Below are 72,089 nucleotides of genomic sequence, written 5' to 3' on the forward strand. Positions count from 1 at the left end.
AAACTAAGATCATGGCATCCAGTCCCATCACTTCATGGCAGATAGATGGGGAAACAGTGGAAACAGTGGCTGACTTTATTTTTCAGGCTCCAAAATCACTGCAGATGGTGATTGCATCCATGAAATTAAAAGATGCTTACTCCTTGGAAGGAAAGTTATGACCAACCTTGATAGCATATTAAAAAGCAGAGACATTACTTTGCCAACAAAGATCCATCTAGTCAAGGCTATGGTTTTTCCAGTAGTCATGTATGGATGTGAGAGCTGAACTATAAAGAAGGCTGAGCACTGAAGAATTGATACTTTTGAACTGTGGTGTTGGAGAAGACTCTTGAGGGTCCCTTGGACTGCAAGGAGATCCAACCAGTCCATCCTAAAGGAGATCAGTCCTGGGTGTTCACTGGAAGGACTGATGTTGAGGCTGAAACTCCAGTACTTTGGTCACCTTATGCGATGAGTTGACTCATTGGAAAGGACCCTGATGCTGGGAAAGACTGAGGGCAGGAGGAGAAGGGGAAGACAGAGGATGAGATGGCAGGATGGCATCACTGACTTGATGAACATGGGTTTGGGTAGACTCCGGGAGTTGGTGATGGACAGGGAGGCCTGGTGTGCTGCGGTTCATGGGGTCACAAAGAGTCAGACCCGACTGAGCGACTGAACTGAACTGAGCACTTGGATTATGATGCAGTGTTACCTTTGACGCACCATCTTCTTTACTAGCCTGTAAGATTTCCAAAGGCAGGTACCGTTGCTTGACCAACCTCTACAATGGCTGACACAGGAAGTTCCCTGGAGGTTTGTAAATTAACATGCTTGATACTGACAACTTGTATCTGGACCACAAGAGTGTAGAAAGCAAGAGAGTTTTAAGTCTGTATGATTACAGTTGAAAAATCCAAGTAAGTTTAGGTCTGTAGTTCAAACAGAAGCTTAGAAGCTGATTGTGATAATGAATAGTGATGAAAAGGTCACCAGAAAATGGAACTTTTTATGGATGCAAGGGACCTCTAATCCAACAATGTGTAAGAAATGAATGGTTCTAGTAACTGATATATTAGGCAAGAAGTCCCAAAAAAGTAATCTCCCAAATACTTGCTCTGTTCACATTTATCAAATTACAGCCAAATATAATATGTTTTTTAAAAACATTTTCAATTTCCTTAGAATCTTTCTTTGAGTTAGTATTGTATACCCTTCTTTCAAAATTGGAATATTTAGTTAAGATACCTTATTGAAACTATGTGCCAAAATGATTAGAATCAGTAGGCTAATTATAAAAGGCAGAGGTATTAGGAATTATTATTTATTCTGTTCCTGGTGGCTAGAGTTTATTGTTTTTTGAGTGTATTCCATCATGCTGTAAGGATTTTCATAGACAACACTTCTTAGCAAGTCTGACTTTCATGACCTCACTCCATGCACTGGGCTTGTACAAGTGGCTATTGAATACCAGCCAAAATGATCCACTTTTTACCACAAGATGGAAAACTTCAATCAATATGGTTCTCTCTTGAAATATCTGTTTTCTGCTACTGGTAAAATACCAATGACATATAAGGTAGTAAGCATTCATTGAACACTTTAAGATAAGTAGTTCAGACTTTAAAAATCTGAAACTTGGGATGGTGCTGAAAAAAATACAAGTGGACCATATCACAGTAAACTAAACTTACTCATTTTTCTCCTTTACCTCACACCATAGCTCTAAATACAGAGATGGGGAGAAAAAGAAATTGTGAGTCCTAGAGGAATGTCTAATTAGCCTGACTATTCCTACTGTAGTTGACAATTTGTCTCCTTTTAAAACAATCCATGGTTTATGTGTGTTTCTCAGCTGAAACTTGGAGATGAGAAAAGATAGAATATTTGGAATGTCATACACAAGAAAGCATTTCTGTCAAACACATTATTGAAGCTGGAAAAAAAATGAAATTGAAACAAAGAACACCTGCTACTTTAACTCATTTTAAAAAAGCATAATGCTCTTTACTTGCTGACTGGAAATATTGTATTTTCAGAGAAGAGAAAGTGCTAATCTAAATGGGAAAAAAGTATAATGATTCACTATGCAATGAAATGAAATAAAAAATATTTTATATTGAGTATTTCAGTTTGTGGAAGGTGAGGTAGTTTGTATAAAAATGGTTTTACTCATCAGGTGGTGAATATTTCTCACAAATTGCAGTAAAGAGAATAAAATCAGCTTGTCACTAAAGATTTTTTTTTTATTGACATCTTTAGCTTGTCTTCATGCCAGTAATTAAATTGCTAATTATGTGTTTCTGTTACTGTGGTCATGCTTTTATTGCATAATTGCTTCAAGTTTTGCTCAAATCACTAACAATATTTATTTAACCTTTTTGTGCGTTAGATAAATTTTAATATATAAAAGCTTTGGAACGAGTTCATTGACTCTGTTTTGATTAGCAAAATCAAAGGAATTCTAACCTTTCTTATAGTTACATGGGTTGGGTCACATTTTCAATGAGTTGCTGATAATTATTAATTCAAGCAGTAGCAATCACTGAAAGACCAACTGAAATAGAAGAGAAAAAAATACAAAGAAAACTTTTCAAAAACCCTGTGTCCATTCCAGAGAAATAAAATGATATTTCTTACAGTAATCAGAAATATAAAATTAATAATTTGATCCTTCATATGTGCCTGGAGTTTTACAACAAATATTTGATTAAATTGTGGCTAATTCAGTTACTGAACTTCCCCTCTCCTTTTGAATGTAGGCATCATTTTTGTCAGTGTTTCAATGTATTCATAATTTTTCCCATTTGTTTATTTTATGCAAACCATAAGAGACATTTTTCTCAGTGAAGATTGCCTCTTTATTTTATTTTGAAATATTTGTATATTTATTTCATTAAATGAGATAATGCTTTTTCTTATTAACATAATTTCCAGTACATTAAACATATTTCTCCACAGACAGAAGAGAGGAATCAAATTAAATGACAGCTAAATCACTTGCAGCAATTTCAACTGTTAAAAGAAATAAGTGTTTCTGTTTTCTTTGTGATCACAAGATGTGCTGTAAAGGGAAATGAAATACTAAAGAAAGAAAGGAAAACATAAAGAAATAATGACTGACTTATTGCAATAATACCACTGAGAGAAGAAAAATTCACTACAAACAAAAGGAAAAATAATATAGTGGATTTGAAAGTTACCAAAATTCATTTCTTATTGATGAGTTCAGTGGAAGCCTAATACTAAGTAAACTGATGAAAAAAAATCAATGCAATAAACTATGAATGATGAAAGTTGAAATAAATACTTTGCGTATAGAGGACCATTATTCTAAATGTCTTTAATTTTTTAATAATTCATATCCTTATGTTTATAAAAAAGGAGGAGTTATTGCTTGGTGGACTCAAAAGCCATGTAAAAAGCATCTACCAGAATCTCATATTTAGTAATAAGTCCAAATGATATTGGTGACCTTATGGTTTTTAGTCTCGTGTCCTGACTTTGACAAAAGTGCATTAGGAGTGGTGAACCTGACTTTTAAAAAATGGTGCTGATAAACGATGCTGGTGCATTTATGCAGCATACTTTCTCCATCAGGGATAAACTGCTTTCCAAAAAGACAATTTTTGAGATACTTAGTTCACAAACATACTGTATGCTTGTGAATATGTTGGGAAACAGCAATGACACTTTGAAAAAATTCATTCTTGCCCCTCACTTAACCATATGCTTGCATATGTTGGTCTTGTCTTTATGTATGTGACTTTATACTGGCCAATTTGTTAATGTGTTCCAACCAGAACATACAGGTTACCTGGATCTGTGTATTTGCAAGTGAGATTATCCATTTGTTTTTTCATATTTCATACATCATTAAAAAAAAAAGAACTAGTTAATTTGATGAATTCAATCAGAAAGCAGTCAATTCAGTGTGGGGGAGAAAAATCGCTGGAGCCACTTCTTCTGAACTGATTTTGACTGAACTCACCTTCTCATACAGTTGATCTTAAAGCCTTCTCAGACTCCTCTCTCTCCTCGTTGTCCCCCAGTCAGCTTGCACCCTGATCCCTCCCTCTCTCTCTTCCCTTTTGGGCCTCTCCTCTGTCTTCCTTCTGCCTTTCCCTGTTCTTCTTCCCTCAGACGTGCTGAGAAAAGCTTCTCCACCTACCCCCTGCCCTCTGTCCACTCCCACCACACACAAAGCTTCCCCTGTCCCACTGGTGGGGGGTGGGGGGGAGGATGGAGATAAAGATTCTAAGGCTAGTTTTTCTGTTTTTGAATTACAGAGATTTGGAACTATTGCTTTGCTGGAAACATCTCACTGCCGGTCTAGAACGTGACTCCAGGTAATAAATGTGATTTTTCCACTCCTAGAGACCTCTTCTTCTCAAAGGTTCTTGGGTCTCTCTGCTCAGGATATACTTTCCGACCATCCCTGGGATTGTTTTCTTCTCAGCCCTGCATCCTTGTGAGGGTGTAGCATCCTTATGCTAATCTGAAGCTGGTGCTTAGTCTCTGTAGCTGTGAATGCATTTGTGAGGCCGGTTCTATATACACACCAACAAATTAAAATTGGATCTGGGGAAACACCCTTCTCCTCAGAGTCATATCAAGCAGTGTGGAGCTGCAGAGCCAGTGGTCTTCTAAGGGGCAGGGAGGCCTGGCATAGGGACGGGGCTCTGTGGATGTTCAGGAATCCTTTTGTGTGCCTACTTTGGAAATACTTCTTATCTTTCATTTAGAATTCAGGGGAAAAGGCAAAAGTGCAGGCCACATGCACAAGATTTTGAATTATGCATTAAGCTGATAATGCCCCAGAATGCAAGCTTATGTCAATAAATAGCTAGGCTGGTGGGAGGAAGGAGGTCACTTCACCTGTGCTGAGGGTACCACATAGGGAGAGCGCTACAGGAGGCCTGGGCAAAGGGTGAAAGGAAGTTCACGTGCTTTTAGCTTGCTCCGATGAAGAAGCAAGAGTAAGTTAATATTGAAATTATTGTTTAATGCTTATTTACTTTTAAATTGGTTTATCCAGGATAACAAGACTGTTTCCAGCGTGGGCCCTATGTGTGCATGTATGCATTTGTGGCAGGGTTAGCCCTTCAGTGGAATCTTACGTAAGGAGATTCTGTCTAGGGGAGAAATTCATTTGGTTGCTTTAATGGGGCCTATAAACTCTTTAAAAAGGCAAGATTTTTCGAGATGAAATTTGGCAAAATACATAATAAAGCACTCAGGGTTTTGTTTCAGCGGATATCCCTTCCTGATTAATATGTAGCCAAAAAGCAAAAGTTAAGCTAGTGGAAGAAGCAGAAGGATTAAAAGAATGCTATAAATTATTCTCTGACCCATGATGCAGCATTTCCCAGTGCTGATGGAGATGAATTCAGTCATCTTTGCATTGCTCCTTGTGCTTTAGTAAAGTGCATCCACAGATATGACCATTTTCTACTATGAGAAATTGGTACATGCGGTGCATGTACACAGACACACACACAAGTTTTTAAAAAATATTTAGCTTTATCTCCCAAGTGTCTGGGAGCAGGGACCTTAGGATATGAACACTGAACCTTTGCCTTTTTCCTCACCAAAAAAAGAGAGAAGAAATTACATGTGAATTTCATCATTTTCCTACTTTTAAACAGTAATTTGCAGCCCCGGGTTCTGCTAATCAGAAGCTGGTGCTTAGTCTCTGTAGCTGTGAATGTGTTTGTGAGGCCGGTTCTATATGCACACATGCATATATACACACACCAACAAATTAAAAACGGATCTGGGAAAACACCCTTCTCCTCAGAGAGTCATATCAAGCAGTGTTTAAATTAAATAATTTGCAGAGTGTGGGGAATAAAGCTTTTGTAGCAGTATCTGGAGATTATCTTCCCTTGGGAAATTCTTGCCATTTAGTCCAATCTGGTGCGTGCCAATGAGATGCACAGGCTGCATGCACACAGTGGTAGATAGATTTTATTTTCCATCTAAATTATATTCATTTCTTTGGGTTATTTGCCATTTTGTGTTCCTGTTGAAAAATTAAAAAAAAAAAAAGGGAGACAAACCTCTTGTGAAAGGTTGAGGTCATTAAGACCCAAACAAAAGCAAGGAAAGGTTATTAGTGAGCAGCAATGAGGGGAGGCTGACTTCTCCTGGAGTAAAACCAGTTTTCCCACAGCTCCTAGGGGAATATGGCTGGGATCCAGAGGAGAACGTTCCAGCACAGGTCAGGGTTTGATTTTGCTCCCAGCACCACTGACTGATGGCAAAAGGGGAGACATTGCTGTGATGAGGTAATGTGAGTGGGAAACCGCAAGTAGAAGAAATGAGTTGATTTCTTGTTACTTATCCTGCTCAACCAATATGTAATCTGAACTGGATGCTAAAGAGAAGTTCACCATTTAGAACCTCATACTGTGTCTCTAGTTAACTCATTTCTCTATGGTCCGATATTTCTAGCCTCATCAGCACACCTATCCAACCTATGGAGAAGTAAAACAAGGGATGATGAATAAAATCTTAACAGAAGGGGAGAGAGAGAGAGGGAGAGAGAGGCAGAAAGGGAGAAAAATATCTGCCTATCTATGTATCTATGTCCGGGGAATTAAAAAATCCTGGTTATGAAAATTAGGGTATTTTCAAGTGAAAAATAGTTATTTTCCCCAGGCTTAAGATTGTTTTTGTATCCTTCAGATTTCCACTTTACTCCTTTAAATTCTTGCAACTTAGTAGCCTCTGTAGAAGCCATGAGTTAAATTCCCAGTGAATCTTACATTCTGGTCCACTCTGTTTCTTTGACAAAAATACTGGTGTTAGTTTGCTAGGTCTGCCATAACAAAATACCACACAAACTGGGTGGCTTTGACAGTGAAGATTTATTTTCTCACCAGCTTTGGAGGCTGGAGATCTGAGATCAAGGAGTCGGCAGACTTGCTTTCTTCTGAGGCCTCCCTCCTTGGCTTGTAGACGGCTGCCTTCTCCCTGGGTCCTCAAGTGATTGTCCCTCTGATTGTGCATGTGTGGGTTATCTTTTTGTGTCTAAATTTCATTTTCTTAAAAGAACACCAGACACACTGGATTAGTACTCAGTCCTGTCCAACTCTGGACAACAGGATGACTCTTGACATGGACTATATCCTGCCAGTCTCCTCTGTCCTTGGCTTTTCCAGGCAAGAATACTGGAGTGGGTTGTCATTTCCTACTCTAAGGGATCTTCCTGACCCAGGGACCGAACCTATGTCTTCTGCATCTACTGAATTGTCAGGCAGATTCTTTACCCCTGAGCTACCTGGGCTTCCTGTATTGAATCAGCGCCCATCTTAAAGTATTCGTTTTAACTTAATCACTCTTTTAAAAAGACCTTATTACCAAATAATGAGTATATTCTGAAAACTTTAGGACTTAGGCATATAAATTTGGGAGCACTCAGTTCAGTGTATGACAACTAGACTCCCAGTACATTTGATATTTAAATGATCATTTTTTTCATTTATTTCTGTGAGCTTATTTAGAGATTAGTTTACCCAACCTTCATTGTCTTATGCATTTTTGTTATAACTGATTGAAAGTAATTTATTACAACTAACATAAGGGGTTGTATTTTGTTGTTTTAAGAAGTGAGGGCTGGAGAGAGATAAAAGCTTATTTAAGAAAACAAATCTTGCTTGAGTTTTTTAGAAAGGGAAGTCCTCTCTTTTCCATGCAAGAACAGCAGCAGGGCAGACCTGGAGGTTAAGAGGGCAGGTTTTTGAGTCTGCTGCACTATGTACTAACTGTGACCTTCAGCCTGGTTCTTAGCCACCCTGTGTCTCCCACTGATTTCTCCTCTGTATGTTGTGGATAGTAAATAGAACTGTCTCAAAGGATGGGAGGATAACTGAGATAATGCATGTAAAGTGCCTAGCATGTTGCCTGTCTCAGGGTACTATAGTTATGAACTGAATATTTTTGTCTTTCCCAAATTCATATGTTGAGGCCCTAACCCCGAATATGACAGGTGTTAAGAGGTGGGGCCTTTGGGAGATAGTTAGGTTTAGATTAGATCATGAGAGTTGGACCTTTATGATAGGATTAGTGCCCTTAAAAGCAGAGAGAGAGAGACTTCTGTCTCAAGGAGTATCACAGAGGAAAGGCTGTATGAAGACATAAGCTAGAAAGTGGCTCGTTACAATCCAGGAATTGGGTCCTCACTAGACACTAAATCTGCCTGGACTTTGATCTCCAACTTCTAGCCTCCAGAACTATGAGAAATAAATTTGTTTATTAATCCACCCAGTCTAAGTTTAGTTCCCCTAAGAGACTAAAACAGTGTTCGATAAATATTTATTTAGTAAAGAATCTGCCTGCAATGCAACAGACCTGGGTTCAATCCCTGGGTTGGAAAGATCCCCTGGAGAAAGGAATGGCTGCCCATTCCAGTATTCTGGCCTGGAGAATTCCATGGACTGTATAGTCCATGTGGTTGCAAAGAGCTGGACACGACTGAGCAACTTTCACTAATAATATTATTTATATATAAATATTTAATATTATATATCTGAAAATCATAATAACCACAGATACTCATAAAATGCTACACTGAGCACTGTTACTGGACACAATTAATACCTTTCTTGAATCTTCTCTGATTACAGACTTTGATCCTGGCTTTTAGAGGTGGAGCTAGGAGCAATTCTTTGTAACAGTTTCTAAGTGGACTTTGATAGAGAGTTGGACTCAAAAAGTGTGCATAAAGCAGGAGCAGGCTGTAATGTCACCTTTTGTCCTTCCCAAAGATCCTTGGCAGAAAAGGAGAGTGATGAATCAGAAGGACAATGACAAAAGGGGACTGGCATCTTCCAGTAGTATGAGGCTTTTCAGAAACCTGGCCTTTTTTCCCCTGGAGAGCCTCTGCTTCTGCAACATGAGTGACACAGACCAGGGTCTGTCCTCTGGTCTCTCCGAGGGACAAGCCACCAGGCCCTCCATCTGTCATTGGAGATAGTGGCTCAGCCTCCCTGTGCAAGAGTTCTAGACACATCAGGGGCCACCAGACATTCATGACTGGGCTGTGTGACAGACGTTACCCACAAGTCTTTTATAAATACATAGTTACATGCCAGACATGTTCTTTGATTCTGCAAGTATGGCCAGCAGCTCTCGAAATTCTATACTGTGATACACGTGCATCAGCCAGCTCTTACAGCCCTCGGGACTCAACTACCTTAGAAACTGCACGATGACCAACAAAATCAAAGTACCTATCATTTTCAAATTGGCATTTCCTTATGAAACTCTTGGCTACATGAAGGAAATTGTCCTATGAAAACATTCATCAAGACACAGCCCTTAGTTTTGAGGGAAATTTGAGAAGTAGAAAGACACTTTGAATTGAATACAAAAACCAGGTGTTTGAGCTATGTTAAAGTAATGCTAATGAAACTAACAGCTGATGTTGATTGAGCATTTACTCTGTGGGCGACACCATGCTAGGCTCTTTCTTGTCATTTAATTTTCCCACAATCCTTGAGATGTTTTATTTTCTCAAGTTTACAGATAAATAATGCAGTCAAAAGGTTTGCCAGGATGCAAACCATGACTCCATTGCAATCTATGGCAGTGATTGCTGTATTTGGATGGTATAAAGAATCATGGGGGAGTTTTTTTTTAAATAAAAGCATATTTTCAGATTGTACATAAAAATAAATTCCAGAGATATTAAAAATCTAAACTTTAGACATCATAAAAATATGAGATAATTTTTTATGCTTATCAATTGTGAAAGAATATTCTAAGGAATAAAAAAGCCTCTGTGTATTTACATTATACAAAATTGAAAGTTAGCTTTTCAGAAAGTAATAAGAAAAAGATAAATCTCACACTATAAAAATACATATAGGATATAAACAGGCAATTCTTAGAAGAAATGAGCATGGCTAATAAACATGTGAAATGAAGCTGAGAATGAAAATTAAGAGTGAGATATCATTTTAAATGCAATATATTGGTAAAATATTAAGCTATGAAAAATATTTAGCATCAGTGAGTTGTGGAGAAATGGGCCCTCTTGTAATTTCTGTGGATGAGAGTAGAAAATGATATAGTTTTTTGGAAGGACAAATTTTCAGGATCCATGAAAATTTTAAGTTCACATACCTTTGATACAGAAATTCCATTTCTAATCTATAGTGCAAAACAACTTCATGTAAATGAAAATACACATACATATATATGTATATGTGCTTAGTCACTCAGTTGTGTCTGACTCTTTGCAACCCTATGGACTGTAGCCCTCCAGGCTTCTCTGTCCATGGGGATTCTTCAGGCAAGAATACTGCAGTGGGATGCCAAGCCCTCCTCCAGGGGATCTTCCCAGCCTAGGGATCAAACCCAGGTCTCCTGCAGTGCAGGTGGATTCTTTACCATTTTGGTAAAACTAATAAGTTAGGAACAATAGTAAAAGCACAGTAAAGGCTACAAATAATTATGAGAATTTATACTATGAAATACTATATAGCTAAACAATAAGAAAAATATATTTGGATAAATCTATATATAAATCAGAATTACATAAAATGAAAAAGTCAATTCACAGAACAATATATGTAGTCCGATTTTGGTCATGTAAAATACAGACGCAAATCAATGTGAAATGAATACATAAAGGATAAGAGGCTCAAAAGAGTGATATAGGAAGATTCTGAACTCACTTCCTCCCATAGATACACTGAGTTTACAGCAACCTATGAAATAATTCTCTCTTAAAAAAAACAAAACAAAAACCTTAAAGGCTGGCTGAGTGATGACGCCACATTGGGCAAATGACAAGAAAACCGCATGAAAGGGTGGGAGAGGCCATGACACAATCTCACTGTAAATGATGTGGTAAAGACTAAAATAAAGATTGTAAAGACACATCTGTATTTAACAATAACTAACTCTAAATAACTAACAATAAATAGCTGAGAACAGATACTGAAGGATAGCAGGAACATTCTTTCATATTTTTATTTGCATTGATACAGCATGTACTGATTTTTAGCTATAAACATATGTTTTTTAGTTTATATTTTTGTAAAGTGACTCCCTAAAGTTATTGAAAAGATTATTGACTTGAAAAATTCTACATTCATAGATGAAAAGATAGACATGAATAAAAAGATGGGTCACTGAAATGGTGGCTTTACAGATGATAGGTTCTCTTTAAGCTTTTTCATACTTTATTTTCCATATTTTCTGTAGTGAGTACATTATGCTCTACCCAAAGTATATTGAATAAAAATCTCAAAGATTGGGACCCAGAGATGGGCACTTTACAAAGCTCCTGAGATAAACCTGGTAGTCAACTGTGTTTGAGAGGAACCCACAAAGGTTACATATCTCTATAAACAATTTCAAGGCAACATGGACCTTAGAATTAAAATGTGTTCAGAAAGACTGATTTCACTTAGATTTTGCTTCCAGGTAAATTCTGGAGAACATAATTGTTTCCTTTCCATTTCATGAATACTGATTCAGTTGCTTTTTACTTCCAGATTCTCCATCTACTGTGTGGTGATGCTATTACTTTGGTGAGTTTTCCACACTTGCTGAATATCCTATACCTCATGCTGCTATTTATATTAACTACATATGTTTGCTGCTCTAATTCTAAACTCAACACTTCTGACTATGTATTTAATTGCTTACAGAATAACCAGTGGAGTGGTTTTAGAAAACCCATGACTCATTCTCCACCTCTTTTCTCTTACCCCTTCTTATTTTCTTTTTTGTTTGAAATATGTCACTTTCTCAGGTTATTGAGCTCTTAGAAAAGAGACAAGATTACTTTTCATATATGAGCACCCTCTTTTCTTGTATCTCTCATTGGAAAGGAAGAGCCAGATGTGTGTCTTTTTCAAAGAATGTTGAATTAATCTACATAACTTACAATCATGTCTGCCTGCCGTCATGTCTTTCTGACACGCCAGTGTGCACACCAAATGTTTGTCCAGTTAGCAATGAGACACTTATTTTTGTATTCCCAGATCTATTGAAGTTTGCTTAAGGATGCAGTTTCCTCCTGTCTCAACTATGGCATAGGATCAATTTTCCCTTGTGCGGTCACTAGTTCCATTGCCTTTTACCTTTGTGTATTTTTTATCTTGGAGGTCAAATGATGACTGGACTGTTATATCCTCCAAAGGCTACTACAGTAGTACTCTTTGGAGACAAAATAAAGTATAACTTTGTGTCTTGTCTGTATCTATCTTGAGATCCTTTTTCACACTCCACATTTCAGAAGCTCATGAAGCTGAAGTTCCTAACCTCTTGCTTACAACATGTACCCCTGGCTAAGTTTCTCTTGCTACAAGAATAGCTACAAGAATGAGAATTATCATAAAGGGGGAGAAAGCACTTCAATAATTAGGATTCATATACAACTTGAGCATTTTATTAATTACACATTGTAATCACATGGCTAGTCACAAAACCAATCGTGCAAGTCTGTATTTAGAGATTTGTAGACAGAAGACTTAACGTAAACATAGAAATGTTAAGCCTACTCAACTGTAACCTGCAAAGAAGATAACAAGAAGGATTCTGTTCTCTGTATGATTTGTGAACAATGCTAAGTAAATATTCATCATTAATATATAATAACTGTTGCTTTTGGCAGTTCACTTTTCATTTAATTTGATAATGTGTCCAGTAAATGAAGTGGTACAGGCTACAGTGTTTTACCAACACAATTGCATATTTTCAATCATTGTTAAATGAAGGCAGCTCAAGGCAAAGCTTTAACCCCCACTAGTTTTGTGTGTGATAAAAAGAGAAGGCGCTATCAATCTTTATTGTCTGTCTCGCTTACTGTAATTGCATTCAATAGTCCACTGATTCTGTTGTCTGTGCTAATGTCAGGAACAGAGGAGAGCCAGATGCTCAGACTTGATCATATGCATCCAGTGGCCACTTTGATAAGTTGGCAGCAAGTCACTGGGTTTGATGATAAATTGTTAACGCTATAGATTATGAACAGCTGAACACTGCAAGTGTACATGGAGGAAACTTCTTACCTTGTTTTAAATCTGGCACCATGATGCTAGCTAAAGGGCATGTCATGTATTATTCAAATGCATCTTGCACTGGAAATGTGCCAATGACTCATTGTATCCCTATGAATAGTAAAAACAACAACAACAACAAAAATCCACGGTGATTTGAACATGACATTAATGGTCCCAGGATTATGAAAAGCATTTTGAAATGCTGTTTAATAGTTTTGATTATCTAATTCAACAAGAAGAAAGCTTCTGAGTTTTATTCATGTTTAATCCATATTAAATCATGCTCTTCCTGGTCATTTCTGTTATATTAGCTGATAATGAGGATGTTTTCTAAAAACAAACTGGTTTTTCATTAGTTAAAACCCATGGCAGTTTGCTTGTGAAGGGACCTAAATTGGAGCCGGGGGCAAGCAGTGTGTTGAAATTTTTGCCAAGATTCTGTTTCACAGAGATGCTGCTACCTCTGAGAAATGTGATATAGGCCATTTATACAGAATATATAATAGATCTTGTTTCTCTTGAGCCCATATAATAGTTCTAAAAGTTCAGGTCATGGTTCTTAAGTCATTGGATACCTCTTAAAGTTTTAAAAAGCTGAGATGACTGGGAACCATACAAAAGTATTATACTGGAGAATGCAAGCTGTTGACCACATTTTAATGGAAACTTCTAAGTACAGCCAGATGAAGAATATTCTTTATTTTTGGAGGATTTGCTCTTGAAGTCTCTGATCTTATATGGTTCATTTTTCCCTAAAATAAACACATGTAAGAAATGCTGTTGGATTTAAAGATGGGGACCAAAAAGGTCTCTCGGCTAATTGGTATGTTTCCTTTTATTAGATACTAGAAATTTTGTAATCTAAGGTGTCTTCCTTTTTGCTGGTGCTGCCAGGAAACTCAAAAACTCAACTATAGTCACCCTTTTAGCTGAGTTTTCAGCCTTGATAATCTGTGACTATCTCCTTAATTCTTTTCTTGTTACTTTTACCTTGATTTTCATGTCTATCTCTAATGGCAGGATGAGTTTGGATAGAAGAGAAAAGGAAGGAGGGAACAAACTTTAATAAGAGGTTTAAAGGAGTCTAGAGGCATTTAACTGTGTCACCAGTATAAGGACTGAGTTTCTAGGAATGACCAGTATGGAATTCTAGCTGATACTGGGAAAGTCACCTCTACTTGTCTTATGGTCAAAATTCCTCACCTTTAAAAAAAAAAAAGTGGATATAATAAAAGTGTTTAATTCATGAGATCTGGTGAGGGTTAAATTAATATAAAGCAAGCATTTAATTAAGAGCAACTGTTATGGTGCTAATCTTTATGTGAACTCTAGAAGGTAAATATAGTCCTTTGCTGTTCAGTTACTAAGTCATGTCTGACTCTTTTCAACCCCATGGATTGCAGCACATCAGGCTTCCCTGCCCTACACTATCTCCCAGAGTTTGCTCAAATTCATATATACTGAGTCAGTGATGCTATCTAATATAACCCAAATAGAGTATTTTTGATGGCATCTGAAATTGAGTTCAAGCCTTAAGGTAATCTTCCCCATGATTTGGTATACTACATATTAAATCCTGCCTTAAGCAAGCTAATATATGAGAATCTTGGTTTACTCATTTGATTAAGAAATGTACTCTTCATTCATTAAAGATGTTTATCTTCGTAAAATTATTTTAGTGTTCTTAAAGATGTCAGGCTTTTCTGTGAGAATAAGTTATTTAAATCCATACAAGTTTGCAGGAACATATTATTGGTCTAAAGTAAGATACAGCTCCCCTTAGCTCATCGCTTGAGAAAGCATTCCACCCACATGAACCTTCTCCTTCCTTGTGTATCTCTAGAATTATCACTCATCTTCGGCAGTTTGCTCCTCTTAGTTTGCTCCAGTCACTGGGACTGCTTCTTCCTGGGCTTCCCTCCTTCAGCTCTCCCCTGCTGAGTCCTATTTGTCAGCATGCCCAGCGGCATGGGCTTCCAGTTCCCTGCTTGCTCCACCTACCTCCCTTGTGTATTTGTCCAGTCCAGAGGCTCTAGAGTCCATTCTAGACACTGATGGCGCCAGACTTCTCATCTCCATTGTGACTCCTTTCCTGGCCCTTCAGCTCACTTATCCAACTACCTATTTGATATCTTACCTTCCATGTAAGTTCAGTTCAGTTCAGTCACTCAACTGTGTCCAACTCTTTGTGACCCCATGGACTGCAGCATGCCAGGTCTCCCTGTCTATCACAAACTCCTGGAGTTTACTCAAACTCATGTCCATCGAGTTGGTGATGCCATCCAACAATCTCATCCTCTGTCGTCCCCATCTCCTCCCACCTTCAATCTTTCCCAGCATCAGGGTCTTTTCCAGTGTCAGTTCTTCGCATCAAGTGGCCAAAGGATTGGAGTTTCAGCTTCAGCATCAGTCCTTCCAATGAATATTCAGGACTGATTTCCTTTAGGATGGACTGGTTGGATCTCCTTGCAGTCCAAGAGACTCTCAGGAGTCTTCTCCAACACCACAGTTCAAAAGCATTAGTTCTTTGGCACTCAACTTTCTTTATAGTCCAACTCTCACATCCATACATGACTACTGGAAAAACCATAGCTTTGACTAGATGGAACTTTTTTGACAAAGTAATGTCTCTGCTTTTTAATATGCTTTCTAGGTTGATCATAGCTTTTCTTCCAAAGGAGCAACTGTCTTTTAATTTCATGGCTTGTTTAATTTCCATGTAAACAAGCATCCAAAACCTAGCTTGATTTTTTTTTTCCCCCTGAGGCCATCTTATTCTTGTCATTCTTATTTCAGTAAGTATCACCACCATGTGAAATTGCTTAAGCCAAAACTTAGTTATCATCTTTTCTTCCTCTCTTTCTTCACCCATCACAGTCAACCAGGAAGTCCTGCTGGGTGTGTCTCTGGAAAATACCTGATTCCTTCCCCACCTTAGCCTCTAAGCCTAAGTAAGCTGCCACCCCCACTTACCCACTGCAGAAGCCCTCTGGTCTCTCTGCTTCTTCTTTTTCTCCAGTGATTGTCATTATCTGATTACTTTGTTCTTTATTTGCTGATTTTCTGTATTCCACTACTAACATGTAAACTTCATGAGAACACAAATATTTTTATCTCATTTATCCTTGAGCACTGTGTTCAGCATGGTGGTTCAGGCTCTGGGATCAGATTCACTCAGTTTGGATCCTGCCACTGATGCCCACTGCTCTGGGATTTCACAATTGCTTCATCCTGTGTGGCTTAGTTTTTCCAAGTGAAAATGGAGAGTGTGTTAATGTCAGCTCAGACTGTGTTGTAGGGAATAAAGGATATCATACGTGTGAAATATTTATGACAGGCCTGGCACTCTTATTTTCCTACTCAGAATAATACTTCTACACTGTTGATACTTAATAAGTATGTGAATAACATAGGAAAATATATACACTGATATTCTAATGTTTAATTGATTAATAATTTGAATAGTATCTTCTTTACTATGAATTTATGAAAAGGTCTTATAATAATGTTTCTGACCTCAGAGAATATTTAAAATATTTGTAATGTTTAACCCAATAACCTATAATTAACAATTATGTTGTCATTTAAATTTCTAAAGTTGATATATTAAATCTTGATACATTAGTCAGTAATTTTGGGAAATAAGCTTACTCATGATAAATGATGAAATCACTTGGCTATTTTGATTATTAGAATTTTGAAGATTGATAACTACTTTCTCTTCATATGTGTTACTTATTTGGGAAAATTAGAAAATATAGTTGGACAAAATGAAAAAATATAAAAATAGTTGATAATTCCTTATTTTTTGTATCTACTTGTACTTCCAGATTTCTCTGTATACTGTCATTGTATTATGTTTGATGCTAGCTGTTGGAAAATAATTAATCTGAGGAGTAATCCTAGGGTAATCACTTGTATTGCTATTATTAACTGCATTGCTTTTTTGAAATTAATTTTATTGCTGTTTGCTGTATGTACATAGAACAATTAATTTTTAAACTATATCCTACGATCTTGTTAAACTTACTTAGTAGCTGAAATATAGAATTTTCTATGTGTACAATTATGTTATCTAGATAAAGACCATTTTACCTAACTCATTCCAGTTTTATGCTTTTTATTTCTTTATCTTGTCTTATTACATTATATAGATCCTCAAGTAAAATGCAGTAGTGAGATGAGAAACCTTTGTCTTTTGTTCCAGTCTTAGAAAGTGTTGAGTACTTCTTATGAAATGTGATCCTAGTTGTGAGTTTTTAGCTGTTACCCAGTCTCAGATTGAGATAGTTCCCTTTTCTCCATAGTTTCCTGAGAGTTTTTGTTGTGAACAGATGTTATGTTTTGTCAGTTTTTTCTCCCTACATCTATTGGATGATGGTAAGTTTCTTCTTTCTTGCTCTGTTAAGATGATGAATTTTATTGATTTATTTTCAAATTTGAAACTGGCCTTCAGTGTGTTACTTATGTGCATGGGTGCTTAATCATGTCCAAATCTTTGCGGCCCCATTCTCTGTAGCTGACCAGGCTCTTCTGTCCATGGGATTTTCCAGGCAAGAATACTGGAGTGGGTTTCCATTTCCTTCTCCAGGGATCTTTCTGACCCAAGAATTAAACTCATGTCTCTTGCTTCTCCTGCGTTGACAGGCAGACTCTACCACTGCGCCACCTTATGAGATATTATCATACCCACTTGATTATGATGTATCTTTTTAATATATTTGTTGGATTCAGTTTGCTAATGTGTTGTAACAGATTCTTGTGTGTTTATTCATGATAAGTATCAGTCTGGAGTGTTGTGGTTTTGTTTTTATTTTTTTCCTGAGAATATCCTTATCAGGTTTTGATATCAGAATTCTCTTGGTTCATAAAATGAGTTAGAATATCTCTTCAGTTATTTATAAAAAGAATTTGTATAAGATAGTTACAATTTCTTATAAAAATATTTGGCACCATTCACCATTTAAACCAGCTGGGTTTGGAGTTCTCTTTGTTGGAGAGGTTTCAGTAAAAATATTAATTTTTTTAGTTACTATGGGGCCATGCAGATTTTATTTCTTTAGTGTCACTTTTGGAAAATTGTATTTTATAAGAAATTTAACCATTTTATATAAGTTCTTGAATTTATAAGCATATATTCATACATAATATTTCCTTCCATTCAGTTCAGTTCTGTCACTCAGTCATGTCCAACTCTTTGCGACCCCATGGGCTGCCGCACGCCAGGCCTCATTGTCCATCACCAACTCCTGGAGTCCACCCAAACTCATGTCCATTGAGTTGGTGATGCCATCCAACCATCTCATCCTCTGTCATCCCCTTCTCCTCCCGCCTTCATCTTTCCCAGCATCAGGATCTTTTTCAATGAGTCAGCTCTTCATATCAGGTGGCCAGAGTATTGGAGTTTCAGCTTCAGCATCTGTCCTTTCCAATGAACACTCAGGACTGATCTTTAGGATGGACTGGTTGGATCTCCTTGCAGTCCAAGGGACTCAAGAGTCTCCTCCAACACCACAGATCAAAAGCATCAATTCTTCGGCACCCAGCTTTCTTTATAGTCCAACTTACATCCATACATGACTACTAGAAAAACCATAGCCTTGACTTTTGTTGGCAAAATAGTCTCTGCTTTTTAATATGCTGTCTAGGTTGGTCATAACTTTCCTTCCAAGAAGTAAACGTCTTTTAATTTCATGGCTGCAGTCACCATCTGCAGTGATTTTGGAGCCCCCCAAAACAAAGTCAGCCACTCTTTCCACTGTTTCCCCATCTATTTGCCATGAAGTGATGGAACCAAATGCCATGATCTTAGTTTTCTGAATGTTGAGCTTTAAGCCAACTTTTTCACTCTCCTCTTTCACTTTCATCAAGAGGCTCTTTAGTTCTTCTTCCCTTTCTGCCATAAAGGTTATGTAATCTGCATATCTGAGGTTACTGATATTTCTCCTTGCAATCTTGATTCTAGCTTGTGCTTCTTCCAGCCCAAGGTTTCTCATGATGTACTCTGCATATAAGTTAAATAAACAGGGTGACAATACACAGTCTTGATGTACTCCTTTTCCTACTTGGAACCAGTCTGTTGTTCCATGTTCAGTTCTAACTGTTGCTTCCTGACCTGTATACAGATTACTCAAGAGGCAGGTTGGGTGGGCTGGTATTCCCATCTCTTTCAGAATTTTCAGTTTGTTGTGATCCACACAGTCAAAGGCTTTGGCATAGTCAATAAAGCAGAAATAGATGTTTTTCTGGAACTGTCTTGCTTTTTCGATGATCCAGCGGATGTTGGCAATTTGATCTCTGGCTCCTCTGCCTTTTCTAACACCAGGTTGAACATCTGGAAGTTCATGGTTCATGTATTGCTGAAGCCTGGCTTGCAGAATTTTGAGCATTACTGTACTAGCATGTGAGATGAGTGTAATTGTGCGGTAATTTGAGCATTCTTTGGCACTGCCTTTCTTTGAGATTGGAATGAAAAGTGACCTTTTCCAGTCTTGTGACCATTGCTGAGTTTTCCAAATTTTGCTGACATATTGAGTGCAGCACTTTCACAGCATCATCTTTTAGGATTTGAAATAGCTCAACTGGAATTCCATCACCTCCTTAATAAACATCTATTATCTGTAGAATTTATAGAGATATTCCCACTTTCACTTCTGATATTGGTATTTTGTATTCTCTTTTTCTTGATCAGTTTTGATAGGTTTATCAATTTCATTATCTTTTAAAAATTATATTTGGGTTTGTCACTTTTTTCTGTGACATTACTTTTCTATTTTATTATTGCCTTCCTCTTTTAAATGTTCTTCTTTCTACTTGGGTTTAATTCAATTCTCTTCTTTTTCTAACATGACTGAGCAGCTTAGCACAAGCACAGCAAGATAGAAACTTAGATCACTGATTTTATAACTATTTTTGTGCCTTTCTAAATACTTTAAGTTTCTTTTTAACCACTGCCTAAACCATGTACTGGGGACTTCTCTGATCGCTCAGATGGTAAGGAGTCTGCCTGTAATGCCGGAGACCTGGGTTCGGTCCCTGGGTTGTGAAGATCTCCTGGAGAAGGAAATGGTAACCCCCTCCAGTATTCTTGCCTGAAAAATCCCATGGACACACGAGTGTGTCAGGCTACAGTCCGTGGGGGTCACGAAGAGTTGGACACGACTAAGTGACTTCACTTTCAGTTTCAAGCCATGCACTACAACTATTGATATGTTGGATTATCATTAGTATTCAGTTTGAATATTTTCTAATTTCTTTTGGTGATTTTTTCTTTGATCCACAGGTTAAATCAGTGTATATTATTTAATTTTTAAATATTTAGTGAGTTTTTGGCTACTTTATTTTTTGTGATTCCAGATTTTAATCCCAATGTCAGAAAAACTGCTCTGTAAGATTTCAATACTTTAAAATTTATTTAGATTTATTTGTGGTCCACTGTATACATGAAAAGAATATATTCTACAAATGTTAATTGCATCAACTATGAAAGACCTAAATTATATATCTTTATAGAATTTTGTCTACTTGCTCTATCAGTTATTGAAAGAGGCATCAAAATTTACAATTTTAGACCATGTATATTTCTCTGTTTTTGTCAGAGTTTGTTTTTGGTATTTCAAAGCTCTGCTTACTAGGTACATACAATTTGTCATGCCATGACTTCTTGATAAACTGATCTTTGGTTCATTATGTAGTGCCCCTTTTTATTTCTGGTAATACTTTTTGAATTGAAGTCTTAACTTGCCTAGTATTGTTGTAGCTACAGCCTTTCTTTTGAAGCTTAGGGCCCTTTCTCCTCTTTCTGTCAGTGTGTGTTAAAAACCAAGGCCCCGTATTTCCAAGAAACAGCTCCATGCTGACCTCCATATAACCCTTCCCAGGGTTGGGCATAAGCTTTCTGTTCTGGTTTTTAGGTTTTTCTCCAGTTCTGGCACTGCATACTTGGTTAACTTTCTTGCTCAATTATGTATTAAAAGGATGTTTGGGGAATTCACTGGCGATCTAGTGGTTAGGATGCTGCGCTTCCACTGCAGGGGGGCATGGGTTCAATCCCTGGTCAGGCAGCTAAGATCCTACCTGCAGTGGCACAGCTGAAAAAAAAAAAAGTTTGTCTGTTGTGTTTCATACAGCATTTCTAGACATTTGTAGCAGAAAGAGCTTATCTTGTCTGCTATATATCAATGAGATTAGGAGGTTCACTGCACCTTTAATTGTACAATTACTTTTTTTAATATTTGAATTTAATTTTCAGTTCTTTAAAAATAAATGTAAAGAACAGTAAGAACTATAGCTGTTATTTAGATATTGAGGTTTCTGATAATGAAAATTGTAATGGAAGCTCATGAAGTATTTTCAGTATTTCAAAGTTCCTGGTATAATTTATTTTATATGACAAAATTGGACAAAAATGCCTGCATGTTAACTAGCATGTCTTGTCTCTTGCTTTTCACTATGATCATATTATCTCAGTATGATAACAATGGTTATATAGCGTTGGTCAGAAACTCTAGTTCTTGGTGACATTTTAGACTGAGACATTTTCATTACACCAAATACTGATGAGAATATTTCAGATATTCTCAGTATTCATTGAGGTGAGAATTTAGCACAGTCCCTTTCTCAACATTTCTCACATTTTCTCCATACTTTCCATTTAGTAATTCAGCACAATAGTTTGTAGTTTTTGCTTTTGATATGACTAACTTCTTATTTATACTGCATGTTGTTCTGTTGCCCTCACTATACATTTTCATGCTAAAAATCCATCTTTTTTATAAAACATAAACACATAACCACTGGGAAAACTGAAATAAAAGTAGTCTTTGATTATGTGACTATTTTGATCCTATAGCTTTCTGGATCTAAGATGTGAGCAAGATGTGCTTATTGCCAAAATTCACTTGGGAATGTGGATCTCCATCCTTCCATTCTAGACTTTAATAAGATTATATTTGGTAATTGTGCAGTGTGTCAGAGATGAAACTCTAATAGTCACAGCTATGGAGCACAGATAGGGAGTGTTTGCATTTTATAAAATTTTGTTCTAGAACCAGAAGGCAAAATAATGAGTTTCTTTCTGTAAAATGAGCCTTGATCTCAGCATTTGGATTTGAAAATCCCATAGACAGAGGAGCCTGGCAGGCTACAAACTGTAGGGTCGCACAGAGTTGGACACAACTGAAACAACTTAGCACAGCACAGCGCAGCTATTTGTTTAGTACTAAAGTATAAATAGAAGGCTAATTTTCTAATCATGTTTCTCAACTATAGATATAGTTGTAGAGACATAAGCTTTCTACTCTGGAAATGTCATGAAGACTAGCTCCTTGTTTGAAAGTTAAATCTCCTCTATAGTATTCCTGCCAAGTACTTGTCAAGTTTGGAATTCAGCTCTTGTTCTGTAGCTATGTAACCAGTGAGGTAAGATATCTCCTGACTCATGGAGACCAATTGCACCTCCTGGGATAATAAATAACCTTCTCTCCACGTGGTGCATTCTTGTGTCTCACTTTCTCTGAATCTTCATGCTCCTGACTCTGAGTTACTATCCCATGCAGCCCAGGACAATCAAAACCAAACCCCAGTGCTTCTTCAGTCTTCATGCACACCAAAAAAATCCATTGCTTTTAAGCATTTCATCATTTTATGCATGTACGTGTATGTGTTATCGTGGAGGAGAAGTCACATCATGTAGTCTTTAGGGTCTGTTTACAATTTATTTTCTACTCTTTAATTCTCTCCCTATTCACTTGAGGTAAAGGCAGGTTTCATTAAGAAAACTTGTGTTCACATTCACTGTCATTCTTGTCTCTAGTTCTGTTCTAGTTTATTAAAGAGTTACTTTCAACAAAGACAATGCTCATCCTGAAAGTAATTCTGGAGAATAGTTTTCTCTCTCATCACAGGTAATAATTATCTTTAAAAATGATATTGAATGTCTATCTATGTGAAAGTTTTAGTCGCTCAGTTGTGTCTGACTCTTTGCGACCCCGTGGACTGTAGCCCACCAGGCTTCTCTGTCCATGGACTTCTCCCACTGGAGTGGGTAGCCATTTCCTTATCTAGGAGATCTTCCCAACCCAGGAATCAAACCCAGGTCTTCTGCAATGGGGGCGGATTCTTTACCATCTGAGCCACTACGTTGCCTGCTGGTGTGAATTCTTAAAAAACTGTGATAAGAATTGATAAATGTCTTTAATAATAAAAATGCTGGGAATGTGGGTTGAGGTCCAGGATGGGGGGTTTACATAGGGATAATCATAGCAGAGATATCCACAAGTAAAAGAAAATAGTTTGTTTGCAGGTTAGGTTGTGATGAACTATTGTGAAGTGAATACTTTTGTGTTATACTCAAGTAAGTAGAGAATCAGTAGCTAAAACATTTTGTCAGATACCTGGTCATTATTTCCTTCCTTAATGGATGCATTAGACTAATCTGTAATGAGCACATTTGCCTTCTAGATAGGAAGTGCTCAAAGTACTTTTAGACATGAAGTAAGTGACTACTACAAGTAAACACTGCCCTGCCCAGCATGGTTGCTCATGTGGTTTTAAAAGTGCTTAGGAAACAGATCAGCTTCTAAAATGGACATCTTTCCCTCGACAAATTTTTCTAACACAGAAAGAAAAAACAGTAACATCTTACTTAAGGTGTAAATTAGATTGATTTCTAAATTACTATAAGTGCACTTTACTAGCATGTGAGATGAATGCAATTGTGCAGTAGTTTGAGCATTCTTTGGCATTGCCTTTTTTTGGGATTGGAATGAAAATTGACTTTTTCCAGTCCTGTGGCCACTGCTGATTTTTCCAAATTTGCTGGCATATTGAATGCAGCACTTTCACAGCATCATCTTCCAGGATTTGAAATAGCTCAACCGGAATTCCATCACCTCCACTAGCTTTGTTCGTAGTGATGTTTCCTAAGGCCTACTTGACTTCACATTCCAGGATGCCTGGCTCTAGGTTAGTGATCACACCATCGTGATTATCCTGGTCGTGAGATTTTTGTACAGTTCTTCTGTGTATTCTTAACACCTCTTCTTAATATCTTCTGCTTCTGTTAGGTTCATACCATTTCTGTCCTTTATTGAGCCCATCTTTGCATGAAATGTTCCCTTGGTATCTCTAATTTTCTTGAAGAGATCTCTAGTCTTTCTCATTCTATTATTTTCCTCTATTTCTTTGCATTGATCGCTGAGGAAGGCTTTCTCATCTCTCCTTGCTATTCTTTGGAACTCTACATTCAAATGGGTGTATCTTTCCTTTTCTCCTTTGCTTTTCACTTCTCTTCTTTTCACAGCTACTTGTAAGCTCTCCTCAGACAGCCATTTTGCTTTTTTGCATTTCTTTTTCTTGGGGATGGTCTTGATTCCTGTCTCCTGTACAATGTCACGAACCTCTGTCCATAGTTCATCAGGCAGTCTGTCTGTTAGATCTAGTCCCTTAAATCTGTTTTTCACTTCCACTGTATAGTCATAAGGTACAATTGCATTCATCTCACACGCTAGTAAAGTAATGCTCAAAATTCTCCAAGCCAGGCTTCAGCAATACGTGAAGTGTGAACTTCCAGAGAACCAGAGATCAAATTGCCAACATCTGCTGGATCATTGAAAAAGCAAGACAGTTCCAGAAAAATATCTATTTATGCTTTATTGACTACACCAAAGCCTTTGACTGTGTGGATCACAACAAACTGTGGAAAATTCTGAAAGAGATGGGCATACCAGACCACCTGACCTGTTTCTTGAGAAACCTGTTTGCAGGTCAGGAAGCAACAGTTAGAACTGAACATGGAACAACAGACTGGTTCCAAATTGGGAAAGGAGCGTGTCAAGGCTGTGTATTGTCAGCTTGTTTATTCAACTTATATGCAGAGTACATCATGAGAAATGCTGGGCTGGAAGAGGAACAAGCTCGAATCAAGACTGCCAGTAGAAATATCAATAACCTCAGATATGCAGATGACACCACCCTTATGGCAGAAAGTGAAGAAGAACTAAAGAGCCTCTTGATGAAAGTGAAAGAGGAGAGTGAAAAAGTTGGCTTAAAGCTCAACATTCAGAAAACTAAGATCATGGCATTTGGTTCCATCACTTCATGGCAAATAGAAGGGGAAACAGTGGAAACAGTGTCAGACTTTATTTTCTGGGCTCCAAAATCACTGCAGATGGTGATTGTTGCCATGAAATTAAAAAACGCTTACTCCTTGGAAGGAGAGTTATGACCAGCCTAGACAGCATATTAAAAAGCAGAGACATTGCTTTGTCAACAAAGGTCTGTCTAGTCAAGACTTTGGGTTTCCAGTGGTCATGTATGAATGTGAGAGTTGGACTATAAAGAAAGCTGAGCACTGAAGAACTGATGCTTTTGAACTGTGGTGTTGGAGAAGACTCTTGAGAGTCCCTTGGACTGCAAGGAGATCCAACCAGTCCATCCTAAAGGAGATCAGTCCTGGGTGTTCATTAGTAGGACTGATTTTTAAGCTGAAACTCCAGTACTTTGTCTACCTCATGTGAAGAGCTGACTCATTTGAAAAGACCCTGATGCTGGAAAAGATTGGGGGCAGGAGGAGAAGGGGGCGACAGAGGATGAGATGGTTGGTTGGTATCACCGACTCAATGGATATGGGTTTGGGTTGACTCTGGGAGTTGGTGATGGGACAGGGAGGCCTGGCGTGCTGTGGTTCATGGGGCCGCAAAGTGTCAGACACAACTGAGTGATTGAACTGAACCTAACTGATAAATACACTATTAAATCTTACTATCACAACTAGTATTTTTGTTCAGAGTTGTGCAGAATTCTTAGAACTTCTACATTTGAAAAGAAAAGAGACATTTGTGTTTGTTTCATCTCTTGACAATGCTTTTCTTTCACCTATCTGTGCATCTGTTTTCTTCATCCTTTCTTTTGTTTTTTGAATGGTGTTGATAAAAATATCTTTAGATCTTACTTAAAAGTACAATGCCTACCTGTTAATACCAAGGATAACTGGGAGCAAACTCGCCTAGTGATTCTTAAGACAATGTCTCCAAGAATTGTGTGGTTATTTTATCTGGATAGGTTTTTCTTAGTTCTTTTCATAGGTAGTATATTGTTCTGGAGCCACATTCTCTCCAAATACTGACAAACAAACAAACAAGTGAAAAATAAACAAAACAAATGAAAAAAAAAAACAGATAAATCCAGAGCTATTCCATGCCTGCAAAAACTAAATTTTCATAGTGAAATAGGTGACGTATTAAAATAGGAGTTAATAAGAAAGCTATACATTTATAAGAAAGAAAAAATACTGGGAAGAGTAAACTTTTGGTGCTGCAAAAATGAGTGAAATATCCCCAGCTCTGTTGATCCTTAAGTGTCTAAAGTGGCAGCAGTGGTGGTTCGGGTTTTAGAGAATTTTTATGTCATTAGAATGTTGTAAGTGACTTGTTGCAGTATGTTGCACAGGGACCAGAACCTAATAAACACTTTATGTGTTCACATATGTATCCCTGTCCATCTTTTTGATTGAAAACAGCCCTACTGTAAAATACTAGTCTACTCTGCTCAATCAGTATGAATATATTTATAGTCATGAGAATTATTTAATTTGTTTGATAATCTCATGTTTTGTTTATACTGAAAAATCATTAACTAAGAGACAGAGAAAACAGAAAAGTGGTTTGTTAAATTCATATTACCTACTGTTCTTTCTTTTCTCCTGTATTTTCTTCAAATTAATCAATTAAAATGCACAGATGTTCAATTAAAACTATAAAAATTTTCCATGGCTACAGATGTTTTGAAGCTGCATTGTTGAAAATTTAACATATCAAGTAATGATTCCCTCTCAGAAGAAATTAAATTAATGACTCTTTGCTAGATTATTTTCCATTTGATAAATTAAACAAAATTAGAGGAAAAAACCCAAGACTTACACTGTATGCTACATTTATTAATTAGCATGATAGGCTAACAAATATTAATATGAAAAGATGACAAAATGGAAAATGTGTCTTATTTTTCAAGTGAAATACCTTCAGGACTGCAGTTTATCTTATCAGCAAATGGTTATACGGCATAAATTATTAAAATTTACACCTGTAAATAGCAGACAAGTGACACATTTTGTCATTCCACGTAATAGAGATGGTAGAGATGTGATTATTCAGGACTAATGTAACATTTTTCTTCAGAGCTTTGTCCACCCCATGCATGATAGACTGTGACCCTTAAATAATTAAGTAGAAAAATAGGATTTTTTTCTTGGCTCTGTTGCTTTATCTACAAGAGAATTTATTTCTTTTTTTCCTTATTTCCAATTTGTTTAATTTTTAAAGGGCTGCCTACTTATTTATTTATTTATTTTTCTTATGTTAAAACTAGTACATGCTCATTACATTGGTCAGGGTTCTCTGGAGAAACAGACCAATAGGGGACACACACACACACACACACATATGCATATACATAGAGATAGTGGGAGATGAAGAGAGATTTATTTTATGGAATTGGCTCACATCATTGTAGGTACTGGAACTTCTGAAAGTTGTAGGGTGAACTAGCAGGCTGGAAACTCAGGCAGGAACTGATGTTGCTACCTTGAGTCCAAAATCCACAGGGCAGGCCAGGCAGACTTGGTTAGTCAGGCAGATTTTCTGCATTTCAGTCTTGAGAAAGGACTTTTTTCTTAGAGAAACCATAGTCTTTGCTCTTCAACTGATTGGGTGAGGCCCACATGCATTATGGAGAGTAATCTGCTTTATTTGAAGCCTATGAATTATATATATTAATCATATTTTTTAAAAAATACCTTCACAGCAATATCTAGACTAGTGTTTGACCAAAACTGGTCACAATAGCCTAGCTCAGTTGACATATAAAATTGCCCATAACACTCATTAAAGAAATTCTAAAAAAGAAATTTTAAAGAAATTAGAAAAAAAAAAAGACCTGAAAATGATGTTAGAAAAGCACTTAAAATCAACCCCCTACAAAGAATTTCTGCTACATTTCAATGAACACCCTGAGTCTTCCTCTTGTGTTTATATACCTTTTGTTCTTCCAAAGTTGAGAAAATAGTGCTTATTCTACTTCATAACTTTTTATTTTCTTAAGAGAAGAAACATTTTTGTAGTACATTAAGATTATTTATTCTGGAATTCATATTTAATAGCTGCAGTATAAGTAATTTAAGGACTCGTTGGACCCTTAGGTCTTCCATTTTAGAAGGACATTATATCTTTTCACACTTATCCTTTGAACATATTACTAAACATGCATTTGCTAGATAAAAATATGCACATTTTAGAACTTTGTGCATGCGTTGCTAAATTGCCTTCCAGAAATGTTATACCAGTTTGCATTCCTAATGGCAATATTTCAGAGGTCTCTTTCTCTCCCTCTTTTAAATATTAGGTGTTGGAATGAAAAATATCCCAATCCAAAAGATTAAAAAAAGACATTCAATTGTTTTGTAACTTGAACTTTCTTAATTTCTGGTGATGTTGAATGAATTTCTTAAATTTATTGAAATTTGTAGTTCTTTGTGAATTGTCTGAAAAGCGAAAGTCGCTCAATCATGTCCAACTCTTTGCGACCCCATGGACTATACAGTCCATGGAATTCTGCAGGCCAGAGTACTGACGTGGGTAGCCTTTCCCTTCTCCAGGGGATCTTCCTAACCCAGGGATCAAACCCAGGCCTCCCGCATTGCAGGCAGATTGTTTCCCAGCTGAGCCTCTAGGAAATCCCAAGGGTATTGGAGTGGGTAGCCTATCCCTTCTCCAGGGGATCTTCCCAACCCAGGAATCGAACCAGGTTCTCCTGCATTGCAGGTGGATTCTTTACCAGCTGAGCTACCAGGGAATCCCTGTGAATTGTCTACTTTGCTTGATTCCCACTAAGTTGCTTGTCATTTTCTTTCTATAAAAAGCTATATATATAATATATAAATTTTGTAATTTTTTGCAAAATTTCCCCAAGTTAATCATTGCCTTTCAATTTTTATTAAAATTTTTCATTTACTGACATTTTTGTTTTTCTTTTGTGTAGCAAATCCACCAGTATTTTCTGTTATGGCATGCTTTTTGTTTCATATATTATAGTTTTTCTAGCCCCAGCATGTATGCCTTCTGGGTTACTATCTTTTTTCCCTTTTTTTAAATGCTGAAGTTCACTTTGATATATGGTGTGAGACAGGGATTATTTTTAAATTTATGATTGTGTTTAAAATGCAACTTTTTATGCCCTTTTAAACATGAGAGATATGTAGACTGGAACAAGGTTAGAAAGGAACAACTTGCACACTTCACATCTGGTAGATCCAACATAGACCACAATGGTTCTGTGGCATTATTTGGTTTTCTGTCATAAAGCAGAGTTAAAATAACAGTACTTGCCTGAGGCTTTCATATGTGTGAATGTGTATGTACAAGAGCATACAAAAAACATGCCTATGGGATGACAATTATGATTCTAGGACCCATTTCCAGTGTGGAAATGATTAGCTCACTAGCCACAAAGTTGTCACAGACTTGAAAATTTTTCTTCATGAACAATCCTATATCTTTTAGTCAATGATCATACTTGGAGGAGGAAATGGCAACCCACTCCAGTATTCTTGCATGGAGAATCTCATGGACAGAGGAGCCTAGAGGGCTACAGTCCATGGGATCAGAAGGAGTTGAGTGCTACTCAGAAACTGAGCATATGCAATAATCACACTATCTCATTGAACACTAGACTACACGTTTTTAACTGCAGGGATATGTATCAAGGCAGGATATGTCCAGGGGCAATAGACTACCAATGAGCAAATCTTGTAATCAATGAATAATTTGAGACAGAAAGTTTATGACAACACAGCCTAGTACAGTGCTTTGTGGCCTAAATATAGTTATCGCTGTTGCGTGCATGTTTGTGTATGACCCATAGGAAATGTCTTCCATTTATTCTTTACAAAACTGTATATTATTGGGTAAACTGTCTATAAGACACCATAGTGACTGAGATAAATCTTATAATAGACATTTTTTTCACATCTTAAAAACTCTCATCACTCTCATTTTCAATTTTTCATCACTAGATGTGGGAAAAGAAATAGTGACAGGAAATTTCAAATGAGCCATTTTAAGAGTCATCCTTTTCATGATTTCCAGAAACAGACTTAGTATTTTACCAATAAATTTCATGGATTCACCAATTTACATTAGATCAGTAGTCCCTCTTTTTGAGATTACTTTTTCAGAGTTATCTTACAGTTTCTTTTTTTCTTTAAAATTTTTTTAATTGAAGTATAGTTAATTTATAATATTGTATTGGTCTTAGGTTAGTTATATGTATAAATACGTATATAATTATATTCTTTTTTCCTTGATTTTTCCATTATAGTTTATTATAAGATATTGAATATATTAATAGTTCTCTATGCTATACAGTATATCCTTGTTGTTTATCAGTTTATTTTTAATGTAGTGGAATTCCTTACTAATATTTGTAGATTTTGATTGTGCATTGCATTGTTTTAGACTTGAAGTTTCTAGGAGATGGGGCTTGGGATTTTACATTTTCTTAAGCTCCCCATATGATTTATTTTATTGAAAATTTGAGAAGCATTAGACTGTTGTTTTGAGGTTCAGAATTAGTTTCTTCAGGAAATTTGTCATGAAATTTTATGAAAAGATAAATAAAAGGGCCTAGCATAGTGGCGACCATGATGTAGTCATTGCATATTTATGTATTAAATTATGTATTTAATCTGGGTATCAAAAATATTAGTAAACTGATATGTACTTGGTTCCACATTTTTGGCTGTTTCTAAGGAAGTTTTCATTTAAATACATATATTTTGCAGCGTATGCTCTATGTTACTAATCTCTATGAATGTTAACATTTAGAGGACAATGTTTATTGACTTTTTAATGTGAACAGCTCATCAGTCTGTTAAAGATTCAATATTCTGAATATCCCAGGCACATAAATATCCACAAGTACTACTTGCATTAAGTAACAGAATCACCATATATTTGCACAGCTGCTAAGTGGTTGTCTTAAAATTTAAAACAAAAGTTCAGGTGTATGGAATTATTCAAATTATGTTAATATTCAGAAGTTTATACCAAAATAAGAAGATGCCACCTTGTGGTATAAAAAGATTATTTAGCATGTATGTAATATGTAGTTGACAGATCTTTCAAATAACATGTGGTTGATAAACCTATTTGAATAAATGTGAAAAGAAGCTAAAATGCTCATGCTCATAATCAAATGTTTTAATTCAGTAACTACATCACAAATAGAAAGATCACATGGGGAAAATTATGTGGAAGTGTATTGCTTTATAAAAACAGTGTCTATCAGCAGTGTACAATAGCCACATAGAAATTAAAAAGGAGCATTTCAGTAATATTTAATATGATAAAATAAACTTGGAACATATATGTTTAAATTAAGTTTGTGTTCCTTTTTTAAGAACAACTGCTATATTTTGTTCCTTTAGGTATAAACAGTAACATTATGTTTTAATTTTAATGAGTTTAAAGATAATGTTTTGACTCTGCATAATGTTTATGCATGTTGTAATGATGATTTGTTAAAAAGACAGAGATTATTTTAGATGAATTATGGCCTATGGCATTTTCCTAGATGGTAGTTCATTATATCAAATTACCCTAGAATTTTTGGGATGAATCAATCTTGGAAACCATGTAATCCAATAGCCCCTATTTTATAGGTTGTAAACTGAGGTACAGAGACGCTATTTGAGTTATCCAGGAGCCTCTTCTTCCTCAGAGATTGACTTTCTTCATCTTGTGCTCTTTGTACTTCCCATTTTGCATTTGAATTGGTGTCTTATATTGAACAGCTTTGTTTCTCAGAGAAAGAATAGAAGAGAACACATTTCTCTCCTCTGAACCTTTCATTAAATGTTTATTCTGTTGCATTTCTCTATAAGCATTTTTATATTGCCATTTTCTCCTCTTATTAGAATACTTAATATAGTTCCAAATAGTGCATAATTGAAAACAGTTTATCATATCCATTTTTATTTATTAGTGTAATAGTATGCCTGCAATCTGGTGGCAGGAAAGTACTGCACTATTTTACTGTAATTTATCCCATTTTAAATGTTCATTTGGGTCTATGAAATTGCATAATACTTTTCAGAAAAACATTCTCAGAGTGTGTGCTGGGAAAAACCTCAAACATCAGAATTCATTTAGAAAATTTTGTAGGAACAATATTGTGGGATATTCCAAATTTCAAAGTTAAATGGATCAATCAGCTGGTCATTTTAAAGATTTTGAAAATTTGTGCATATGTGAGAGCTCACCAAGATCTTGTTTCATAGACAGTTATCTATGACAAATGACAAAAGAAGGTACCAGAGATTCTTGCTATTGAAATTTTAGAGGAGCAAGAACAACTGGGTTTCTGGATTTATAAGGAAAAGCGTTACAGATAGAATTATATTTAAATGGAATATTGAGGACAAAGAATTCAGATAATTAGGTTGTAGTGGGGGTGGACATTTTAGGGAGAAATGGTGTGCCCTAAGACTCTTTTTCTTTAGGACATAGAGAATAGAAATTTTCTTAGAGATTTAAGGTGGAGGGGCACTTTAAAAGCTAAGACAATTGAGGATATTAAATGATGAACTAAAAATATTTAGCATTTTTTTCTGTATTTATTGAAAGCCATGGTAATTTTTGGTAAGACGCAGTTTCCCCCACAGTAAGTCTCTTCCACCAGGAAGCTTCCATAAGCCATTTATCGTTATCCCTCAAAGGGGAGACGGAATGAAAACCACAGTCACAGAAAGCTAATCAAATCGATCTCATGGACCACAGCCTTGTCTAACTCAATGAAACTATGAGCCATGCCACGTAGGGCCACCCAAAACGGATGGGTCATGGTGGAGATTGCTGACATAATGTGGTCCACTGGAGAAGGTAATGGCAAACCACTACAATATTCTTGCCTTGAGAACCCCATGAACAATATGATAAGGCAAAAAGATATGACACTGAAAAATTAACTCCCCACTTTGGTAGGTGCCCAATATACCGCTGGAGAAGAGTGGAGAAATAACACCAGAAAGAATGAAGAGATGGAAAGTGAAAACAACACTCAGTTGTGGATGTGACTGGTTATGGAAGTAAGGTCTGATGCTGTAAGAACAATATTGCATAGGAACCTGGAATGTTAGGTCCGTGAATCAAGGTAAATTGAAAGTGGTCAACCAGGAGATGGGAAGAGTGAACATCGACATTTAGGGTCAGTGAACTAAAATGGACTGGAATGGGTGAATTTAACTCAGATGACTATTATATTTACTACTGTGGGCAAGAAGCCCTTAGAAGAAATGGAGTAGCCCTAATAGTCAACAAGAGTCCAAAATGTAGTACTTGGGTGCAATCTCAAAAATGACAGAATGATCTCTGTTTGTTTCCAAGGCAAACCATTCAATATCACAGTAATCCAAGTCTATGCCCAATCACTAATGCCAAAGAAGCTGAAGGTGAATGGTTCTATGAAGACCTACAAGACCTTTTAGAATTAATACCCCCAAAAGATGTCCTTTTCATTATAGGAGACTGGAATGCAAAAGTAGGAAGTCAAGAGATAGCTCAAGTATCAGGCAAATTTGGCCCTAGAGTACAAAACGAAGCAGGTCAAAGGCTAACAGAGTTTGCCAAGAGAACTCACTGGTCATAGCAAACACCCTCCTTTCAATAACACAAGGGAAGACTCTATACAAGGACATCACCAGATGGTCAATACCAAAATAATATTGATTGTGTTCTTTGGAGCCAAAGATGGAGAAGCTCTATAAAGTCACCAAAAACAAGACCAGGAGCTGACTGTGGCTCAGATCATGAACTCCTTATTGCCAAATTCAGACTTAAATTGAAGAAAGAGAGTAGGGAAAACCACTAGACCATTCAAGTATGACCTAAATCAAATCACTTATGATTATACAGTGGAAGTAAGAAATAGATTCAAGGGATCAGATCTGATAGAGTGCCTGAAGAACTATGGATAGGCGTTCCTGACATTATACAGGAGGCAGTGATCAAGACCATCGCCAAGAAAAAGAAATGCAAAAAGGCAAATGGTTGTCTTAGGAGGCCTTATAAACAGCTATGAAAAGAAGAGAAGTGAAAGCACAGAGAAAAGGAAGATACACCCATTTGGATGCAGAGTTCCGAAGAATAGCATGGAGAGAAGAAAGCCTGCCTCAGTGATCAGTGCAAAGAGATGAGGAAAACAATAGAATGGGAAAGACTAGGGATCTCTTCAAGAAAATTAGTGATACCAAGGGAAGATTTCATGCACAGATGGGCTCAATAAAGGACAGAAATGGCATGGCCTATGAGAAGCAGAAGATATTAAGAAGAGGTGGCAAGAAAACACAGAAGAACTGTACAAAAAAAGATCTTCACGACCCAGATAACCACGATGGTGTGATCACTCACCTAGAGCCAGACTTCCTGGAATGCAAAGTCAAGTGGGCCTTAGAAAGCATCACTACGAACAAAGCTAGTGGAGGTCATGGAATTCCAGTTATTTCAGATACTAAAAGATGATGCTGTGAAAGTGCTGCACTCAATATGCCAGCAAATCTGGAAAACTTAGCAGTGGCCACAGAACTGGAAAAGGTCAGTTTTCATTCCAATCCCAAAGAAAGGTAATGCCGAAGAATGTTCAAACTACCACACAATTGCACTCATCTCATATGCTAGCAAAGTAATGCTCAAAATTCTCCAAGCCAGCCTTAAACAGTACGTGAATTGTGAACTTCCAGATGTTCAAGCTGGACTTAGAAAAGGCAGAGGAACCAGAGATCAAATTGCCAACATCTGCTGGATCATTGAAAAAGCAAGAGAGTTCCAGAAAAACATCTACTTTTGCTTTATTGACTACACCAAAGCCTTTGACTGTGTGGATCACAATAAACTGTAGAAAATTTTGAAAGAGTTGGAAATACCAGACCACCTGACCTGCCTCTTGAAAAATCTGTATGCAGGTCAGGAAGCAACAGTTAGAACTGGACATGGAACAACAGACTGGTTCCAAATTGGGAAAGGAGCATGTCAAGGCTGTATATTGTCACCCTGTTTATTTAACTTATATGCAGTGTATATCATGCAAAATGCCAGGCTGGATGAAGCACAAGCTGAAATCAAGATTTCAGGGAGAAATATCAATAACCTCAGATATACAGATGACACCACCCTTATGGCAGAAAGCAAAGAACTAAAGAGTCCCTTGATGAAAGTGAAAGAGGAGAGTGAAAAAGTTGGCTTAAAACTCAACATTCAAAAAACTAAGGTCATGGCATCTGGTCTCATCACTTCATGGCAAATAGATGGGGAAACAATGGAAACAGTGAGAGACTTTATTTTTGGGGGCTCCAAAATCATTGCAGCTGTGAAATTAAAAAGATACTTGTTTCTTGGAAGAAAAGTTATGACCAACCTAAACAGCATATTAAAAAGCAGAGACATTACTTTACCAACAAAGGTCCATCTAGTCAAAGCTATGGTTTTTCCAGTAGTCATGTATGGGTGTGAGAGTTAGACTATAAGAAAGCTGAGCACTGAAGAATTGATGCTTCTCAACTATGGTGTTGGAGCAAACTCTTGAGAGTCCCTTGGACTGCAAGGAGATCCAACCTGTCAGTCCTAAGGTAAATCAGTCCTGAATATTCATTGGAAGGACTAAAGCTGAAGTTGAAACTCCAGTCCTATGGCCACCTGATGCGAAGAACTGACTCATTGGAAAAGACCCTGATACTGGGAAGGATTGGGGGCAGGAGGAGAAGGGGACGTCAAGGGATGAGATGGTTGGATGGAATCACCGACATGATGGAAATGAGTTGGAGTAGGCTAAAGAAGTTGGTAATGGAGATGGAAGCCTGGTGTGCTGCAGTCCATGGGGTTGCAATGAGTCAGACACGACTGAGCGACTGAACTACACTAATAAGACATTATGAAATGCAGTGATATTTATATTTTAGGATATATATGTGTGTAAGTATGTGTGTGTTTGTATGTGTGTTTGTATATATACAGATATACTCTTAGCTACACTTTTCTGTATTATTTCTGCTCCTAATAATTTTTTGAGCTTCCCCCTTTGAATTAGTATCTTATCAATTTTTAAATATGCTATACATAGATTCTTCAAAAGCAAACTCTGCTTTTAGAGTAAGCAACTCAATATATATACCTATCAACTATTCTATGAATTCTTCATGTTACTATTGCTTTAATTATAATAGTCCAGTTCTCCATTGTGAAATTTTTCATGATCAGCCAAGATGTATTAAAATCTATTATGACAACTTGTTTCTTTCCCTTTTTCATCTTATGTTCGTCTCCTTGTTTTACATTTGAGTGTTTTATTATTTGACATGTAAAGTTTCATGGCTGCTATATTTTTGTCATAACTTTTATCAATATAAAATAGTGTACTTTTATCCCATTTTATGTTTCTTACCTTCAAAGCTGCATTATCCTGTTAGCATTGCCACCTTTACTTTCATTTAATTTGTATCTGCTTGAGAAATCTCTACTCACTTTTTTATTTTTAGCATTTACCTGCACTTCCAAATTAGATCTATCATAGTAGCAGCATACAGAATGTGTCTTTTCAGTCAAACTGGTCGTTTTCCAGCTATTTCCAATTTTTTTCAAAAGTGATAAGTTGGTCTTTTTTGTGACTATCTTCTTTTTTATGTTTTATTTCGTTCAACTTTTGTATTTCTGTACTTTTTGTTGCTTTTGTTTTGTTTGCTATTGTTTTCATGAATTATGCTTTCAACTTCTATAATTATTAGCAAAATGGATATCTTGATACTGTTGCTACTCGTTTTTCAAAATATCCAACTTGCACTTTTCTAAGTATTACAGTGTAGAAAAAGAGACTTTCCCATCTATCCAGTGGTTAAAACCATGTGCTTCCAATGCAGGGGTTGCAGATTTAATCTCTGGTGGGGGAACTAAGATCCCACGTTCTGTGGGGTATGGCAAAACAGAAGTATAGAAAGAAACAATATCTTGTGTTTATCCATAGCAAATGCTTTTATATACCCTTCCCCATCCCCTGTTCTCTCTTTGTTCCTATCTAGAGGGATGTTGGACTTTAACGGTTAGCATTAAATTATTTTTATATCAGATAAATTCTTTTGTAAGTATTTTTTTTTAATTTGCATTCAGATTTGAAAATATATTTGCAACAGCGATGTAAGGCTGACAGGTTTTTAAATTGTTTCAGAGCTCATCACTAAATTGTATATCCTAGCTTTCCTATTCATGAGGTTTTAAATTTTAATTCAAGTTTTAGTAGTCTTTTCATCCCACTTTCTTTTCCTTTTGCCTCAAATGTTCCTTATTTTTATGGTATATTGAGGCTGGCTTACAGTTTCCTAAAATTGTTTCCTGGTTTTTATGAGAGAAATATCTAAAACATGACTGATATTTTCTTGTTTTACCATATTTAATCACAGGTCCTTTGTTGTTTTATTTCTCTTACATTCACTCAAATGAGAACTTTTTTCCAGATTCATTACCTTCCATTTCCCCCTCCTTGCACCTTTATCCATACTGTTGGATAATTTAACATGTTCATTTTGCTTCCTAATATCTAATGCCCGTGAACATTTACATAGTGTGTTCCTGCCGCCTTCTCCTGACCGCACCACCCACCCCCAAATAATGGAGTTAACTGAAACTATAACCTTCAGGACTCATCAAGGGCAGTATTCTTCCAGTTCTTTCTACCACACTTCATTTGTGAGTACAGTATCTCCCAGGATGCAATGTGCTGTAATTATCCTCCCACCACTTTTCCTCGACTATTATTTTCTGAGAGTTTTTCCTATCTGGGTAGCATAAAAACACGAGTGAACAGGAAGGGAATATAATATTCTGTCTGCCTGAAAATCAGCACCCATTTTGAACAGAATGGCTGTTCAGTTTCCTCTTTATTAAGGGATCTGAATCTCTGAGCTGAGCTGTGCAACAGACAATGGGAACCTAAAAAAATTACCCACTGCTCTTTCAAGGTGGTAGACTTTTCTGTTCTATGAGGTGATGCTTGGATAGGCTACTGACTTGTTTTCTCACTCTTGATGCATCAACCTTATAATCACTCTGAATTTTTCCCAGATTTCTGGCACTGAGTTTCCTGTCAGTCTTATTAGAGTTTTTCATTTTCATATGTATGTTATTGACAATTGGGAGAGGCAGTGCCAGGGGATGGTGGCCAGATGCCATTTTATACCAGAAGTCTTCTATTATCTACTTTTAATAGTTATAAATAATGAGTGCATTTGTTGGAAGTACTTTCACTCATTCTAGCAAACCCTGGGACCAATTTTCTCAGCAATTGATTAAATTCAACACCTACTATGTGCATTTTCAAAAATATGCCCAATATTAGAAATAAGAAATAGTTTTTGCTCTAGAGTATTTTGAGTAGGATTTATAATCTACCCAGGTGGCGCAGTGGTAAGGAATCTGCTTGTAGTGCAGGAGACCAGGGTTCAGTCTCTGGTTCAAGAAGATCCCTTGGCGAAGGGAATGGCAACCCACTCCAGTATTCTTGCCTGGAGAATTCCATGGACAGAGGAGCCTGATAGGCTACAGTCCATGGGGTCACAAAGAGTCGGACACAACTGAACGACTAACATACACATATATATAATAGAGTTAAGTTGGAAGGTCTGTAGTACAACAGAGTCAAAACAATTTTTTACCTTGGGAAATTGGAAAGGCTATTCAGAGAAGATGGATACAGAGAAGTGAATCTTGGGAGGTATGAAAAGATAGTCAGAGGCTGGGTAAAGAAGTCAGGCATCCTGAGCAAAAGAAGAAATAGGAAGTGAAGATAGGGTGCAGGTGATGAAACTGAAGAGGTTTGTGAGACCACCATTTGTGTGGATGGTGGATTGAATGAGGATGGCTCAACAATGGGAAAATTGATATTAGAGCTATTAAAATCAGCTAGGCAGATAAAGATGGGAGAATGAAGTCAAACCGCAGCAGCAGAATTGGAGAGGAAATGGCCGATTTACAAGTCTGAAGTGGAGAGGGAGAGGAGGAAGGAGTGCATAGTTTGAAGACTAGATCTTCTGATCTGCCAATCATGTACAGGCACATGTGTGATGCAGTGGCTAAAATGATTGTATGTATGAATTAGCCATTTCTTTTTTCATCATTTACTCATCAACTTTTTGCTTGCTTTAGGTTATCACTCATGTGTTTGTGTTGTGATCAGGTAAACCTACTTATTTTAACATGCTCTTTTTGCAGTAGAACTAATATATTTCTTATTGTGCCAAATAGTTACATTTCTAGTGATGGGAAAACTAAAGCATAAATTGGGATTTGCCATAAATCTTGAGGAATCCCTGAGAAGACTAGTTGGGTAACTAATCCTATTTTTATTTCCCAACTAACACCCTTTTCACCAGAATTATCTACTTTCATGCTCTAAAGTCCTATAACTCTCTGAAAGCTTGTGATCATTTACAAATTAAAGTGGATAGCATTCTGTACCTTTGTTATATTTGCAGTGAGTCCTAATTTCAATGAATATATTTCTTTATCTACTTCATATAGGTGTGATTAAAATGAATCATGAGAGACAACATAGAATTATTTCCCTAAAGTTTTGGGGAAGCTAATAATCTATTCAGAGAACCAAATGGTATTATCCAAGTGAAAATACTATTTATCCCCCAAAGGAATTTATACTTATTACCCACAATTCAGTTAGATTTGATTTTCATGTTTGAATTTCTTCCCCAATATCATTTCTCTTTTATTCAAGTGAAAAAAATTCTTAAGCTGTATTACTGAGAACTTTACTACTAATGGAAAAGTAAACAGTAAAACAAAAATCCTTAATATATATTAGAATTATTCCAACGACTTAAAGTACTCATTTTATAAACTTGTGATACATTTGTAGGTTTCTGAAGCTAGGAACGAAATCTCCATTTGCTTCAGTCAAATAATTTTTAGCAAGGTACTAGAAAAAAAAAAAAAAAATATATATATATATATATATATGTAAACCAGATTTAATAGTATGGTAATGTGCATCATGAGAAATAGCATTCTTCTCACATTCTCACTAGAGGGATAAAGATTTTTAGAAAATACTTAAACTTGAACTGTGATATTCAGTCCAGAAATTAACACTAAAATGTTTAGTGATGCACTTGTATTAATTTAAAAACGTAAGTTTTTATCCAATATATAGTCTTTGTTTTCAAATATTTAAAAACTCTAATAAAGATTCTAACCCAGTTGTAATCAGCTACCATCGATATGCAGAGAACGGCTTGCATTTTTCCCTTTACATTGAGAGGCAATCCTTAAAGCACTGAAGACCAAGCTGTACTTTAAAATGGCTGAGATTTACTTGTGCTTAGATCTTTTCTGTTCCTCCTCAATTTTCAAGACATGCTTTCATTTGATAAGGATGCGTTGGAATCTGAATTTTAACATGTAGTTTTGTGCATTTAGGCATGCAAATATACACATGTATATTATTTTGCTTTTACAGTAATTATTTTCACTTATGAAATTCCAAATTCGATGTTAAATATTGAATATTTTGGTTAAGTGACAGCTTGTGCTAGCTTTAGGATATTCCTGCTTGATAATTATTCATGAGAAGAACAGCTGAAAACAAACTAGTTATACACCTTGGCAAATTACTGTGATTGTAATTCTGTGAAATTTCCCCATGGCCATGTGACTTTATTATAAGTACTCTAACAGTGCAGATGTCCAGAATGTTGTCGTTGTCACAAACGTTATTCCTGTATTCAAAGTTTTTGAATTACTCTTTACTGCTTTGGAGAAAACGTGAGGGAGGAGATGAGACATGCAATATGTATGATAGAGCATATGCAACTCTTTTCAGCGCCCACCCTCCCTTGGTTTGGAGTGGGCACGGTGCTTATATACCACGTTCCTGTAAAATACAGAAACAGTGGCATTTTTGTGAAATATAGATATGATGAAAACATTTCCTATTAAATGTTAAGAAAAAGGAAAAATAGCCCCAATTTATCATCCTTCAAAAAAAATTCAGCCGAAAATCAAATGTTATTTCCCTACTCTTCTTCTCCCTTTCAGTTCCTTCCCCATATGGTTCCTGAAATGTTCCTCCATTTAAATGGATTTTAAAGCTCATTCCTTATAGTTCCTAGAGCATTCATTGCTTTTGAGAAAAAAAAAGAAAAACATTTTAGCATGTGCTATTTTTGTTATTCTAATTAGCAAAAACAGCTGGTCCTGTGCAGCTCAGACTGTAGTCTTTTTCAACACATTGTTCAGATTTTTTTTTTCTCCTCTTCTGTCAAGCTACAGGCTACCACCTCCCCTCTTCCCACACAAATCAACCCCCAAAACACCTGCACACACAACCTCAAATATCACCTACATCTGCCGTGAAAGGAAAAGGAAACAGCCTCTTCTTCCTGGTGGCTTGGCAGGGCCCACAGACCAGATTATACAGAAGGTGAACCAAAGTCATTCTCAAGGTACTCACCTCCCCACTGATTTTTACATTCCCTAAGCACTTTGGTGTCTCAAAGTACAGCTGTCTTATAGTTTTTTTTGTTTTCTTTCTGTTTTTTCCCTCAACTCCTGACGAATGGAAGTAGCCTCTTACAGAATCAGAGGTTGAAAAATTGAATAATCAAACCTTACTCACAATTTGGTATCTATCAAAGGCATGTGACTGCCAATGATCATTGAAGCTGATCAAAGTCACACTCTGTTGCCATGGCAACGAATCCCCATTTTGTTTATGTGGAGGGGTACGCACCACAGGAGAATCATGCTGAGACGAATTAAATTTGTGTTGTTGAGAAATTAACATGTGGGATGTTTAGGAGTGAGTTGAGTGGGTACTTATCAATGTGATTTTTTTCTTCACAAGGGAGGTGATGAGGACAAAACACTATCTATGGAGGGTGTCATTGTGGAAGATTCCAACAAAACACTGGAATGTTTCAATAGGGCGTTTCTAAGGTGAAGTCCAGATGTGAGGTGATAGTTTTTATTTGGTTTTGTCACTGACACATTTTGTGAGCTTAAGTATTTCCAGACTCTTTGGTTCATCTTCTGTTTTCCAAATTAAAAAAAAAAAAAAGATTGCAAGAGGATGCCTCTTTCAAGGTTTAAATTTGTTTATTCCTTGAGCTGGAAACAATTCTTAATCCAATACCACTGCAAAGGAATCTCTAGTATGATTAGTCTGTTTTAATTTTCACTGATTCTAGAACCTACCTTAGCCAAACTTGGGGGTTGAATTAAGCTCTTTGAGTTTTAGTTTGGAGGATATTACCTAGTCACCAAGTTGATATGTCATTAAAAATTTTTTTCCCCTGATTTTTGGCACTTGATGCTGTTTCAAAAATTTTTTTAATTCTTATTGATGTATTTATTTGTTTAATTATAGTTGATTTACAATATTGTGTGAGATTCAGGTGTACAGCAAAGTGACTTAGTTATATATATGTGTGTATATATACACACACATATGTATATTCATTTTCAGATTCTCTACCATTATAAGATATTGAATATAAATCCCTGTGCTATAAAGTAGGTCCTTAATGGTTATCTATTTTATATATACTGTTATCTATCTGTTAATCTCTGATGCTGAAGCTGAAACTCTAGTACTTTGGCCACCTGATGTGAAGAGTTGACTCATTGGAAAAGACCCTGATGCTGGGAGGGATTGGGGGCAGGAGGAGAAGGGGATGACAGCGGATGAGATGGCTGGGTGGCATCACCAACTCAATGTGCATGAGTTTGAGTAAACTCCGGGAGCTGGTGATGGACAGGGAGGCCTGGCGTGCTGCGATTCATGGGGTCGCAAAGAGTCGGACACGACTGAGCGACTGAACTGAACTGATCTGTTAATCCCATACTCTTATTTTATCCCTCCCCCTCCTTTTCTCCTTTGGTAGCTGGAAGTTTGTTTTCTATGTCCCCGGGTCTGTTTCTAATATTTTATAACAAATTATAGTCTGTTTTTTGAAGGAAACACAATAGAGGTGGGTTATTTTAACTTTTTATCACCTTGGAACACTAGCATTCCTTGCCACTTGGCCCATGGAGAATCCATGCCTGATTCTCCTGCCTTTTCCTCTTAGTCAACCTTCTGCTTCATGTAGCCTCCATGTCAAAAGCTTGCCCCATAATCCTTATCCATGTGAAGCTATCATTTTCCTCGTCTCCTCCAGAAGCCACTGGGAACTGTTTACTAATATTTTCTGAAACAAACAAGAATATCATGTGTCCAAATGCTGGTTTCTTTCAGTTGCACTTGCTGTTTTGGCTTTCTGCCTCTTTATACTTCTCTCATTATTATTCAAAATATGAATTCCACAAATATTTGAAGTCACTGCCTCTTTCAAGGCTGTTCTGACATGTAAGATGCAATCCCAGTCTGGGAGTTTATAATCTTGTTATGAGAAAGGGAAAGAAACCAACACTCACTGACAGTCTCTTCCCTGTCAGCACCCTTGCTCAGCACTCGATGCATTTATACCTTGTTAAATCTTTACAGACACTGGTGATGAGCCATACCCTTTTTATTCAAGTGCAGAAACTGAATCTTGGAGGGATTAGGCAGCTTGTATAGGGACATGTAATGGCAGATTGCCCCTAAGGTTTAGAGTTCACGATACATGTTTTTTGTTTTGTTTTTTCCACTTCGAGTGTTAAGACAGGTATACATCAGTACCACACAAGATGCAAAGAAATGAATATATTACATGAGTGTTAATGACAGTTTGTGCTTCAGAAGTGAAAAATAAGAAGAGACCTCTTCTATCCAGGATGGTTAGTGAGGGTATAATTCTGAGAAGGTGGAAGCTTTTGAGTAAGGCCTTGAGAAATGCAGCATTTACTGGGTGAAGAGAACAGAGAAGCTGTGTGACTTGCCCTCTGTCATTCTAGGTCCAGGCTCAGAACAAACAGGGATAAAATCTTCATGGGTTTTTGTTTCTGTTCCTCTGCCTTCCCCATGAATAATGTTCATTCATAATTTCCAGCTGGGGGGGTTGCTGCTTTTTTATTTTTAATACCTGAATTGCTTAACCAAAAAAAAGGTATTCTAGAATAGGATGTGGTGGATGATGTATTCCTATTTTATTGAGCTATAAGGCCCTTGGAACACATAAGCTTTGTTGGTCAAATTAGAGTCGATAAAGAACTGGTACAGCCAGCCTTCTACAATTCTGTATTGTATATGCTAATCAAGGATACTGAGAAATGAGATTCAGACAGAATCGTTAACCATCATTTTACTATTTGCTTCAAATCTTTCTCCTACCAAGTTTGGATGACCCGCTAACATTACAGTGAGTCTCTTTTCTGATTGCTGGAGGTGTTATTTAGAAAAAACAGAATCTGGAATTAGAAAATATGCCAAATTATCTGTTAGAGATGATTAAGGCAGGAACTGAGGGATCATAGGTTTCTATACCAGCCACTTAGGGGTGTACCTCTTTGAAGGCAGTGAGTGGTCTTTTTAATTCCTCATTTCCTCATCTCTACACCAAGAATGACAGCAACGCAATTATCACTAGAGTAATGAAGTATTGAGTCATTCCCGTGTCATCTTTAACTGAGTTCATATTAATTCACTACAAGAGCTTCACTGAGGTCATTTTGTTAAGAAAATCATCTTGTCCCCCAAAGAGGTCCAATGTGCATTCCTCTCCTTGGGGAAGCAAGAGGCTTCACACTTCCTGTTTCCGCCACTCAGTGGTGTGTGGAGGCCTCCCGTGGAGAGCTTTGTGCATGTCCAGACTATCATCTGGTGGGAACCTTTCTCCCACAGGAAGTTTTTGTGTATTGTGCGTGTGTGTGTGTAAGATTTCAGGGAAAATATACTCAGGATTTTTTTTCTCTTTAAAAAAAAAACAACAAAACACCAATATTTATTTATTTATTTGGCTCCACTGGGTCTTAGTTGAGGCATGCATGATCTTCGTTATGGCATGTGGAATCTTTAGTCATGGCATGTGGGCTCTAGTTTGCTGACCAGGGATCGAACCCAAGCCCCAGGAGTCTTTAGCCCCTGGGCCACCAGGGTAATCCCTGGAGATTTTTTTCTTGAAGTATATCCTTGGAGGCATCTTCCCCTCCCCTGCTGCCCTCCCACTCCCACCCTAAATCTCATCCTCAGAATAAAAGCAAAGCCACTAAACTGAGGAATATGGAATTATTTAGCCAAAGGTGTTACATAACCTTATTATGTGCTGGTCAAATGTGTTTTAAATACTTAACTCATTTATTTGGTTAAGAGGAAAAGACAATCTGGTCAGTGCCTTCCAGGAAGTGAGTTAAGCAGCTGGCAAACAATGCCTTGTGTTGTTATTATGGTTGAGGTTATCTGACTAGGAAGAAAAGGTTTTCACGGCACAGTCCAAACCACCATCTGAGTGGGATTCAGGCTATTTCAGCCTTATCTAAAGAAGCTGGAAGAATGTCTCCCTCTACTTCAGTGTGCTTTTTTTGCACACTTTGGGGAATTTTGAAAATGCTCCTGTCAAAAGCTTCAAGAGGCTGGTGCGGGGTAAAACCTTTAGAGACTACAGCTCTACAGTTGATAGTTGACTTCGTCCCCGCCTAATACCCTCTACCCCCATTCCACCCAAAGAGCTTTGTGGAATTTTGAGGTTTCAAAACAGACTTGCAGGCTGGATGGCAAGGTGAGGGGGATTCAGGAGCAGGGGGCTCTAGCTTAGCCCTCGTGTGTTATTTGGACTTGAGGAGTGTGCAGGGATGTGACAATAGAATTGTGAATCTAGCTCATAGCTTTGGCACCATACTGTTCCTTCCTGAGGTGGGTCATCTAATTAACAGAGGCATCAACCCTTCTCTGTTCTTGTTAGGAGACCTGCCACAAATTTCAGCTTAATCAACTTTCACTCAGTTGGTGCACATCCAAAGAGTATTGGGACTTCAATAATTGCTCAATTGTTAAGGAATTGTTAAATATATTTTGTGTGGAAATGAAGTTTCTAGAAATGCATTTACCTCATCAGAATCTAAGCTTATGTTCCTGGGCAATTCTATCTACCCCTAAGTTTCTGAGTGGCTTTTTCACCCAGTGCTGTTTTTATCCAGTGTAGAGGAACAAATACATAAAAGAAATCTCAATTTGTTAAAGCCCCATATTATGGTGTAATGACTGGATTCGACAATGAACCAACTTTTGAATTTTAGTGAGTGGTAAATGAACGGATTGGAAGCTGCTGCTTTTAAAAATGAGCTCCTTCTGTTCCTCTGTTCTAAATTTTATACTAGAAGGAAAGTTATTTTGCAGGTATAGTCCTTTGCCTGGAGGTTGTTTTTAATTTGCTTGAAATGGTGGTTTCTCTTCCCTCTTTCCATTAAAGCTTTCTTTCTGTTCAAGTCTAGAGCATTGAAAAACCATATTAGATCCTTTGTGATTTTCAGGTTTTATGTATATATTCAACCTATAGTAAGCCAGCAAGTGTTTCCCTTCCCAGGAAAGGAGAAATATTTTCTAAAAGTAAATGAAAAGTTCAGTGGGGCTTAATGAATTTCATGAAGCCTTGGGAAAACAAGAGACCACAGATGACTTTCCATTTTCTTCTATTCTTTTCTCTTCCCTTCCCTTCTTTCTTTTTCCAATGCAAGAAAACAGATTAACTATTAGATATATCAGAACCTCAGCAGAAGATTCTGGTTTCACTAATCAAAGCAGCAAGGTACACACAGACAAGATGACATGAAAGACAGATTACAAAAATCAAAGTCCAAAGCCCAAATGAAACCTGCTTGTTCTAACCCTACTCTGCAAACTACAGGGATGCACCCTCTCCATTGGTTTTCCTGGGGGATGAGAAGCAGACTAACTTTCCCAGCCTTTTTGTAAAGCAGTAGTAGCCTCCCTCTGCCTTCCTGGCTGCAAATTTGAGGGATGGAAGTAACAGTCCATAGACCTGGAGAAGAGGAAATAATTCACATTAATTGATTTTATTTATTAGAAAAATATGAAAGTTCACAGTCTTATTTACATAGTGTAACTATCACTTATCTTTCTGTTGAGAGGTAGTATCATTAGAGAAAAACTTAAAAGAAAAGACAGTTGCCTTGGAATTTAGTCCTTGGTTCCTTAGTAGTTGTATAACCTGATGAGATTCTGATTCCTCTGGCCTTCACTTGTCTGATCTATGTGATGGGAATAATATTATATGGACCAGAAAGTAGAAACTGAGAAAAGATAAGGCCTTAATGTTCCTTCCAGATATGTGTGCTGTTTTTATGATGAACAGGTAGCACTGATATTCTCGTGTCTTAGCTAAGAGTCAGAATTTCTCATGTGCGATGATAAAATGGGGCTTCATGCTAGGCAGTGAAATAAGAGGAGTGGGAAAAGCCCTAATGATTATCCAGCCTTATCTCAAAAGGTATTTCAAAACTCTTAGAAAAGCAAAAAGGGATTTTTTTTTTGACAGTTGTTAAATTATTGAGGGTACCAGATTAACTCTGTATGTTGCTGGTTTACCGGGCTGGTTACTGTTGTCCATTTGTCTCTTTCTGGTTTCCTATGAGTATATATGTAGAGCAAAACCTCATTTATTTCTCCAGTTATTATAGCTAACTTTTAACTATCTAGCATGGACTTGATGTATTTTTGACATGCTAATCAATTGTACTAAGGGTTTAAAATAACTTGTTCACCTCACTTGTTTCTTTTCATTTTTCCCCTGCTCATGAAACATACAATCCAGCCGGACACTTAGGAAACAACAAGATACCTAATTACCGTTCCAGTTACTATGGCTGCATAACAAATTATCCCTGAATTTACTGGCATAAAACAATTATTTATTAGGCTTATTGATTCTGTGGGCCAGATATTTAATCAGGGCACAGTGGGGACAGTTCACCTCCACTCCACTCATGTCTAGCAGTTGGTGGTTACTGTAGGCTGAAACTTTGCTGTAACAATTGATCAGAACACCTATGTGTGACCTCTCCATGTGGTATGTATTGCTGTTCAGTTGTTAAGTCGTTTCCGACCCTTTGTGATCCCATGGATTGCGGCACTCCAGGCTCCTCTGTCCTCCACTGTCTTCCAGAGTTTGCTCAGATTCATGTCCATTGAGTCGGTGATGGTCTCTAACCATCTCAATCCACTGCTACCCCCTTTCTCCTGTTGCCTTCAATCTTTCCCAGCATCAGGGTCTTTTCCAAGGAGCTGGCTCATTGCATCAGGTGGCCAAAGTATAGGAGCTTCAGTTTCAGCATCAGTCCTTCCATTGAATATTCAGGGTTGATTTCCTTTAGGACTGACTGGTTTGATATCCTTAAAGCCCAAGGGATTCTCAAGTCTTCTCTCTAGCAACACAATTTGAAAGCATCAATTCTTCGGTGCTCAGGCTTTCTTTATGGTCCAACTCTCACAGCCATACATGACTACTGGACAAACCATATATGTGCTGCTGCTGCCACTAAGTCACTTCAGTCGTGTCCGACTCTTTGCGACTCCATGGACTGTAGTCTACCAGGCTCCTCTGTCCATGGGATTTTCCAGGCAAGATTACCGGAGTAGTGTGCCATTGCCTTCTCCGAACCATATGTGTAGGCCTCCTGAAAACATGCTGAGAGAAACCTGGGCAGAAGCTGTATCCTTTTGAGTTGGATGGTCATATAACATTTCTTCTTCCCACTAGGTTGATCTGAGCAGTCATAAGCCTAACAAGTTAAAGGGAAGGGGAAACAGACTTCATCTCTTCATAAAGAGTGAGAAGATTCTGAAAGAGAATGTATGACTTCAAATATTGCTGTTGTCACTTCTGGAAAAAGCAATCTGCTATAGTTACTGTCCCCTCAATGTTGAAAGTTGTAAAATATATACAGCCAAGTAAATATCCAAAGCAAAAAATAAACTCCCTTTAAACCTAGTATCTTGTTTCATGTTATGGGTTGGAGAGGTTTCTCCTGGGGAGAAAGGAAGAGGAAAAAGTTATAAACTGAGATTCATCTGGAACAATTAGATGGCTTATAAATTCTAAAGTAAATTATTACCAAAATTCACTACATGTAGCAAAACCACATTGCAACACCAAATTTAAGTGCTTTTGGATGGATATTCTTTCTGGATTATTCAGTATGTCAATTTTAGTCTATGGGACTGGATATTCTAGTTGTTGGCTTGTCTTCATCTAGCTAAAGATGGTCCTGGAAATGATGTTTTGTAAGGAAAGGAATAGGGTAACCATCTTGCACCTCTAGACAGGCTTTTAACTCTCTGCTAACTTTTGATAGTCTTCACTGAGCTCAGAAATAATCTTTGAATTATTCACTCACTCATTCATTCTTTCATTCAACACACATTTGTTGTATACCTAGTACTGTCAAAGCAGGCTAAATATTATTTGTTCTGTCAAACACAAAGATTGATAATAAATAGTGTCCACTTTCAATAGTAATCATAGCCATCATTTATTAAGCACTTATTATATGCCTCTCATTGTGTCAACACTACATACAATGTTATTCATCCTCATAGCATGAATTAAGGCAGGCATAATTATCACCCATCTTACAGATGAGCAAAGAATTTTGTAAAGCCAATTTCTTGCTTAAGTTTGTATAGCTATTTGGTAAAAGATCTTGATATCACACTCAGCTTTGTTGGACTGAAAAGCCTGTTTTTCTCCAATTAGACTAAACTGCATTTTCCAAGGACTTAGTGGGGTTGGGGGAAGGAAATTGATTTATAAGTAATTACGGGCTTCCCTGTGGCTCAGATGATAAAGAATCTGCCTGCAATGAGGGAGACCTAGGTTCGATGCCTGGGTTAGGAAGATGCCTTGGAGGAGGGCATGGCAACCCACTCCAGTATTCTTGCCTGAAGAATCCCCATGGACCGAGGAGCCTGGCAGTCTACACTGGCAAGGAGTCAGACATGACTGAGCGACTAAACACACATAAATAATTACAATCCAAGGTGAAATTTGATAAGTATCACAAAAGCTGTGGAGTTAGGAGGACCTTTTTTTGTTTGTTTGTTTTGAGGAATAGTTAGTGGGAACATCATGGAAATGGTTGCAATAGGACTTGAAGGACTAGTAGGCTTTTAATACGTAGAGATGGGAATAAAGGGAAAACCCTTGAGAAAATGTAATCGGAGTATATAGAGTATGGAGACATTTGGGGAATAGCAAATCATGCAATTTAGAGAAATCCAGTTTGATTATTAAGGAGTTAGAAGACTGTAAGTGTAGCTTGAGTTTTTGATGTAAAATCATCCATGGCAGCTAATAGAAGTTGGACTATCAGTTCAGTAAATAATGGTGAACAGTTGAAAGCATTAGAGTAGAGGAATGACGTGAATAGAGTGGGACATTAGGAGAAGGAATATGACTGGATTACCTCGGATGGCTGGAAAGAGTTTGGAGACAGCAGCCCTAGGAGATTTGCAATAATTTGGAATTTGGTGATGAAAGCAAAGATGATACTGCCAATGGGAGTTATAAAGAAAGAGTAAAATGTGTTGGCATTTCCCAAAAAAGCTATCTAAAAGTCTCGAACCAGGAGAAGAGTCATTTGTTACACCTGTATTCCTCACCGACTGACCAGTTGCTCAATTAAAGCACGTTTGCCTCTTCTCTTGAATTATCCCTTTTTATTTTATGAATTCATAGTCTTCAGGGGCCCCCACTGAGTACCTGCCTCTAATTTGGAAATGTGTTGTCATGGTTCCTGTTGAGACTGTTCTGCATTTGGAAGTTCGCTTTCTATTCTGTTTCTTTTGATTAAATGCTTTTCTGTCACACTTCTTACAAGTCATATGCCCTGAATACAAAGTCAGAAAATAATATGAGCAGCCCTGTAATCACAGAATAGCTGGTCAGTGTTGTTTGGAGCAAGAGGCATGAAGGGATAACAGTGAACATTGCAAGCAATTTTGTAGAAGAGGTTTATCCAATTTTTGCTCCTGAAAGAGTTCAGAATTTTTTTTTTAAAGAAATGATGTGCCTGGTTCATTCTGTTAAAATTTCTCTGTCCCTATACCCCTCAAGGTAGGTCTGTGCACATTGAGAGGTTAATATTAATATTGCCTTTTTACAGCTGAATTATCTGGTTCTAGAACCATTCACAGATTCTATTAAAGACCCCTATGGAGGATTGCTTCTTCAAATAGGCATTTTAATTCACCCGGGTACAATAAGGTGTTACCTTGCTTTCATTAATAAAATGGGAACTCATAAAGAAAACCAGATTATCTTGAATTTATGATCAAGTAATTTTGTTTCTCTTAGCCTGGATAATAATTGTGAAACATCATTTTCCCCTTTCTTTCCTTTTCCCTTCATACACTTCGACATTCTTAATTTCTCATGTTTATTTATCTTTTTTATTTTAATTTGACAGGGAAAGCTATCTAGGACCCCAGGAGGCAAACGCTGTGACTCAAGAATTGGCCCTTTCCATCTTCAATTTAATGAAATAATAAGCCAGTAATTGATTTATATTTATATTTACATTTGCCTTACAAATTCTGAGATTTTTGTCATCTTTATTGTAATTCCATAAATAGTCACTATATTACTTCCAATCAACTCTATTTCTCCTTTACCTGCACAGTGATTGAAGTCTTTTATTGTTGTCTAAGGGCTTTGTTCTTCCTTTTGGTTTCTCACGTCATTGTTCCTCACCTCAACTTTTTGTTTTCGTTTTAAACTGTTAATGAATTATTATTATTATTTTTTTGCCTGAAATCCTTGGTAGCTTTATCAACAGAGAACGTACTCCAAACAGTCTAGCTTTGCGGCTTTCTACTTTCTCTATAATCACATCTCAGGTATTGTGGGGATAATAGGCTTCTATTGTTATTAATATTTATCGTTTAGGATACAATTTGGAACTGGAAAGTAAGCAAGCTAGGCTTCTGAGCTTTCAGGTTGGCTTTCACAAAATGTTTTCACCCATACTGTGATCTTCCTGGTCCTTCCTTCATTCAGATACTTTTGTTTTATGCATGCTTATGAAGAGGCATATATTATCTAAGTAATCCCTAAAGAAAATTAGAAATAGCTTATTAGGAGGGCTGAAGAAAGAAGCATCTGTTAGATGCAGACAAATGACATCAGAAATGATAGCTGATAGCCTGATATTTGGGGAAAATACAAAGGTGAAAAATTCATAACTGCATTAACGTTGATAGATACAGCCTTGGAATCACCTACTGTGTGTGAGGTGTGTCACACAACATCTAACTTAATTCCACAATTTAGGTATCAGTGTTCCCATTTTACAGATGAGAAAATTCAAGCCAAAGTTGTAAATGATTAAAACCACTATAGCTCATAAGTGGCAATACCAGAATTTTTCCAGAATCTGATGTCATTGTGCTTTACCATGTCACCTCGGTGTGCTACAGTGGATTTCTGTGAGCTTGAGTCTTTTAAGAAAAAAATAAATTCTATGGCTTCTGCTGGAAGGAAAAAAAATGTGCCTTGAAAGAATACAATTGGAATTTAAAAACAAACTTTTGGTGCTAGGAAATAACTACTTAAGCTATTTGGAAAATTAGTAACCACTCATGTGAAGCACTTGACTCCATAATGAGGTGAGATAAATTATTTCAACATAACCTCAAAATCACAGTTTCAAAAAACTTGACTCCTAGGTTAGAGTTTCTTCAAATTAAAAAAAAAAAAAAAAACAAATCCCCATCCTCCTGAGATGATATGTGTTTTCATTCATTCATTCAGTCATATCATTTAACAAATATTGAGTGACTGTTATTAACAGGGATACACTATCATGTCTTTTGAGAATTCTACTAGATCAATAAAACAAAGCAAACTGAAATACAAAATACATGCTTAAATTTCAGTACAATTTGGGTCTGTGTTTCGTCTCATCCTATGCATTGCCATCAGAGTTCTTTTTTTCTAAAACCCTCATTTTCTAGTGTCGCTTCCTGGTTTTAAGCCTAGTAAATAATTCTTGGCCCTTCAAAACTTTAGCCCCCTGCCTTTCTGACTCCCCAGCAGAGCTCAGCCATCCTGTACTGCTCACTGTCCGCTGCAGTTGCCAGGCACCTCTGAGTCGCCTCTTCCCGTTTTCTCCTGGAGCATGTTCTGCCCTTTCTCATTCACAGAGTCTCCATTCATCCTCTAGATCCAACTCAAATGTCCCCCCTCTGCTGCTTTTCCTGATAACCTGCTCCCCCAGCAGAAAAGAAAAAGAAAATCCGTCTTCCCAGAGCACTTCATGTTACAGCATTTTGCATAGTAATAACATAATGTAAAATTATTTTGATCTGGCTCTGACTGGAGTAAAAATCCTGCCAGACCACAACTGTATTTTATTCATCTTCATACTTTAGGCCCAAGATTTTAGCACGTGCTTGGCCATTTAGAAAAACTGGATGAAGAGAGCAGAATGAGAGTAGGTGAGTAGGTACATGCTATGGTAAAAGGAGCCAAATTTTCAGGAGTGGTGGGTGGAGGCTTCCCAGAGGAGTTGTATGTAAGTGGGGTTTGAGGAATGAGTAGGAATCTGCAGATGGCTATAAGCAGGGCTTGGGTGGGTGGAGAGAAGACATCACAGCAGAGAGAACTGATGTGTCAGAAAGCTCGGCAGGGCCTGGTTGGAAATTGCAAATACACTAGAGCCTTTAGAGTTGAGCATGCACAAGAATGGAGCAGAGCATGGACTTCCCTGGTGGTCCAGTGGCTAAGATTGCGCACTCTCAATGCAATTGTGTGTGGTTTGGTATCTGATCAGGGAACTAGATCCCACATGCTGCAACTAAGAGTTTGCATGCCAGAATTAAACATCCTGCGTGCTACAACTATGACCTGGTGCAGCCAAATAATTAAATACATCAATAAATTTTCTTTTTTTTTTAAGAATGGAGCAGAGCAGGCTCAGAGCATGGAATGGCTTCATATGGCCATGGGCCCATAGGTGTGGAGATATTATTCTCCTAGCCCAGTCCTCGGGGAGCCGTGGGAGGAGTGGCAGTCACCCAGGTGGATATGGTTGAATGGACAATGAAAGGACTTGGAAGGGCTCATTGTGAGATGCTGGGAAAAGAGACTGAGGGCTGTCTAAGGCAGGATGCAGGGATTTCATGCTCTCTGCTGCAATTCCTGGGCTGTATTGGAAGTTATCTGGCTTAGCTTGCTCCTTAGGGAGCTTTTTTTTTTTTTTTTTGGTACTGTCTGTTTGCATCTCCTATAATCTGATTTTATGCCCTATACGTTCTCCCTTGTTCTCTCAACTCTAGCTACCCTGGCCTCTTTGCTGTCATTTGAACAACCCAGAAAATCTCCATTCAGGGCCAGTGAGCATTTTGCTCCCACTGCCTGCGCACACATACATAGTCCTTTCCAGCCTCCTTCACTCTGTCCTTGTTGATTCTACCTCACATAGCACCTCTGGTGGCCACTCCTTCACTTCTGAACCTGCTGTGATGTATCTTCAATCTTAGTACTAACAGCTACCCTTCATTGCTTATGTGTGGTTTCACTGCCCTATTTCCTTTATTCAGAATTTAAACTCCATGAGATTAAGCATTTTGTCTTGTTCTTTGTTGTATCTCAGCACCTAAAACTAGCCTGACACATAACAGGTGTTCCATAAATATGATTTAATCATCTAATAAATGTATGAATATCACGAATCCCCCTGGTTCCTCCAATGAATTGTTCCACCTTCATGAGGACTGACGACAATCTCTAAGCCAATGTTTTCCAAGGTTTATCATCTTATAGGAAATACAATAACATTTGCTTGGTCTAAGGGTATATTGAAAGGGCTTTGGAGAAGTCTATACAGTGCTTGTGACTAAGAAACTAAATATGCTTTCTTTCTTTATTTAATTCTAGTGAGAAAAAAGAAAACCAAGTATTAGGGAAAACATTAAATATTGAATTTTCATAAAAGTTCCAGGTAAAAATTCAGTATTTTTACAAAATTTTCTAGCCATTATTACTATGTGGCAAGCTGTCATCTATTTTCCACACACAAGTAGGTGTTGGTCCCCCATTGCCTTTTTTTTTTCTTATGTGTTAAAAGTGAAATTTGTTACAATAAAGTAAGTGCAAGTGTTATTAAAAATGCTAGTTAAAGTTATAAGGTGTCTATATAATTTTTCTAATATTGGAAACAATGACTTTAATGATTCTATATATGTACATAGTAGTTGAAAACAAAAAACCATGCACAAGGCTAAAATATCACTTTTCATATTACCCTTTTAGGTGTTACTCTTATCTTTTCCTGATCCCAGCATCATTCTGGAATATGAAAGGGTCACAAACATTAAGGATTCAGTGTTTTGAATGTTTGTCAGTTGCCTTTCCCATGCTGTCTGGATTTGGGGGTTTGCCTTTGGGGTAGGACCTGGTGGCAGTGCTGTGTCCCTGGCCGTGTCCCGTACCCTCCTCTTCTATACGTGAGCTGGCCGGATCCGTGGGGGCAGTGAGCAGGACTGTGGCCGTGCGATGAGGATAGGGACTCTGCTTGTGAGTTGTCTGCTTTCCACCAGCATGAGAAAATAGTAAGTCATGTCTGCGAAAGCTGGGCCTGTTGGAGGCCTCCTGGCTTAACCACAGCTGAGCAGCACCATCTGCTTGGGAACAGCCAATTTGTTGTTTGTTTTACACTGACTTTATTAAAGTTACCCAAGGGAGAGTAGGGAGGGCCTTATTTGGAAACTTGTTTCCTTGAAAACCCACATGATTTAGTGGAACGAATACTAGAAAAGGCCTCCGAAGGCCCCGGTTCTAGTCCCACCCATGGTCTGAGCTGTACAGTCTTATAAACTGGTAATTCCTCTGAGCTCTGTTGATCTCAACTGCACAATAGGAATAATGCCTCTCCTGTGCGAGTGTCAGAGCTGTGGTGAGAATCACATCAAATCACTTCATGGCTAATGATAAGTGCACTCTGTCACTTGGTATGTTAGTTTCTTTTAAAGGACTGTTGTTCATCTTGGATTTAAATGGTTTAAGAGTTTCTGCATCTGTAGAGCTCTGCTGAGTGAAAATTAGATATCTCATTGTAGATTAACCCACTGAGGTGGTGGCCAGGGCAATTCTTGTGCCCGAGAATGTATATCGAGAGTCAGTCTTTAAAAGCATTGGTCCAGGCTTTCTTGTCTGGAATCTTCGAAAGCCACTACATCTCTTACTCATTAGAAATGAAAGACTCATGAGTAAGATGTATCCTTCTATTGTTAGACCTAACAATGAGTTAAGTTTTATGTTCCTGAAATGAACTCATCAGCACCAACTCATCAACAGTGTTAAAAGGAGGATATAGTTCTACATAGATGAACAGATTCTTATTAAAGGTTACCAGGCCTTTATTGAGACTATGGCACCTGGTTCTCTTTTCTTCTAAGGGTTTAGAATATATAATCCAAGTCATTTATTCTCTTTCTAAAAATTCCAGAAAAAGCGGAAACTTACTTTGTCAGTTTCTTTTCTTACACACTGATATTTTCTAAAGGTGATTCAATTTAATTAGTGAAATGATTTTTAGTTCAACTCTGGCAAGGTATGAGTTCCAGTGAGAAGGCTCTGCTGTAATTTTTAGATATCTTTGTTGTTACTGTTTTAACTATTAAGGAGCATCAATGGCATTAAAAATAAACTATCTTTTCCAAGCATTGTATTGCTAATTAGTGTTTTTATTGTTTTGATTATCCTGTTGTTTAGAAGTTGTTTGATTACTAGTTTTTTTAAATGTCTCTGTGTATTTTCTGGACATTTTTCCTCCTTTTTATCTCAGTCAAAACTTTCTTTCTTATATCCACAGCAAAAGTATTGAGAGAATGACTATTTTTAAAAATTATCTTAAATTGCTCACATTTTTTTAAAAACACAAATATTTTCAATTTCATGTTTTGAGTTTCAGGTGAAGAGTGTAGGAGTGACTGTAGAAAACATTACTTTTGGAGAGAGTTCCTCTTTTGGCTCCACAGATTGAAAATCAGATTTTCCCTAGGATTTGACAGCATATGGAAATTGACATCTCCTAAAATTTGGAGACACCAAAATAGAAAGTAAGGCCAGATTTATTTTCACTTTTAGTATTCTGGCTCTATTATCTTGAATAAACTAATCTTCAGAGATTATTTTTTCTCCTCTAAGAGTTAAGTAAACTTGATATAGAAAATATAGAAAATCTAAAAATATCTAAATATAAAATAAAATTTAATGGGCAGTTCTATAACCCATTATATATGGTTATGTTTGATGTTGTATAATGGTTGATGTTTCAATATATTTCTTGCTTATATTTTTTTCAGTGTTTCTCATACATCTCTCTATATACATCTATATGTATGTGTGTGTGTATATATATATATGTAAAACCAGGCCTTTGTTTATACCCTTGTATTTTGCTTTTTCTTTTACTATTCCATTGTAAGCATTTGTAAAAGAATAAACTGAAAAAGTCATTAAATTTTCAATAGTATATTAAAAGGCTGTATATTATTCTTTATATGGGCATGATATAATTAATTTTACTGCTCTATTATCATTAGGTAAGGACAAATTTTTTACTATTATTAATAACCCTTGAATGAATACTCCCTAAACAAATTATTTTTAATTGTTTCCTTGGAACTATCAAAGACTTTTTGTATTCCTCTTATCAAATTGGATTTTTTTTATATCAAAGATATTAACCTTTGTTGAAGCAAGTTTTCACTTACTAGTTAGAGTGTTAGAAACATTAGTTTCATTTAGTTAAAAACATTAATTAGAATATTTTCAAAATGTTCTTAGCTATTTTTCACTCCATAAATATTTATGGAGCTCCTCCTCTGGGCTAGGGATTCTAGGCAGCAAGATAAATTCGTCTTAGCCCTCACCAGACACACAGCATAAGTCTAGAGAAGGTCTTACAATTTTTCTAAACTAAATTCTAAAATCACTTTGGCAAGTTAGCAAAGACACAGAGATTTTAATTGTAATAACTCTAAACCCATGAAATAGAGAAGAATTGACACTTAAAAAATTCAGTCTTCTATATCTGAGACACAAAAGGCCCATTTGTGTATTCTTTTATTATTTTCAGTGAAGAACTGTACTAGTCTTGATTTGTTCCTGAGTATTTTTTTTTTTAATTTGTTTTGTTTTGTTTTCTGTTTGGCCACTTAGTTGTATTCAACTTTCTGAGACACCATGGGCTGTCCATAGGATTTTCCAGGCAAGAATACTGAAGTGGGTTGCTATTTCCTTCTCCAGGGGATCTTCCCAACCCTGGGAACCTTCCTGACCTGGAAATGGAAACTGCAGCTCCTGCCACGTCTCCTGCATTGCAGGCGGGTTCTTTACCACTGAGCCCCCGGGGAGGCGCTGGTTTTTAATTAAAGTTTTCCCTGGGGAGAATTCCATGTTTTTGTAGCACTTTGAACATTTTTTTTTCCTACTTCATTTTCTGTTGAATGGTAATAGAATCCACCTGCCAATGCAGGAGATGCAAGTTCCATCCCTGGGCCGGGAAAATCCCCTGGAGAAGGAAATGGCAACCTAGTCCAGTATTCTTGTTTAGGAAATTCCGTGACTAGAGGAGCCAGGCGGGCTACAGTCCATGGGGTCGAAAAAGAGTTAGACACCACTGATTGACTAAACAAGAAACATATGTAGTGCGTCTTTGAAATTACCAATTGTATGAAGCTCAGCAAGTTATGCAAATCTTGATCTTGGTTTCTCAGTGTGTGAGAAAGTTCATAAGCTCACCTTATGGAGTTGTTATGGTATCTACCTTATGGTGGCTTCCCTGGTGGGTCAGGTGGTAAAGAATCTGCCTGCAATGTGAGAGACCTGGCTTTCATCCCTGGGTTGGGAAGATCCCTGGAGAACGGAATGGCTACCCATTCCAGTATTCTTGCCTGGAGAATTCCATGGACCCTGGCAGGCACAGTCCATGGGGTCACAAACAGTCTGACATGACTGAGTGACTTTCACTTTACTCATGGAGTTTTTAGGATCTAATGAACTATGTAGTAAGGAACTTACCATGATGCTTTGTGCATAGTAAGCATTTAATAAGTGATAGATTATTACCATTAAAGTTTTTTAAATCATTTACTTATTTATTTTAATTTAGCATAATGTCTCCCACTACAGTGATCATTTTTCCTTTGTAAACTTCAGTTCAGTTCAGTCCAGTTCAGTCGCTCAGTCATGTCCAACTCTTTGAGACCCCATGAATTGCAGCACGCCAGGCCTCCCTGTCCATCACCAACTCCCGGAGTTTACTCAGACTCATGTCCATCGAGTCGGTGATGCCATCCAGCCATCTCATCCTCTGTCATCCCCTTCTCTTGCCCCCAATTTCTCCCAGTATCAGGGTCTTTTCCAATGAGTCAACTCTTCACATGAGGTGGCCAAAGTACTGAAGTTTCAGCTTCAGCATCAGTCCTTCCAATGAACACCCAGGACTGATCTCCTTCAGGATGGACTGGTTGGATCTCCTTGCAGTCCAAGGGACTCTCAAGAGTCTTCTCCAACACCACAGTTCAAAAGCATCAATTCTTTGGCGCTCATCTTTCTTCACAGTTCAACTCTCCCATTCATACATGACTACTGGAAAAACCACAGCTTCGACTAGACGGACCTTTGTTGTCAAAGTTATGTCTCTGCTTTTTAATACGCTGTCTATGTTGGTCATAACTTTCCTTCCAAGGAGTAAGCCTCTTTTAATTTCATGACTGCAGTCACCATCTGCAGTGATTTTGGAGCCCCAGAAAATAAAGTCTGACACTGTTTCCACTGTTTCCCCATCTATTTGCCATGAAGTGATGGGACCAGATGCCATGATCTTAGTTTTCTGAATGTTGAGCTTTAAGCCGACTTTTTCACTCTCCTCTTTCATCAAGAGGCTTTTTAGTTCCTCTTCACTTTCTGCCATAAGGGTGGTGTCATCTGCATATCTGAGGTTATTGATATTTCTCCTGGCAATCTTGATTCCAGCTTGTGCTTCCTCCAGCCCAGCATTTCTCATGATGTACTCTGCATATAAGTTAAATAAGCAGGGTGACAGTATATAGCCTTGACGTACTCCCTTTCCTATTTGGAACCAGTCTGTTGTTCCATGTCCAGTTCTAACTGTTGCTTCCTGACCTGCATACAGGTTTCTCAAGAGGCAGGTCAGGTGGTCTGGTATTCCCATCTCTTTTAGAATTTTCCACAGTTTATTGTGATCCACACAGTCGAAGGCTTTGGCGTAGTCAATAAAGCAGAAATAGATGTTTTTCTGGAACTCTCTTGCTTTTTCGATGATCCAACGGATGTTGGCAATGTGATCTCTGGCCCCTCTGCCTTTTCTAAAGCCAGCTTGTAAACTTAGATACTGTTATTCAAAGTATAAAACTTTATTGTTGAAATTATTATAATTACATGACAGATTTTACCTATTGTGATTCTTCTTGTTCCATTTAAATGTCCCATTCTAATTCTTCTATGTCTAAAATTAAGTTTGTGACCCCATTTTGTTTTTTTGTGTTTGTGTGATATTGAAGGATGTCTTTTTCTTTTTAATCTTTCTTTGTCCTTTTAATTTAATGGAGTTTCTGTTAGCAGCATACATATAAAATGGTTTACCCCAATCTTAAATATTTTGTTTAAAATAATTCTCTGTATTAATAGTTTGTCTAGTAATTATATCTTACATGTGTTGGAAACATTTTTATGCTTTATGATTCTTTTGTTTTCCCTGTTGCTTTAAAGATTGTTTCTTTTTTCTTTTTTTTGTTCAAAAGCATTTATTGTGATATGGACCTCGCTCCATTTCCTTACATCCTTTCTCCCTTTCTTCCTTCTTTTTGCTTTTTCTCCTTCAGTTGCTTATAAGGTATACAATTGTTTTTAACACTAGTAACTACCTTTACATTAAAAAGACAGAAAATGAAACTTCTGAAATCTATATTTCTCTGATTACCAGCAGGGAGAAAAAGCTGCTTTTGATTTACAACAATGTAAGGTGAAGAAATGGCTTTTTACTACTTTCCTTTTGTTACATCCCTCCAGTTTGTGTTACTATATCTCAGGTGATTAGATCTGGATAATACATATAATAATGATTTTTAAAAAACACTATGATTCTTTTCTCATAAGAACTTTTTGAAAAAATAATCATCCTAATAATTTCATTAAAAATTTAGATTTAATATTGCATTCATTTATTTCATATCAATGCTTTAGTTTATTTTAGTTTAGTTTTTAAAATTTTTGAGTATTCTCTCAGCTTAAATATGCCTCCCAAGTATTTTCTTTTTTTAACAATAAAAAAAAGGATTCTACTTTCCGAGCCCTTATGTATCTGAGAATATCTTTTTGTTGCCTTTGTGGATGTACCACAGTTGCTTGTATATAGAGTTTTTGGGTCACAAACTTTTCCCCATAAAATTGTGTAGACATTGTTTTACGGTCAAATACTATTTAATGAAGCCCGATAGAAGTATATGACCAGCTTGACTTTTTCAGTTTGCAAATAACCTATATTTCTTTTAAGATACAAATAGGACAGTCTTGTATTTTTAGAGCCCCTTCCTCCCTTGTATGTAGGTGTTCACATGTGGGCTCTCCATTTTCTATCTTCCATAGTCTTTGTTTCCTGACTCATTTTGTTGTTCTTTTTCTCTAGCCTCTACAGAAATGAACCTGATATTGGCTTCACTGTCAGTGACCATATTTTTTCCACATACTCTGTGCATTTCCTCTTTTTTAAGAAAATAATGTTAATTATTCATTTCAGTTTTGGCTGCCTTAGGTGCCTGTTCTTTGTTGCCGTGTGGGCCTTTCTCTAGGTTCAGTGGGCGAGGGCTCCCCTCTGGTCGCGTTGCCCGGCCTTCTCATGGCAGTGGCTTGTCTTGTTGGGCTCTAGGGTGCACGGGCTTCAGCAATTGTGATTCCTGGGCTCCAGAGCTCAGTCAGTAGTTGTGGAGCATAGGCACACCTGCTCTGAGTCATGTGGGATCTTCCTGGATCAGGGATAGAACCAGTGTCTCCTGCATTGGCAGGCAGATTCTCTACCACTGAGCCACCAGGGAAGCCCTGTGCATTTCCTCTTTCATGAAGACTCATTCATAGTAACGGAATTCTGGATCACTTTCAGTCTTTTATTAATTCGTTCAGCTCCTTTATCACCTGCACATGCGTCTCAACTAACTCTTTTCAAACTAGTCTGTTTCCTGATCATTTTGTCATTGGTCTCTTGCCTTTGAGGACAGATTTTCTAAGGTTTTATTGAGAACATTTGTGAAGTTGCTCAGTTGTGTCTGACTCTTTGCGACCCCATGGACTGTAGCCTAATAGGCTCCTTTGTCCATGGGATTTTCCAGGCCAGAATACTGGAGTGGGTTGCCATTTCCTTCTCCAGGAGATCTTCCCGACCCAGGGATTGAACCCCAGGTATCCCTCATTGTAGGCAGATGCTTTACCATCTGAGCCACCAGGGAAGGGAGGTGCTTTTTTCCCTTCTTTAATTAAGGGAAAAGCCCCTTTCTTGTGCTTTTCCTCTGCTTTTTGTGTGCTGTTGTCCTCTGATTTTATGTTGGAGAATCTTCTGCTAAACTGATTTGCATTGGTTTACCTATCCAAGAGTGAGATGTGATCATCCAGACCAAGTTTTGTGACTGACCCATGCTGATCAGTGAATTCTTCTTGGAGTACTACTGTCTGCTTTGTTGTTAGAATTCTTCTCAAATCTTAAGCTTATAGCTAACCGTTCAATATCAAATAATCATCCCTCTTGTGACATTCGAGTTTTCTCTTCTGTTTTGGTTATCCAAACTGAGAAGTTTTGAGCATCCTTCAGATCTTCTTGTTCCACAAGTAATACATAAAATCTATAATGTCCCAACAGCATCTCTTCCAAACCAGGGCTCTTTTTGGTTGAGACACCTTTATCTCAGATTTAATATGTCACTGCCTATTTCACCTATTTGTGTAATGTCTTACTAAAATTGAAGCCTATGGTACTGTATAGCACACAGAAACGGTTCAGTGTTACGTGGCAGCCTGGATGTGAGGGGAGTTTAGGAGAGAATGGGTACATGTATATGTATGGCTGAGTCCTTTTGTTGTTCGCCTGAAACTGTCACAACATGGTTAATCAGCTATACTCCAGTATAAAGTCAAAAGTTAAAAATAAATGAATTAAAATAAAATTGAAGCCTATGAAAGAACGCAGGACAGGAGGGACTGAAAGGGATTGAGAATGGAGTGGCACAGTGAAAATGGACTAGCTCTGGTGACTTCATATAACAGCTTCTACTCACGTCCTTGTTCTATGGTCAGCAAGGCCATCATATTACTGGAAAGAGGTATACAGTGAAGGTGACTGGAACATCCCAACTTTTTTACCCTCTAAACTCCCTGTCTTATGTTAGGTCTCCATGCAATTTTGCATGACATGAAATTTCTCCTGGAGTATGTCAGATTATTTGTTAACATATCTGGTTTCCACGGCTATAGCAACTTCTCGTTTTTTCCCCTCTGTGTTTCAAGAATATGAAGAGAAAGGTGAAACAGATACTCCTGAGTAAACCCCTACCTTAACACAGAAACATACATAGTATGATCCATAAAGAGAAGTGCCCCAAGGACTGAAGGTAAAACAGTGAGCCAAAAGTCCACCTTCAGTAGTCATTAGAGGATCAGAACCAAGGCTTCTCTGAGGATCCAAGGGTGATTGCTCTAGTATCATTCATGTGAAAATAGTGGATACAATTATTATGTTCATATTAGAGAATCCAGAGGACTTACCATGCATAATGAATAAAAGGAATATATGAGGGAATTGGCAAGGAGCTTTAAGAAGCCGAGGATCTGGCATTTTGGGTCAGCTGATGATATTTAGAAGATCTTTGCAATTCTATTTATTAACCTGCTTATTTTATAAATTAAATAATCTGTTCATTGAGGTCTCAGCTGTGTGTTGAAAATAACATTTCAGGAAAACTGTCTTTAGATTCTCAAGTTTTGAGCATCCCAGGGGAGTCATTTTTAAAGATATCTCTCATCCATGCATGCAGCTTTTGGATTCACATTCTTGTCCCTGTTAAGAATAGAGCAGCTGTTCCTGCAACTGCAGGAGACTCTTCCACTTAGATTGAGGTCTGTCAGTGTCATTTTATGGCAGATTGAACGTAGTTAGTTGTCAGTTTCAGAAAGAATTAAATGTTGCCTGCTGTTGTACATCTTTAATCCAAAGCTCCTTTTCAAAGCACAATTGGGGCCCCTCCTCGGAGCCTCCCTCCCTCCTCTTAGTCCTTGGGCTCCCTGATTGGGAGAAATCTGAAGGCATCTTAGTGTCTTCCAACCTTGAGATGACCACACTAAAATGGTAGGAAACATGAAGCCAAATCTAGAATCAAGAGGAAGATTTGGGAAGTGGTATGTAAATAAGGGTTGGTGCATGGTCAGTTCCCCCAAGATGGCAGTTCTCTTGCTCTCTGGACATTCTCTGCTCCTTCGAGCCTACTTCAGTGACACCCAGCTCACATGACCAACTTTCCTACATATTTGCTCTGGCCCCAACTAATGATTATTCTAGCCCATTCAGGGCAGAACATCTCTACCATGGAAGCTTACCAAAGGGGTGGTGATGGACATGCTCCATCTACTAGTTTCCATGGTAACTGATAAGGCAAGCTGCCTTCAATCCCCCTATAACTGCTAACCTTCCTCTTGCCCCAGGAGTGAGGACTCGAGGAGTTTTACTCCAGGACCTTGCTTCAGACATGTATGATCCCCTAAACCATTCAACAAAGGATGTCAGTGATTGCTGACTCTGGGCTCTTTCTTCAGTCTTGAGGATGGGGAGTACAGGGTATGTAGTCTTGTGGGGTGCAACCCAGTAGTTGGTAACCAGGGCCAAAGGGCCAGGGATTAGACCACCCAATTCGCCTGTCCTGCTCACAGAGGTGGCTTTCTCGGTCTCAGGGGCTGAGTTAAGGTTGAAGGACACTAAGGGCTAGAAGAACTTCTTAAAAGTCACCCAGAAAGCTGAGCCCAGAGAGCAGGACAGATGGCCCAGGAGACCGGAGAAAAGAAATCTGGTCAAGAGAGGCAGTCTACGGCTGTGACAGACCATTAAACCCTATGAAAGTAAGACTTATGGATGAGTCATTTTGAAAGTTCTATATTTGGCAGAAACACTTTGCAGTCAATAACCTTATGATTAAAATAAGGTCTTTGTTCAATAAGAGAGTCGGCTGAACACTTTATCTTTTCAAATGCCCTCCCATTTATTCTGAATTAGCTTGTTCACACTTTAATGGATAAAATTTCCATTTTAGGTTTTTATATATGATTATGCATCGCAGTTAAAGCGTCTTTTTGGGAAAGGTTTTACAATGTGGTTTTATTTGTTTGCTAGTAAAATTTATTACCATAATACTTTTACCATCCTCATTTAATCTTTAGATTTCTTTTTAAAAAAAAGTCAATTCACCATTATGTTTTGCTACTCAACTGAGATGGCTGGGGTACGGGTTGGGGTCCAGTTTCACTGTGTATACACTCTTATTGGCTTTGCCTTGAATGTTTTATTATGAGGACAGTGAAATCAGATTTTACAGAAATAAATCATTTAACCATATTAAGATTTGAAAGAGTTGTAAATGGTTTACTGTCAGCCATTATCCTGGAAATAGAAAAAGGGGGAAATAACACCCCATGATATCATTTAAAACATGTCAATTCTTCAAAATTTTGTTGAGGAAAAGCTTTTTTTTCTTATTTTGAAACAACAAGATTGGCTGAATAAGTTATATCTGGTTATTTCCTCATCAGCCATTCTCTCAGAGTCACTTTTAATATGAAAATATGAAACAATAATTGTTACTTCTAGGGAGTAGTATACTCCCTGGAGGAGGGCCTGGCAGCCCACTCCAGAATTCTTGCCTGGAGAGTCCCATGGACAGAGGAGCCTGGTGGGCTACAGTCCATGGGGTCGCAAAGACTTGGACACAACTGAGCGACTCAGCACAGCACAGCACAGAGCGTATGCTAGGAAACAGTGTATCTTGTATATGTATAAGTATAAAATAAATATTCCTTTATGTGATTTTATATAGAGATTATATATAGATGGACTTCTGAATTTATTATTTATTTTAGAGTTTAAAATATTTCTGTGGTTCTCAGAAATAAAGCATATAGTCCATCTCCATATTTTTCTTTTTATAAAACCTCATATTAAGACCTATATAGTTGTTGCTTCTTTTGCCTATGGATATATCTTTTTCACATATTGATGTGGATTTGTTTTAACATTCATGGCATGATAGTTTAAACCCTGGGAAGTCACTGAACTTCATGTGGATCAAATGTTTCACACCAAACTGAAGTGCACCTAGAAAACACTCTCTCACAGCCCAGGAAAAATGAGTCCATTATGGTTGACTCATTGGTCATTGATTTAATAGAAACTTTTAATTAATTTAACTTCAATTTTTAGAATTTTTTTTTCTGAAGTGATGATCAATCTGATTGTGTTGTAGAGTTGTCCTTAAAAAGAGAAGGGTCAAAAAAAATTAAAATTAAAAAAAAATAAAAAGAGAAGGAATGATAATTTGTCTAATGCTCAAACCCTGTCAAAGTACCTTTGTACATCCTGTCCAATAAAAGTCTTCTTTAAGTTCTTGATATATGCTGAATTTTTATTTTTGTGTTATTAATGCACAGCAGATATTTTAAAATTAAGTTTGTATGATTGTGCCTGAAGATATAGTTAATAGGAAAGGTACTATACGAATACAATCAAATTCTATATACCACCATATATCCATATACAAATCATCAGTCCAAATTTATATTCTTTAAAAATATTTGTAAATGTTACTCCAAATACTCATTTGGTAGATTCCTTATTGAAACTTTATATAAAATTCATCTTCTATAGAAAGAAAGCTGTTCAGGATCTTTAGAATTCTTCAACATGCCTTAATAATTGTGTTTGAGTAATGTTTTACATTTATAGGAGTTTTAAAAAGGCAGGTGCAATGTGACATATCAGAAGAAGCAAATTAAACTCTTGTAAAGCACAGCTGGAATGCTAAAAATGTGTATTTGTAATTTAAATATGTGACACCATCACACTGTAAAATCAGTTCATAATTAGAAAACATCTGTTTTTTCCAATATGATGCCTAATAGTATATTTAAATAATTTAGAATGCAATAAGAAAAAAGTCAAGGAACAATAAGTGATCCATGGACATTTTTTGCCTTTGTTTTAATGCTCTATATAAGATCTTGGATGAACATAGCCCTTTGGCATAACCTATAACTGTGCAGCTACTTTTTGTATAATCATCAGTGATGAAATGCATATGCCAAACGTGTGGTGTTGTGACCTTAGCGTGTTAGTCAAAAAAATAAAATAAATGACTGAAACCAGGTTGTGTAGATTGTAGTGTTAAAAAGGATTTACACACTGCTATTTTTCTCTCACGCCATTCCTTTTTGTTGTTGTTTGTTTGTTTTAATTAAAAGACATTGAAACAAATGCAAGTTGATTATTTTAACAGAAAATGTATGTGAATGTGTTGCAGATACAGGAGAGCTGTTGAGTTGTATGAATTCTGGAAATATACTTGAACCAGGTAAAATATGGAGTTAAAACTTAGCAGGATCAATTTGAGTTTAGCTAATAAAGTTTGAACAAAACCACAATTTCTCAAATGAAGTTAACATGGTAGATTAGCCACACATCTGTCATCAGTGTTCACATAGGAAGGTATTTATATATGTGTGATGAAAACTCAAATGGGTATTTTTATTCTAACTGAAATGTGCACGCTGAATAGTCTCTTGGTTTATTGGCAGTAAATTGTGTAACTTTTTTTTTTTTGGAACCACAGTCCAAGTATTTGTTTCAGATATGGACAAACCAAATGTGTCCTGGAAGGTTCTGTTTTTGGTATTACCAGCCTGTGTCTGGGAAGGTTTGCAAATGCAAAAAATAAATAAAGGAAAAGCAAAAAAAAAAAAAAAAAAAAAAAAAGCAGTTGCAGCCCCTAAGAAACTGAATAAAAGCAGTCAGTAATACAGGTCAAGAGTACTTTTTAAGCTCAGTCACCAAGCTGTGGTGAGTAAATTAAATGCAGCAAGACCTGCCTGACAAGGAAATTTGCTGGAGGGAGGCGGTATATTATAAAGCACAGACTTACCTTTCTTTTTCGATGCAGTTTTAGCACTTTCATTATTGGGTGGGGTGTGGGGGGGTGAAAATTCACTTTTTTTGCTGGGTTAGAGTGCACAAAGTTAGTCTGCTACTATTTATATTCTTCTACTTTGAATCGCCTCATATCCACCTTTGCTGCTGCAGCCCACCACTCTCCATTCATCAGTTTACGCATTGTGCGCCAGGGCAAATAATGACAGAATATCTAGCTAAAGAAGGGGTACTTAATCAGCAATCAAGATTCAATTTGTTTTAATTTTAGCAGGTGTTTGTGAGGTACATTGATGGGAGAGATAATATGTGCTGCTTTCATTAGCTCTCTTGTTTTTGTGCTTGAACATTTAAGAGCCAGATGTTCGGAGGTGAGCTGATCAGAATATTAAGTCTCCAGAGGTTGGTTTCCATAGTGTTTTACATTCCTTTCTTTATCTCCCTCTATTCACCCTGAGCTCTGAGGTGCAAGTGCTTGCAATGACAGACTCTATCTCTGCATCCTGCTCAACTAAGTCTTTAAATTACTGGCTAATTCTCTATATAAAATACTTTGGTTTAATAATCTGTCATTAATTCTTGGACTCTAGGTCAAGCCTTGTTTCTCATTCAGAACTCTTTCCCCTGAAAATCTGTTTTAGAAATTATTTGTGTAAGCAGCTAGTATTTCATCAGGATATTTTCCTGAAGCAAAAACACAAACACTACATAAGCTACAAAGGAAATGACCCCGTCATCTTGTTAAATCAATATCCAAACTTGATCAGTGCTCTGTCATCAACTAGTCAAAACACAACAGTGATGACAACATCATGGCATGAACAATAACACCAGGGTCATTTGAGATTGGTAGCTTTGCTGAGTCTGAAAGTTATTACTTCTTTCAAGGAAGTGTGAGTATTCCTACATAAAATTATTTTAGAATGTAATTTAAGATTACTATGTTACAGTTTGCAGTAAACAATTAATAGGACTTGAAGTAGACCTAATCAATAGTTAGGCTTTGTTTTACAATTTTAACTCAATTGTAACTGAATTTAGCTTTTATTTAAGAGCTTTTCTAGTTATGTTTTGATAATCTGCACTTTTTTTTTTTGGTTCTCCCATATGTTAGGAACATGATTTTCCTTTCTGCTGAAAAACAAGCCTACCAATAAAGAGTTAATTGAATTGGCATTGGCAAGATATTTTCTCCCACTATTAATTGTTCTCTGTTTACTTTGATGCTCAAGGATTGTAGTGTTTTACAAGCATATTTTCTTAATTGTGTCACCTTGCACTATAAGTATGTCAGAGGGGAAACATTTGCAAGTGATTAGATATGGACCTGTGTGTCACCAAATGTATGAGGTACATACCCTTATAGGATATAATTGTGATCTTTTAATATGCGGCCATTGACCTAGACTTGTTATTATCTATTATAGTTTATAATAATGTATCTCTTTATGATTAAATGATGATGCCCGGCAGAACACTATGATTAGCATTTCAGTTATTTATAGATTATGTCAGAGCAGTAATAAACATAAAATGCTGTTAATGTGTGGCTAATGAAATCTGGACATGAACAAGTTTATGAATTGATATAATTCATTTGAGTGTTCTAACTGAGCCGCTGGTTCTCGTCATAATTCAAAAGCTTAGCAGGGTTCACCGATTAGGTGGTAGACTAATTTGCTACAAAAAGTCAATGGGTTTTCATCGTCTTGGGCCATCATACCCAGCATGGCTGATTGCATAAGGACTATACAAAGTAATTCTCATAAATATATTTATTAAGCTTAACGTGTTTCGTAAGGGTAAGACAGACTCAACTATTACACACCATATGTAGATCAAAAATCACAGTGTTAATTAAATACCCAAAAATATATATATGGAAAAAAATCATGAAAGGCTAGAGAATTATTTGATTATTAAAGGAGGAAAACTGGAGTGATTCAAAAACAAATGCTGATGAAGGCTGTAAAACGAAGGTGCCTTTTTCTTCCCTCAGGGTGCTCGTCAAGCTCACATTAAATTCTGTTTGACCAGCAATGACTAGAAGCTGCAAGCTGCATTTCTCAGGCTGTTAGTACAAGCTTCATGTCTGGGGCTCAGTTCCAGCCACCAAAGAAAGTTTGTGCTTTGTTCTAATGATGTTGATATAGCTGTTGGAAAAGGCTGTTTTTAAGACCAAATGTGAATTTCTTCTCAGGAAACAAAATCTGAAGGTGTCTTGTAGGTTCTTAAGAGATCAGTCTTTATGGCTATAAAGAGACCACTCATCCTCAGCTTATGGAAAATAGTTCCTGAACTCTCAGGCAGCAAGGTCTATCTCCTTTGCATAGAGTACGACCACACTTGCATAGAGTACTGCTAAGTAAATGTATCTAAGAAGTCAGTTTTGAACGTTATAATGTAAAGAGAAACAATGCGTTGATTTTCCAGCTTCAGTTTGATTGTAAAATATCTGGCTTCTTCACTGTGTTAGTCTGTTTAGTTTAGGCATCATTTCCATAATACCAGATCTTGCTTTTTACTAATTCATCAAGGTTAGGAGGCAAAACTAGGACAAAGGGAAGGATGATTCAAGGTGGCAGATTGGGGTCAGGATGGTAGTAATAATAATTACTACTACTATTATTATTTTTTTGACATGCACCTTTTATTTTAATAGAATGAAGACCATAATACATTCTGAATTTATTGTTACATATTTGGGGTGATCTCTCTTAATGTATTGTAGAACTATTCCAGATGGGCAAGTATGCTTGAAGAGCACATTTTCAACAGAGGAGCCTGGCGGGCTACTGTCCATAGGGTTGCAGAGAGTCTGCGACATGACTGAAGCAACTTAGCACTACTTCTAAAAAGAGATCAAAACTGTTAGAAGTTAAAATTTCCACCATCTCTCTGAAAAGTAAGTTGGCAATATGTATCACATTTTTAAACTTTTTTTTGACTTGATAATAACTACTATTATTATCTCAGCCAACACTACCCATAACAATGGCTTTTCAATAGTGATGATCAGTGGTTTCTGGCATGAAATACGTTATCTCTGATGATACAAACTACCCTTGGGGATATTCAAGTGGAGGCTGAAAAATTAGATTAATGATAGAAATCCAGACTTGATCAGAGTTATCCAATGTGTGTTCCATGGATAATTAACAGCTGAAGATGCTCTATTGGGGGAAAAAAAAAAAGCCAACTATATTCAAATTACTATGGGAAAACAATCTACTTTGTACACCTATTCCAATAATTAATCTAAAATTAATATGACCACTTAATCCATATAACAGACAATAAATAGTTAATGGACATAGTAGATGTTCAATAATTTGTGTGTGTGTGGAATGAGTGTATTCACTAATTACAATTTCTTGGGAAGTTCTTTGTCCCTGGGATTGTAGCAGTTGTAATGCAAGCCAAGCTTTTGCATATTAAATACAGTTGATTTTGTTACTTGTCCTGCAGCTGTAGCATAAGGGTAATTTTTTTATTTTGTTTCTTTAAAGAAACCAGGAAAACATCCAGGAAGATGGAATCCTTTATTCTTGTTGACAGTTTTTTTACCCTAAGGATATTCTGTCCTCAGAGTATACATTTATCCTAAATCTCTGGGGGCAGCATACATAGGCCTTCTCTGAGTTCTGTGGATGGACAATGGAGAGTGAAGGGCTCCTTGGGGTTGGCGAGCTAGGCAGAAAGGGAAGAACGAATGAGACCTGATATCGAGAGCATGTCATGAAGACCCAGATGAGGGATGAGGAAGCTGGTGTTGGTTGGGAGGCCATACTCTGCTGGTGACTTTCTCTTCTTTCATGTTATTCCTTCTGCTTAAAATCCACACACTCCT

At 37.1% G+C, this 72,089-nt stretch overlaps 1 long non-coding RNA gene across 1 annotated transcript; it reads right to left on the minus strand.

Annotated features, from left to right (window-relative positions):
- Positions 1-27,462: 27,462 nt before the first annotated feature.
- LOC139037104 (uncharacterized) lies at positions 27,463-41,766 on the minus strand. The gene is made up of 2 exons (XR_011489923.1): positions 41,562-41,766; positions 27,463-27,758 (listed from the first exon to the last, which is right to left on the minus strand). It is a non-coding gene; the product is annotated as an uncharacterized lncRNA (long non-coding RNA).
- Between the last annotated feature and the right edge of the window lie 30,323 nt (positions 41,767-72,089).

The sequence above is a fragment of the Odocoileus virginianus genome, chromosome 2 (assembly GCF_023699985.2).
Source record: "Odocoileus virginianus isolate 20LAN1187 ecotype Illinois chromosome 2, Ovbor_1.2, whole genome shotgun sequence".
Classification (NCBI taxonomy): Eukaryota; Metazoa; Chordata; class Mammalia; order Artiodactyla; family Cervidae; genus Odocoileus; species Odocoileus virginianus.